The sequence below is a fragment of the Balaenoptera borealis genome, assembly GCF_965194805.1.
Source record: "Balaenoptera borealis genome assembly, chromosome: 3".
Classification (NCBI taxonomy): Eukaryota; Metazoa; Chordata; class Mammalia; order Artiodactyla; family Balaenopteridae; genus Balaenoptera; species Balaenoptera borealis.
The window spans coordinates 130,464,623-130,534,867 of NC_138866.1; positions in this window are offsets into that span (position 1 = coordinate 130,464,623).

The window sequence follows — 70,245 nt, forward strand, 5'->3', positions numbered from 1 at the left end:
AGACCAGGAAGTATGCCTGCTGGTGAGTCTCCCTTGATCAGTCCAGGGGTTCTTCAGGTGCCCTTTGTCACGGGTCCCTACGAGCCGCTTTTGATGGAGGTCGTCTTATTCAGCCAAGGGCCCTTCCCTTATGGAAGATCTCTCCCCTTGAGGGCGTGTCCACTGTGTTTAATCATAAGGGCCAAACGCGTGTTTGTTCCCATAGAGGGCACTTGCTCTTAGGCTGAGGGGGCACAGTTGTCCTGAGGGTGTCTCAGGGGATCAGGAAGACATGCTTTTGCTGTGATGGAGGGCAGATTGCTCAGGAGAGGAATTTCAGGGCCCGAGACCAGGGGGTTGTTGGTCGGTGGCACTCTTTGTCCTGATGGCCGCACGCTCTGAAGGCGCCAGTGCCACGATGCTTTCACGTTTGCCTGCGGACACACAGGCAAGATGGACAGTAAATGAAATGTTGCGGAGAGATAGAACACACAATGCTGGGTGGTATCGCCCTTTCCCTCGGTGCGCCTGTGCACCCTCCTCAAGCATGCGTGTGTTCTCTCACCCCGAGCCAGGTGGAATGCCAGGGAAGGAATGCCAGCAGCAGCCTGGGGCCATCCGTATAATCCCTGATACCCGTTGAAGTGAGGACGGTGTGGCAAGGCGAGGCCAGCCGAAGGAGTCTCAGAGGGGTGTTGGCGTGCATTCCATGAGGATCCTGCTTTAACCCTTGTTGCGGTAAGCGACACTTCTTTGCTAAACCTAAAGGTTTGGCGATGGGAACGTGTGCACCGGGGCTACACCCTCACCTTCTGGTCTTTTCTCGGGGAACACGAGCTTTGATGCCCTGAGAACTGGCTGCATTTCCTGACCCGTGGCTCGGCTCTGCTGGCCACTTCCGTACGCTGATATGATTCAGCTCGCTGGCCGTCCCATGGTGGAATCTGCAACTTTGCATGTCCACCGTTTGAGCATGTGCTTGGATCGATGATGACTCCCACAAATGCATCCCTTGGAAATCTGAACAAAATGAGTGAGAAATCCCTACCGTCTCCTCGTTGGAACTGAGGTCCAGCACGTGGCTCCCCAAAGGAAAGTAGGGAGAGGTTCACGTTGCATTTGCGGCCGTGGGTGTCTACAGCCACGTTGTTCAAGTTGAGGGTTGTGGTCATCTCCTGGGGAGAAGAGCCATTGGGAAAGGAGCCTGGGATGCCAATCCAGGTGGGAAGGCTTGGGACAGCGTGCCGTCTCTGGGTTCCTTGGTCTAGCCAGGACTGCTGTCCCCTGCCACGGTTCAGCATGCAGGTAGGAGAGGAAGCGTGAGCCATTGCTCGTCCTGCCACCTGCACTTGAGTTCTACAGGCTGCCCCCACCTGCTGGTCATTGCCTTGTGGCCTCAAAGAAACAGAAGTCTGTAGGCTCAGGGTCAGAACAGGATTCCAGGCCTAGGGCAGGCTTCTTTGTCATGTTCTGCTTGGGAGACCAGATGCAGTTTAGGTTTCTCCTGATGAGGGGAGAAATCAAATGGGCCACTGTTCCTGGGAGTTTGGCCAATCTGATGGCTCCTCCTCGGGTTGTGTCCTGCTTGTGTGTGCTGTGTGAAGGGGCTGGAAAATGCCTTAGTCAAACTTGGTCACGGCAAGCTTCTTTGGTGAGGGGTGGCTCTGGCATCTTGCCGTGACACGTTGGGATCCCGGTGGAGAGAGAGTAAGGCAAGGCGAGTGAATGAGCCACGTGAGATGGCTGGCTAAGCCCACAGGTTTACTGGTGGGTGGATAGATCGACGGTGGCCATGGGGTTCCCGGAACACATTTGGGATTCCCTCAGGAGCATCTGGAGGCACGTGTAGGGAGGGAATACGGGAGCACATTTGTGGACTGTCCCGCCTCTTTCCTCTCCTTGGTCGATTTGCTTCATGGCGGGTTCTTGTGCCAGCGAATGGTTGCCTTCATGGCACAGTATGGTGTCTCCTCATGGGGGCCGATTTGGAGGCCTTGGGGTGTTTTGTCCCTGTCTGACCACGTTCCCCCTGTGTTGAAGATGTGAAGGTGTTCCTGAGGACAGCCAGGCATCGTTTCTATACCCGGCCCACATAGCGTTCCCTGAGGATTGGAGCTCTACCCGGAGGTCATTGGGTGCAACCGTGCAGAAACAAGGGAGTTGGCTGCCAAGGAAAGGCTGCAGGTTTAAGGGCAGGAGAGGATGTGTGGTGTGGGTGTCATTTTTCCTGCCACCCGCTGGTGCGTCGAGACTGTGGTAACTGGCGAGCCTGGCCACAGGCTAGACAAGTCATACCGGTTCAAGCGTCTAGGCTGTTGTCTGGGTTCTGTCGTTGCATGGCTGTGGGTAACAAGTTGCTTGTAGAGGACCTGGGCCTCAGGGTTTCCCCAATGTCACGTCACTGATGGGCCCAGAGGGTGAAAGTACCAGACACCACTGCAAGTTACACAATTGCTGCAAGGGTTTGCCCCGCCACGTTGGGCGTCGGAATGGTTCCGATGCCATTAGCTTTGTGTGTGGGCCAAGGGTAGGTTGCCAGTCTTGGCAGCAGGCCAGGAAGTCTGGCTGCAGGTGAATCTCCATTGTTCAGTCCAGGAGTTCCTCTGGTGCGTTTTGTCACCGGTCCCTACAAGCTGCTTTTGTTGGAGGTCGTCCCATTTGGCCAAGGGCCGTTCCCTTGTGGAAGATCTCAGGGACCACATTTCCCCTTGAGGGTGAATCCATTGTGTGGAAGCGTATGCGCCAGGAGTGGTTTGGTTCCCCAGAGGGCAGTGGCTCTTACGCTGAGTAATCCCAGTTCCCCTGAGGGTGTCTCAGCAGTTCAGGATGACATCCTTATGCTGTGTCGGCGGGGAGGTGGCTCAGGCAGGAAAGTTCAAGGCCCATACCGGGGGGTTGATGGACGGCCGTGCTCTTTGTGCTGATGCCCGTGCGCTCTGAAGGCATCTGTGCCACGATGCATTCACGTTTGGCTGTGGACACACAGACATGATGGACTGCAAATGAAATGTTGAGGGGAGATATAGCGCACATCGGTGGGCGGTATCACCCTTTGCCTCTGTGCGCCCGTTCACTTTTCTCAAACATCCCTGTGTTCTGTCACCCTGAGGCATGTGGTGGAGTGCCAGGGAACAAACACCTGCAGCAGCATTGGGCCCTCTGTATAGTCCATGATACCTGGCGAAGTGAGGAGAGTGCGGCAAGGTGAGGCAAGTCAAGGCAAAAGAGTCTCAGCGTGGTTTTGGCGTGAAGTCCTTGAGGATCCTCGTAGGAACCTTGTGGTGGTGAGTGGAACTTCTTTGCAGAAACCTAGATGTTTGGCCACGGGGACTTGTGCACTGAGACTACACCCTCACCTTCTTGGCTCTTGCAGGGGAACCCCAGATCTGATGCCATGATCCTTAGCTCCATTTGCAGCCCCGTGGGTCGCCTCTGGCCACTCCTGACTGCTGACATGATTGAGATCGGTGGCTGCCCCGCGGTGGAGCCTGCGACTTTGAACGTGCAGCCTTTGAGCAGGTGGATTGATGATGACTCCCATAAATGCACTGCTTGGAACTCTGAACAAATGAATGGGTCTCAGGTTTCTCCGCGGTCATGTCACTGACGGGCCTGGGGGCGAAAATACAAGGCGCCAGGGCAAGTAACCCAGTTGCTGCAAGGGTTTGCCCTGCCAGTTTGGGCATTGGAATATCTCCAATGCCAATAGCTTTCTGTGTGATCCAAGGGCATCGCCTCTGGCTCGACAAGGTTCCTGGTAGAAACCTTGTGGGGGTAAACGGAACTTCTTTGAAGAAACCTAGAAGTTTGGCCACGGGGACTTGTGCCGCGAGACTACACCGTCACATTCTGGGCTCTTCCTGGGGCACCCGAGCTCCGATGCCCTGAGACGTGGGTACACTTCCTGCCCCGTGGCTCGAGTCTGGCCGCTCCCTACTGCTGAGAGGATTGAGCTTGCTGACAGTCCGCGACTTTGCACGTCCAGCCTTTGAGCAGGAGCGTGGATCAGTGAGGACTCCCATAAATGCATTCCTTGGAAATCTAAACAAAATGAATGAGCAATACCTACCGTCTTCTCATCCTAACTGAGGTCCAGCACGTGGCTCCCAAAGGAAAATTAGGGAGAGGTCCATGTTGCATTTGCTACTGTGGGCGTGCGCAGCAACATTGTTCAAGTGGAGGGTGGCGGGCTTCTCGTGCAGAAAGAGCCATGTGGAAAGGAGCCTGGGATGTCCATCTACGTGGGAAGGCTAAGGACAACCTGACGTCTCTGGGCACCTGAGTCTAGCCAGAACTGCTATCCCCTGCCGCGGTCAGCGTGCGGGTGCGAAAGGAAGCGTGAGCCACTGGTACTCCTCTGGCTTGCCATTGAGATCTACAGGCCACCCTCAAGCTCAGGTCGTTGCCTTGTTCCCGCAAGGAAACAGAAGTCTCTGCACTCAGGGTCAGAGAAGGAGTCCTGGCCAGGCCAGGCGTCTATGTCATGTTCAGCTTGGGAGGTGGGATATAGTTCAGGTTTGCCCTGATGGTCGGGGGAAATCAAATGGGCCACTGTCCCCGGGATTTGGGCGACGCTGATGGCGCCTCCTTGGGTTGTGTCCTGCTTGTGTGTTGTGTGTGGAGAGTTTGGAAAGTGCCTTAGGCAAATCCAGGGGATATCAAGCTACTTAGGTGAGGGGTGGATTCGTTTGGATCCTGGTGGAGAGAGCAAGGCAAGGCGAGTGGGAAATACACGGGAGAGTGTTGGCTAAGCCCACAGGCTTACTGTTGGGTGGATAGATCGGTACGGGTGGATATGTCAGTGGACATAGGGTTCCCGGAACTCTTTTGGGATATCTTCAGGAGCACTTGGAGCCCCGTGTAGGGAAGGAATACAGGTGCACATTCGTGGACCATCCCAACCGTTTCCTCTCCTTTCTCAATGTGCTTCACGGCGGGTCCTTGTTCCAGCGAATGGTGCCTTCATGGCACAATATGGTGTCTTCTCACTGGGACCGATTTGGAGCCGTTGGGATGTTTTGTCCCTGTGTGGCCTCATTGCCCCTATGTTGAGGATGTTAAGGTGTTCCTTAGGACAGCCCAGCGTCATTGCTATACCAGGTCGGCATAGCATTCCCTGAGGTTTGGAGCTCTTCCCGGAGGTCTTTGGGCCCAACCATGCAGAAAGAAGGGAGTCGGCCGCCAAGGCAACGCTACAGGTTTAAGGGCTGGAGTGAATGTGTGCTGCAGGGGTCATTTTGTCCTGCCACCTTCTGGTGCTGCGAGCCTGTGATCTCCAGCATGCATGGCTTCAAGCCAGAGAAGCCATGCCGGTTCAAGGGTCCGGGATGTTGGGTGCGTTCTCTCATTGCACGGCTGTGGGTGACACGTTGGTTCTGGAGGACCTGGGTCTCATGGTTTCTCCAAGGTCTTGTCCTTGAAGGGGAGAATGCGAATGTGCAAGGTGCTACGATAAGTTACCCAGTTGCTGCAAGTGTTTGGCCCGCCATTTTGGGCATTGGAATGGCTCCCTTGCCATTAGCTTTGGTTGCGGTCCTAGGGAAGTTCCTCTGGCTTGGCAGGAGACCAGGAAGTATGCCTGCTGGTGAGTCTCCCTTGATCAGTCCAGGGGTTCTTCAGGTGCCCTTTGTCACGGGTCCCTACGAGCCGCTTTTGATGGAGGTCGTCTTATTCAGCCAAGGGCCCTTCCCTTATGGAAGATCTCTCCCCTTGAGGGCGTGTCCACTGTGTTTAATCATAAGGGCCAAACGCGTGTTTGTTCCCATAGAGGGCACTTGCTCTTAGGCTGAGGGGGCACAGTTGTCCTGAGGGTGTCTCAGGGGATCAGGAAGACATGCTTTTGCTGTGATGGAGGGCAGATTGCTCAGGAGAGGAATTTCAGGGCCCGAGACCAGGGGGTTGTTGGTCGGTGGCACTCTTTGTCCTGATGGCCGCACGCTCTGAAGGCGCCAGTGCCACGATGCTTTCACGTTTGCCTGCGGACACACAGGCAAGATGGACAGTAAATGAAATGTTGCGGAGAGATAGAACACACAATGCTGGGTGGTATCGCCCTTTCCCTCGGTGCGCCTGTGCACCCTCCTCAAGCATGCGTGTGTTCTCTCACCCCGAGCCAGGTGGAATGCCAGGGAAGGAATGCCAGCAGCAGCCTGGGGCCATCCGTATAATCCCTGATACCCGTTGAAGTGAGGATGGTGTGGCAAGGCGAGGCCAGCCGAAGGAGTCTCAGAGGGGTGTTGGCGTGCATTCCATGAGGATCCTGCTTTAACCCTTGTTGCGGTAAGCGACACTTCTTTGCTAAACCTAAAGGTTTGGCGATGGGAACGTGTGCACCGGGGCTACACCCTCACCTTCTGGTCTTTTCTCGGGGAACACGAGCTTTGATGCCCTGAGAACTGGCTGCATTTCCTGACCCGTGGCTCGGCTCTGCTGGCCACTTCCGTACGCTGATATGATTCAGCTCGCTGGCCGTCCCATGGTGGAATCTGCAACTTTGCATGTCCACCGTTTGAGCATGTGCTTGGATCGATGATGACTCCCACAAATGCATCCCTTGGAAATCTGAACAAAATGAGTGAGAAATCCCTACCGTCTCCTCGTTGGAACTGAGGTCCAGCACGTGGCTCCCCAAAGGAAAGTAGGGAGAGGTTCACGTTGCATTTGCGGCCGTGGGTGTCTACAGCCACGTTGTTCAAGTTGAGGGTTGTGGTCATCTCCTGGGGAGAAGAGCCATTGGGAAAGGAGCCTGGGATGCCAATCCAGGTGGGAAGGCTTGGGACAGCGTGCCGTCTCTGGGTTCCTTGGTCTAGCCAGGACTGCTGTCCCCTGCCACGGTTCAGCATGCAGGTAGGAGAGGAAGCGTGAGCCATTGCTCGTCCTGCCACCTGCACTTGAGTTCTACAGGCTGCCCCCACCTGCTGGTCATTGCCTTGTGGCCTCAAAGAAACAGAAGTCTGTAGGCTCAGGGTCAGAACAGGATTCCAGGCCTAGGGCAGGCTTCTTTGTCATGTTCTGCTTGGGAGACCAGATGCAGTTTAGGTTTCTCCTGATGAGGGGAGAAATCAAATGGGCCACTGTTCCTGGGAGTTTGGCCAATCTGATGGCTCCTCCTCGGGTTGTGTCCTGCTTGTGTGTGCTGTGTGAAGGGGCTGGAAAATGCCTTAGTCAAACTTGGTCACGGCAAGCTTCTTTGGTGAGGGGTGGCTCTGGCATCTTGCCGTGACACGTTGGGATCCCGGTGGAGAGAGAGTAAGGCAAGGCGAGTGAATGAGCCACGTGAGATGGCTGGCTAAGCCCACAGGTTTACTGGTGGGTGGATAGATCGACGGTGGCCATGGGGTTCCCGGAACACATTTGGGATTCCCTCAGGAGCATCTGGAGGCACGTGTAGGGAGGGAATACGGGAGCACATTTGTGGACTGTCCCGCCTCTTTCCTCTCCTTGGTCGATTTGCTTCATGGCGGGTTCTTGTGCCAGCGAATGGTTGCCTTCATGGCACAGTATGGTGTCTCCTCATGGGGGCCGATTTGGAGGCCTTGGGGTGTTTTGTCCCTGTCTGACCACGTTCCCCCTGTGTTGAAGATGTGAAGGTGTTCCTGAGGACAGCCAGGCATCGTTTCTATACCCGGCCCACATAGCGTTCCCTGAGGATTGGAGCTCTACCCGGAGGTCATTGGGTGCAACCGTGCAGAAACAAGGGAGTTGGCTGCCAAGGAAAGGCTGCAGGTTTAAGGGCAGGAGAGGATGTGTGGTGTGGGTGTCATTTTTCCTGCCACCCGCTGGTGCGTCGAGACTGTGGTAACTGGCGAGCCTGGCCACAGGCTAGACAAGTCATACCGGTTCAAGCGTCTAGGCTGTTGTCTGGGTTCTGTCGTTGCATGGCTGTGGGTAACAAGTTGCTTGTAGAGGACCTGGGCCTCAGGGTTTCCCCAATGTCACGTCACTGATGGGCCCAGAGGGTGAAAGTACCAGACACCACTGCAAGTTACACAATTGCTGCAAGGGTTTGCCCCGCCACGTTGGGCGTCGGAATGGTTCCGATGCCATTAGCTTTGTGTGTGGGCCAAGGGTAGGTTGCCAGTCTTGGCAGCAGGCCAGGAAGTCTGGCTGCAGGTGAATCTCCATTGTTCAGTCCAGGAGTTCCTCTGGTGCGTTTTGTCACCGGTCCCTACAAGCTGCTTTTGTTGGAGGTCGTCCCATTTGGCCAAGGGCCGTTCCCTTGTGGAAGATCTCAGGGACCACATTTCCCCTTGAGGGTGAATCCATTGTGTGGAAGCGTATGCGCCAGGAGTGGTTTGGTTCCCCAGAGGGCAGTGGCTCTTACGCTGAGTAATCCCAGTTCCCCTGAGGGTGTCTCAGCAGTTCAGGATGACATCCTTATGCTGTGTCGGCGGGGAGGTGGCTCAGGCAGGAAAGTTCAAGGCCCATACCGGGGGGTTGATGGACGGCCGTGCTCTTTGTGCTGATGCCCGTGCGCTCTGAAGGCATCTGTGCCACGATGCATTCACGTTTGGCTGTGGACACACAGACATGATGGACTGCAAATGAAATGTTGAGGGGAGATATAGCGCACATCGGTGGGCGGTATCACCCTTTGCCTCTGTGCGCCCGTTCACTTTTCTCAAACATCCCTGTGTTCTGTCACCCTGAGGCATGTGGTGGAGTGCCAGGGAACAAACACCTGCAGCAGCATTGGGCCCTCTGTATAGTCCATGATACCTGGCGAAGTGAGGAGAGTGCGGCAAGGTGAGGCAAGTCAAGGCAAAAGAGTCTCAGCGTGGTTTTGGCGTGAAGTCCTTGAGGATCCTCGTAGGAACCTTGTGGTGGTGAGTGGAACTTCTTTGCAGAAACCTAGATGTTTGGCCACGGGGACTTGTGCACTGAGACTACACCCTCACCTTCTTGGCTCTTGCAGGGGAACCCCAGATCTGATGCCATGATCCTTAGCTCCATTTGCAGCCCCGTGGGTCGCCTCTGGCCACTCCTGACTGCTGACATGATTGAGATCGGTGGCTGCCCCGCGGTGGAGCCTGCGACTTTGAACGTGCAGCCTTTGAGCAGGTGGATTGATGATGACTCCCATAAATGCACTGCTTGGAACTCTGAACAAATGAATGGGTCTCAGGTTTCTCCGCGGTCATGTCACTGACGGGCCTGGGGGCGAAAATACAAGGCGCCAGGGCAAGTAACCCAGTTGCTGCAAGGGTTTGCCCTGCCAGTTTGGGCATCGGAATATCTCCAATGCCAATAGCTTTCTGTGTGATCCAAGGGCATCGCCTCTGGCTCGACAAGGTTCCTGGTAGAAACCTTGTGGGGGTAAACGGAACTTCTTTGAAGAAACCTAGAAGTTTGGCCACGGGGACTTGTGCCGCGAGACTACACCGTCACATTCTGGGCTCTTCCTGGGGCACCCGAGCTCCGATGCCCTGAGACGTGGGTACACTTCCTGCCCCGTGGCTCGAGTCTGGCCGCTCCCTACTGCTGAGAGGATTGAGCTTGCTGACAGTCCGCGACTTTGCACGTCCAGCCTTTGAGCAGGAGCGTGGATCAGTGAGGACTCCCATAAATGCATTCCTTGGAAATCTAAACAAAATGAATGAGCAATACCTACCGTCTTCTCATCCTAACTGAGGTCCAGCACGTGGCTCCCAAAGGAAAATTAGGGAGAGGTCCATGTTGCATTTGCTACTGTGGGCGTGCGCAGCAACATTGTTCAAGTGGAGGGTGGCGGGCTTCTCGTGCAGAAAGAGCCATGTGGAAAGGAGCCTGGGATGTCCATCTACGTGGGAAGGCTAAGGACAACTTGACGTCTCTGGGCACCTGAGTCTAGCCAGAACTGCTATCCCCTGCCGCGGTCAGCGTGCGGGTGCGAAAGGAAGCGTGAGCCACTGGTACTCCTCTGGCTTGCCATTGAGATCTACAGGCCACCCTCAAGCTCAGGTCGTTGCCTTGTTCCCGCAAGGAAACAGAAGTCTCTGCACTCAGGGTCAGAGAAGGAGTCCTGGCCAGGCCAGGCGTCTATGTCATGTTCAGCTTGGGAGGTGGGATATAGTTCAGGTTTGCCCTGATGGTCGGGGGAAATCAAATGGGCCACTGTCCCCGGGATTTGGGCGACGCTGATGGCGCCTCCTTGGGTTGTGTCCTGCTTGTGTGTTGTGTGTGGAGAGTTTGCAAAGTGCCTTAGGCAAATCCAGGGGATATCAAGCTACTTAGGTGAGGGGTGGATTCGTTTGGATCCTGGTGGAGAGAGCAAGGCAAGGCGAGTGGGAAATACACGGGAGAGTGTTGGCTAAGCCCACAGGCTTACTGTTGGGTGGATAGATCGGTACGGGTGGATATGTCAGTGGACATAGGGTTCCCGGAACTCTTTTGGGATATCTTCAGGAGCACTTGGAGCCCCGTGTAGGGAAGGAATACAGGTGCACATTCGTGGACCATCCCAACCTTTTCCTCTCCTTTCTCAATGTGCTTCACGGCGGGTCCTTGTTCCAGCGAATGGTGCCTTCACGGCACAGTATGGTGTCTTCTCACTGGGACCGATTTGGAGCCGTTGGGATGTTTTGTCCCTGTGTGGCCTCATTGCCCCTATGTTGAGGATGTTAAGGTGTTCCTTAGGACAGCCCAGCGTCATTGCTATACCAGGTCGGCATAGCATTCCCTGAGGTTTGGAGCTCTTCCCGGAGGTCTTTGGGCCCAACCATGCAGAAAGAAGGGAGTCGGCCGCCAAGGCAACGCTACAGGTTTAAGGGCTGGAGTGAATGTGTGCTGCAGGGGTCATTTTGTCCTGCCACCTTCTGGTGCTGCGAGCCTGTGATCTCCAGCATGCATGGCTTCAAGCCAGAGAAGCCATGCCGGTTCAAGGGTCCGGGATGTTGGGTGCGTTCTCTCATTGCACGGCTGTGGGTGACACGTTGGTTCTGGAGGACCTGGGTCTCATGGTTTCTCCAAGGTCTTGTCCTTGAAGGGGAGAATGCGAATGTGCAAGGTGCTACGATAAGTTACCCAGTTGCTGCAAGTGTTTGGCCCGCCATTTTGGGCATTGGAATGGCTCCCTTGCCATTAGCTTTGGTTGCGGTCCTAGGGAAGTTCCTCTGGCTTGGCAGGAGACCAGGAAGTATGCCTGCTGGTGAGTCTCCCTTGATCAGTCCAGGGGTTCTTCAGGTGCCCTTTGTCACGGGTCCCTACGAGCCGCTTTTGATGGAGGTCGTCTTATTCAGCCAAGGGCCCTTCCCTTATGGAAGATCTCTCCCCTTGAGGGCGTGTCCACTGTGTTTAATCATAAGGGCCAAACGCGTGTTTGTTCCCATAGAGGGCACTTGCTCTTAGGCTGAGGGGGCACAGTTGTCCTGAGGGTGTCTCAGGGGATCAGGAAGACATGCTTTTGCTGTGATGGAGGGCAGATTGCTCAGGAGAGGAATTTCAGGGCCCGAGACCAGGGGGTTGTTGGTCGGTGGCACTCTTTGTCCTGATGGCCGCACGCTCTGAAGGCGCCAGTGCCACGATGCTTTCACGTTTGCCTGCGGACACACAGGCAAGATGGACAGTAAATGAAATGTTGCGGAGAGATAGAACACACAATGCTGGGTGGTATCGCCCTTTCCCTCGGTGCGCCTGTGCACCCTCCTCAAGCATGCGTGTGTTCTCTCACCCCGAGCCAGGTGGAATGCCAGGGAAGGAATGCCAGCAGCAGCCTGGGGCCATCCGTATAATCCCTGATACCCGTTGAAGTGAGGACGGTGTGGCAAGGCGAGGCCAGCCGAAGGAGTCTCAGAGGGGTGTTGGCGTGCATTCCATGAGGATCCTGCTTTAACCCTTGTTGCGGTAAGCGACACTTCTTTGCTAAACCTAAAGGTTTGGCGATGGGAACGTGTGCACCGGGGCTACACCCTCACCTTCTGGTCTTTTCTCGGGGAACACGAGCTTTGATGCCCTGAGAACTGGCTGCATTTCCTGACCCGTGGCTCGGCTCTGCTGGCCACTTCCGTACGCTGATATGATTCAGCTCGCTGGCCGTCCCATGGTGGAATCTGCAACTTTGCATGTCCACCGTTTGAGCATGTGCTTGGATCGATGATGACTCCCACAAATGCATCCCTTGGAAATCTGAACAAAATGAGTGAGAAATCCCTACCGTCTCCTCGTTGGAACTGAGGTCCAGCACGTGGCTCCCCAAAGGAAAGTAGGGAGAGGTTCACGTTGCATTTGCGGCCGTGGGTGTCTACAGCCACGTTGTTCAAGTTGAGGGTTGTGGTCATCTCCTGGGGAGAAGAGCCATTGGGAAAGGAGCCTGGGATGCCAATCCAGGTGGGAAGGCTTGGGACAGCGTGCCGTCTCTGGGTTCCTTGGTCTAGCCAGGACTGCTGTCCCCTGCCACGGTTCAGCATGCAGGTAGGAGAGGAAGCGTGAGCCATTGCTCGTCCTGCCACCTGCACTTGAGTTCTACAGGCTGCCCCCACCTGCTGGTCATTGCCTTGTGGCCTCAAAGAAACAGAAGTCTGTAGGCTCAGGGTCAGAACAGGATTCCAGGCCTAGGGCAGGCTTCTTTGTCATGTTCTGCTTGGGAGACCAGATGCAGTTTAGGTTTCTCCTGATGAGGGGAGAAATCAAATGGGCCACTGTTCCTGGGAGTTTGGCCAATCTGATGGCTCCTCCTCGGGTTGTGTCCTGCTTGTGTGTGCTGTGTGAAGGGGCTGGAAAATGCCTTAGTCAAACTTGGTCACGGCAAGCTTCTTTGGTGAGGGGTGGCTCTGGCATCTTGCCGTGACACGTTGGGATCCCGGTGGAGAGAGAGTAAGGCAAGGCGAGTGAATGAGCCACGTGAGATGGCTGGCTAAGCCCACAGGTTTACTGGTGGGTGGATAGATCGACGGTGGCCATGGGGTTCCCGGAACACATTTGGGATTCCCTCAGGAGCATCTGGAGGCACGTGTAGGGAGGGAATACGGGAGCACATTTGTGGACTGTCCCGCCTCTTTCCTCTCCTTGGTCGATTTGCTTCATGGCGGGTTCTTGTGCCAGCGAATGGTTGCCTTCATGGCACAGTATGGTGTCTCCTCATGGGGGCCGATTTGGAGGCCTTGGGGTGTTTTGTCCCTGTCTGACCACGTTCCCCCTGTGTTGAAGATGTGAAGGTGTTCCTGAGGACAGCCAGGCATCGTTTCTATACCCGGCCCACATAGCGTTCCCTGAGGATTGGAGCTCTACCCGGAGGTCATTGGGTGCAACCGTGCAGAAACAAGGGAGTTGGCTGCCAAGGAAAGGCTGCAGGTTTAAGGGCAGGAGAGGATGTGTGGTGTGGGTGTCATTTTTCCTGCCACCCGCTGGTGCGTCGAGACTGTGGTAACTGGCGAGCCTGGCCACAGGCTAGACAAGTCATACCGGTTCAAGCGTCTAGGCTGTTGTCTGGGTTCTGTCGTTGCATGGCTGTGGGTAACAAGTTGCTTGTAGAGGACCTGGGCCTCAGGGTTTCCCCAATGTCACGTCACTGATGGGCCCAGAGGGTGAAAGTACCAGACACCACTGCAAGTTACACAATTGCTGCAAGGGTTTGCCCCGCCACGTTGGGCGTCGGAATGGTTCCGATGCCATTAGCTTTGTGTGTGGGCCAAGGGTAGGTTGCCAGTCTTGGCAGCAGGCCAGGAAGTCTGGCTGCAGGTGAATCTCCATTGTTCAGTCCAGGAGTTCCTCTGGTGCGTTTTGTCACCGGTCCCTACAAGCTGCTTTTGTTGGAGGTCGTCCCATTTGGCCAAGGGCCGTTCCCTTGTGGAAGATCTCAGGGACCACATTTCCCCTTGAGGGTGAATCCATTGTGTGGAAGCGTATGCGCCAGGAGTGGTTTGGTTCCCCAGAGGGCAGTGGCTCTTACGCTGAGTAATCCCAGTTCCCCTGAGGGTGTCTCAGCAGTTCAGGATGACATCCTTATGCTGTGTCGGCGGGGAGGTGGCTCAGGCAGGAAAGTTCAAGGCCCATACCGGGGGGTTGATGGACGGCCGTGCTCTTTGTGCTGATGCCCGTGCGCTCTGAAGGCATCTGTGCCACGATGCATTCACGTTTGGCTGTGGACACACAGACATGATGGACTGCAAATGAAATGTTGAGGGGAGATATAGCGCACATCGGTGGGCGGTATCACCCTTTGCCTCTGTGCGCCCGTTCACTTTTCTCAAACATCCCTGTGTTCTGTCACCCTGAGGCATGTGGTGGAGTGCCAGGGAACAAACACCTGCAGCAGCATTGGGCCCTCTGTATAGTCCATGATACCTGGCGAAGTGAGGAGAGTGCGGCAAGGTGAGGCAAGTCAAGGCAAAAGAGTCTCAGCGTGGTTTTGGCGTGAAGTCCTTGAGGATCCTCGTAGGAACCTTGTGGTGGTGAGTGGAACTTCTTTGCAGAAACCTAGATGTTTGGCCACGGGGACTTGTGCACTGAGACTACACCCTCACCTTCTTGGCTCTTGCAGGGGAACCCCAGATCTGATGCCATGATCCTTAGCTCCATTTGCAGCCCCGTGGGTCGCCTCTGGCCACTCCTGACTGCTGACATGATTGAGATCGGTGGCTGCCCCGCGGTGGAGCCTGCGACTTTGAACGTGCAGCCTTTGAGCAGGTGGATTGATGATGACTCCCATAAATGCACTGCTTGGAACTCTGAACAAATGAATGGGTCTCAGGTTTCTCCGCGGTCATGTCACTGACGGGCCTGGGGGCGAAAATACAAGGCGCCAGGGCAAGTAACCCAGTTGCTGCAAGGGTTTGCCCTGCCAGTTTGGGCATTGGAATATCTCCAATGCCAATAGCTTTCTGTGTGATCCAAGGGCATCGCCTCTGGCTCGACAAGGTTCCTGGTAGAAACCTTGTGGGGGTAAACGGAACTTCTTTGAAGAAACCTAGAAGTTTGGCCACGGGGACTTGTGCCGCGAGACTACACCGTCACATTCTGGGCTCTTCCTGGGGCACCCGAGCTCCGATGCCCTGAGACGTGGGTACACTTCCTGCCCCGTGGCTCGAGTCTGGCCGCTCCCTACTGCTGAGAGGATTGAGCTTGCTGACAGTCCGCGACTTTGCACGTCCAGCCTTTGAGCAGGAGCGTGGATCAGTGAGGACTCCCATAAATGCATTCCTTGGAAATCTAAACAAAATGAATGAGCAATACCTACCGTCTTCTCATCCTAACTGAGGTCCAGCACGTGGCTCCCAAAGGAAAATTAGGGAGAGGTCCATGTTGCATTTGCTACTGTGGGCGTGCGCAGCAACATTGTTCAAGTGGAGGGTGGCGGGCTTCTCGTGCAGAAAGAGCCATGTGGAAAGGAGCCTGGGATGTCCATCTACGTGGGAAGGCTAAGGACAACCTGACGTCTCTGGGCACCTGAGTCTAGCCAGAACTGCTATCCCCTGCCGCGGTCAGCGTGCGGGTGCGAAAGGAAGCGTGAGCCACTGGTACTCCTCTGGCTTGCCATTGAGATCTACAGGCCACCCTCAAGCTCAGGTCGTTGCCTTGTTCCCGCAAGGAAACAGAAGTCTCTGCACTCAGGGTCAGAGAAGGAGTCCTGGCCAGGCCAGGCGTCTATGTCATGTTCAGCTTGGGAGGTGGGATATAGTTCAGGTTTGCCCTGATGGTCGGGGGAAATCAAATGGGCCACTGTCCCCGGGATTTGGGCGACGCTGATGGCGCCTCCTTGGGTTGTGTCCTGCTTGTGTGTTGTGTGTGGAGAGTTTGGAAAGTGCCTTAGGCAAATCCAGGGGATATCAAGCTACTTAGGTGAGGGGTGGATTCGTTTGGATCCTGGTGGAGAGAGCAAGGCAAGGCGAGTGGGAAATACACGGGAGAGTGTTGGCTAAGCCCACAGGCTTACTGTTGGGTGGATAGATCGGTACGGGTGGATATGTCAGTGGACATAGGGTTCCCGGAACTCTTTTGGGATATCTTCAGGAGCACTTGGAGCCCCGTGTAGGGAAGGAATACAGGTGCACATTCGTGGACCATCCCAACCGTTTCCTCTCCTTTCTCAATGTGCTTCACGGCGGGTCCTTGTTCCAGCGAATGGTGCCTTCATGGCACAATATGGTGTCTTCTCACTGGGACCGATTTGGAGCCGTTGGGATGTTTTGTCCCTGTGTGGCCTCATTGCCCCTATGTTGAGGATGTTAAGGTGTTCCTTAGGACAGCCCAGCGTCATTGCTATACCAGGTCGGCATAGCATTCCCTGAGGTTTGGAGCTCTTCCCGGAGGTCTTTGGGCCCAACCATGCAGAAAGAAGGGAGTCGGCCGCCAAGGCAACGCTACAGGTTTAAGGGCTGGAGTGAATGTGTGCTGCAGGGGTCATTTTGTCCTGCCACCTTCTGGTGCTGCGAGCCTGTGATCTCCAGCATGCATGGCTTCAAGCCAGAGAAGCCATGCCGGTTCAAGGGTCCGGGATGTTGGGTGCGTTCTCTCATTGCACGGCTGTGGGTGACACGTTGGTTCTGGAGGACCTGGGTCTCATGGTTTCTCCAAGGTCTTGTCCTTGAAGGGGAGAATGCGAATGTGCAAGGTGCTACGATAAGTTACCCAGTTGCTGCAAGTGTTTGGCCCGCCATTTTGGGCATTGGAATGGCTCCCTTGCCATTAGCTTTGGTTGCGGTCCTAGGGAAGTTCCTCTGGCTTGGCAGGAGACCAGGAAGTATGCCTGCTGGTGAGTCTCCCTTGATCAGTCCAGGGGTTCTTCAGGTGCCCTTTGTCACGGGTCCCTACGAGCCGCTTTTGATGGAGGTCGTCTTATTCAGCCAAGGGCCCTTCCCTTATGGAAGATCTCTCCCCTTGAGGGCGTGTCCACTGTGTTTAATCATAAGGGCCAAACGCGTGTTTGTTCCCATAGAGGGCACTTGCTCTTAGGCTGAGGGGGCACAGTTGTCCTGAGGGTGTCTCAGGGGATCAGGAAGACATGCTTTTGCTGTGATGGAGGGCAGATTGCTCAGGAGAGGAATTTCAGGGCCCGAGACCAGGGGGTTGTTGGTCGGTGGCACTCTTTGTCCTGATGGCCGCACGCTCTGAAGGCGCCAGTGCCACGATGCTTTCACGTTTGCCTGCGGACACACAGGCAAGATGGACAGTAAATGAAATGTTGCGGAGAGATAGAACACACAATGCTGGGTGGTATCGCCCTTTCCCTCGGTGCGCCTGTGCACCCTCCTCAAGCATGCGTGTGTTCTCTCACCCCGAGCCAGGTGGAATGCCAGGGAAGGAATGCCAGCAGCAGCCTGGGGCCATCCGTATAATCCCTGATACCCGTTGAAGTGAGGATGGTGTGGCAAGGCGAGGCCAGCCGAAGGAGTCTCAGAGGGGTGTTGGCGTGCATTCCATGAGGATCCTGCTTTAACCCTTGTTGCGGTAAGCGACACTTCTTTGCTAAACCTAAAGGTTTGGCGATGGGAACGTGTGCACCGGGGCTACACCCTCACCTTCTGGTCTTTTCTCGGGGAACACGAGCTTTGATGCCCTGAGAACTGGCTGCATTTCCTGACCCGTGGCTCGGCTCTGCTGGCCACTTCCGTACGCTGATATGATTCAGCTCGCTGGCCGTCCCATGGTGGAATCTGCAACTTTGCATGTCCACCGTTTGAGCATGTGCTTGGATCGATGATGACTCCCACAAATGCATCCCTTGGAAATCTGAACAAAATGAGTGAGAAATCCCTACCGTCTCCTCGTTGGAACTGAGGTCCAGCACGTGGCTCCCAAAAGGAAAGTAGGGAGAGGTTCACGTTGCATTTGCGGCCGTGGGTGTCTACAGCCACGTTGTTCAAGTTGAGGGTTGTGGTCATCTCCTGGGGAGAAGAGCCATTGGGAAAGGAGCCTGGGATGCCAATCCAGGTGGGAAGGCTTGGGACAGCGTGCCGTCTCTGGGTTCCTTGGTCTAGCCAGGACTGCTGTCCCCTGCCACGGTTCAGCATGCAGGTAGGAGAGGAAGCGTGAGCCATTGCTCGTCCTGCCACCTGCACTTGAGTTCTACAGGCTGCCCCCACCTGCTGGTCATTGCCTTGTGGCCTCAAAGAAACAGAAGTCTGTAGGCTCAGGGTCAGAACAGGATTCCAGGCCTAGGGCAGGCTTCTTTGTCATGTTCTGCTTGGGAGACCAGATGCAGTTTAGGTTTCTCCTGATGAGGGGAGAAATCAAATGGGCCACTGTTCCTGGGAGTTTGGCCAATCTGATGGCTCCTCCTCGGGTTGTGTCCTGCTTGTGTGTGCTGTGTGAAGGGGCTGGAAAATGCCTTAGTCAAACTTGGTCACGGCAAGCTTCTTTGGTGAGGGGTGGCTCTGGCATCTTGCCGTGACACGTTGGGATCCCGGTGGAGAGAGAGTAAGGCAAGGCGAGTGAATGAGCCACGTGAGATGGCTGGCTAAGCCCACAGGTTTACTGGTGGGTGGATAGATCGACGGTGGCCATGGGGTTCCCGGAACACATTTGGGATTCCCTCAGGAGCATCTGGAGGCACGTGTAGGGAGGGAATACGGGAGCACATTTGTGGACTGTCCCGCCTCTTTCCTCTCCTTGGTCGATTTGCTTCATGGCGGGTTCTTGTGCCAGCGAATGGTTGCCTTCATGGCACAGTATGGTGTCTCCTCATGGGGGCCGATTTGGAGGCCTTGGGGTGTTTTGTCCCTGTCTGACCACGTTCCCCCTGTGTTGAAGATGTGAAGGTGTTCCTGAGGACAGCCAGGCATCGTTTCTATACCCGGCCCACATAGCGTTCCCTGAGGATTGGAGCTCTACCCGGAGGTCATTGGGTGCAACCGTGCAGAAACAAGGGAGTTGGCTGCCAAGGAAAGGCTGCAGGTTTAAGGGCAGGAGAGGATGTGTGGTGTGGGTGTCATTTTTCCTGCCACCCGCTGGTGCGTCGAGACTGTGGTAACTGGCGAGCCTGGCCACAGGCTAGACAAGTCATACCGGTTCAAGCGTCTAGGCTGTTGTCTGGGTTCTGTCGTTGCATGGCTGTGGGTAACAAGTTGCTTGTAGAGGACCTGGGCCTCAGGGTTTCCCCAATGTCACGTCACTGATGGGCCCAGAGGGTGAAAGTACCAGACACCACTGCAAGTTACACAATTGCTGCAAGGGTTTGCCCCGCCACGTTGGGCGTCGGAATGGTTCCGATGCCATTAGCTTTGTGTGTGGGCCAAGGGTAGGTTGCCAGTCTTGGCAGCAGGCCAGGAAGTCTGGCTGCAGGTGAATCTCCATTGTTCAGTCCAGGAGTTCCTCTGGTGCGTTTTGTCACCGGTCCCTACAAGCTGCTTTTGTTGGAGGTCGTCCCATTTGGCCAAGGGCCGTTCCCTTGTGGAAGATCTCAGGGACCACATTTCCCCTTGAGGGTGAATCCATTGTGTGGAAGCGTATGCGCCAGGAGTGGTTTGGTTCCCCAGAGGGCAGTGGCTCTTACGCTGAGTAATCCCAGTTCCCCTGAGGGTGTCTCAGCAGTTCAGGATGACATCCTTATGCTGTGTCGGCGGGGAGGTGGCTCAGGCAGGAAAGTTCAAGGCCCATACCGGGGGGTTGATGGACGGCCGTGCTCTTTGTGCTGATGCCCGTGCGCTCTGAAGGCATCTGTGCCACGATGCATTCACGTTTGGCTGTGGACACACAGACATGATGGACTGCAAATGAAATGTTGAGGGGAGATATAGCGCACATCGGTGGGCGGTATCACCCTTTGCCTCTGTGCGCCCGTTCACTTTTCTCAAACATCCCTGTGTTCTGTCACCCTGAGGCATGTGGTGGAGTGCCAGGGAACAAACACCTGCAGCAGCATTGGGCCCTCTGTATAGTCCATGATACCTGGCGAAGTGAGGAGAGTGCGGCAAGGTGAGGCAAGTCAAGGCAAAAGAGTCTCAGCGTGGTTTTGGCGTGAAGTCCTTGAGGATCCTCGTAGGAACCTTGTGGTGGTGAGTGGAACTTCTTTGCAGAAACCTAGATGTTTGGCCACGGGGACTTGTGCACTGAGACTACACCCTCACCTTCTTGGCTCTTGCAGGGGAACCCCAGATCTGATGCCATGATCCTTAGCTCCATTTGCAGCCCCGTGGGTCGCCTCTGGCCACTCCTGACTGCTGACATGATTGAGATCGGTGGCTGCCCCGCGGTGGAGCCTGCGACTTTGAACGTGCAGCCTTTGAGCAGGTGGATTGATGATGACTCCCATAAATGCACTGCTTGGAACTCTGAACAAATGAATGGGTCTCAGGTTTCTCCGCGGTCATGTCACTGACGGGCCTGGGGGCGAAAATACAAGGCGCCAGGGCAAGTAACCCAGTTGCTGCAAGGGTTTGCCCTGCCAGTTTGGGCATTGGAATATCTCCAATGCCAATAGCTTTCTGTGTGATCCAAGGGCATCGCCTCTGGCTCGACAAGGTTCCTGGTAGAAACCTTGTGGGGGTAAACGGAACTTCTTTGAAGAAACCTAGAAGTTTGGCCACGGGGACTTGTGCCGCGAGACTACACCGTCACATTCTGGGCTCTTCCTGGGGCACCCGAGCTCCGATGCCCTGAGACGTGGGTACACTTCCTGCCCCGTGGCTCGAGTCTGGCCGCTCCCTACTGCTGAGAGGATTGAGCTTGCTGACAGTCCGCGACTTTGCACGTCCAGCCTTTGAGCAGGAGCGTGGATCAGTGAGGACTCCCATAAATGCATTCCTTGGAAATCTAAACAAAATGAATGAGCAATACCTACCGTCTTCTCATCCTAACTGAGGTCCAGCACGTGGCTCCCAAAGGAAAATTAGGGAGAGGTCCATGTTGCATTTGCTACTGTGGGCGTGCGCAGCAACATTGTTCAAGTGGAGGGTGGCGGGCTTCTCGTGCAGAAAGAGCCATGTGGAAAGGAGCCTGGGATGTCCATCTACGTGGGAAGGCTAAGGACAACCTGACGTCTCTGGGCACCTGAGTCTAGCCAGAACTGCTATCCCCTGCCGCGGTCAGCGTGCGGGTGCGAAAGGAAGCGTGAGCCACTGGTACTCCTCTGGCTTGCCATTGAGATCTACAGGCCACCCTCAAGCTCAGGTCGTTGCCTTGTTCCCGCAAGGAAACAGAAGTCTCTGCACTCAGGGTCAGAGAAGGAGTCCTGGCCAGGCCAGGCGTCTATGTCATGTTCAGCTTGGGAGGTGGGATATAGTTCAGGTTTGCCCTGATGGTCGGGGGAAATCAAATGGGCCACTGTCCCCGGGATTTGGGCGACGCTGATGGCGCCTCCTTGGGTTGTGTCCTGCTTGTGTGTTGTGTGTGGAGAGTTTGGAAAGTGCCTTAGGCAAATCCAGGGGATATCAAGCTACTTAGGTGAGGGGTGGATTCGTTTGGATCCTGGTGGAGAGAGCAAGGCAAGGCGAGTGGGAAATACACGGGAGAGTGTTGGCTAAGCCCACAGGCTTACTGTTGGGTGGATAGATCGGTACGGGTGGATATGTCAGTGGACATAGGGTTCCCGGAACTCTTTTGGGATATCTTCAGGAGCACTTGGAGCCCCGTGTAGGGAAGGAATACAGGTGCACATTCGTGGACCATCCCAACCTTTTCCTCTCCTTTCTCAATGTGCTTCACGGCGGGTCCTTGTTCCAGCGAATGGTGCCTTCACGGCACAGTATGGTGTCTTCTCACTGGGACCGATTTGGAGCCGTTGGGATGTTTTGTCCCTGTGTGGCCTCATTGCCCCTATGTTGAGGATGTTAAGGTGTTCCTTAGGACAGCCCAGCGTCATTGCTATACCAGGTCGGCATAGCATTCCCTGAGGTTTGGAGCTCTTCCCGGAGGTCTTTGGGCCCAACCATGCAGAAAGAAGGGAGTCGGCCGCCAAGGAAACGCTACAGGTTTAAGGGCTGGAGTGAATGTGTGCTGCAGGGGTCATTTTATCCTGCCACCTTCTGGTGCTGCGAGCCTGTGATCTCCAGCATGCATGGCTTCAAGCCAGAGAAGCCATGCCGGTTCAAGGGTCCGGGATGTTGGGTGCGTTCTCTCATTGCACGGCTGTGGGTGACACGTTGGTTCTGGAGGACCTGGGTCTCATGGTTTCTCCAAGGTCTTGTCCTTGAAGGGGAGAATGCGAATGTGCAAGGTGCTACGATAAGTTACCCAGTTGCTGCAAGTGTTTGGCCCGCCATTTTGGGCATTGGAATGGCTCCCTTGCCATTAGCTTTGGTTGCGGTCCTAGGGAAGTTCCTCTGGCTTGGCAGGAGACCAGGAAGTATGCCTGCTGGTGAGTCTCCCTTGATCAGTCCAGGGGTTCTTCAGGTGCCCTTTGTCACGGGTCCCTACGAGCCGCTTTTGATGGAGGTCGTCTTATTCAGCCAAGGGCCCTTCCCTTATGGAAGATCTCTCCCCTTGAGGGCGTGTCCACTGTGTTTAATCATAAGGGCCAAACGCGTGTTTGTTCCCATAGAGGGCACTTGCTCTTAGGCTGAGGGGGCACAGTTGTCCTGAGGGTGTCTCAGGGGATCAGGAAGACATGCTTTTGCTGTGATGGAGGGCAGATTGCTCAGGAGAGGAATTTCAGGGCCCGAGACCAGGGGGTTGTTGGTCGGTGGCACTCTTTGTCCTGATGGCCGCACGCTCTGAAGGCGCCAGTGCCACGATGCTTTCACGTTTGCCTGCGGACACACAGGCAAGATGGACAGTAAATGAAATGTTGAGGAGAGATAGAACACACAATGCTGGGTGGTATCGCCCTTTCCCTCGGTGCGCCTGTGCACCCTCCTCAAGCATGCGTGTGTTCTCTCACCCCGAGCCAGGTGGAATGCCAGGGAAGGAATGCCAGCAGCAGCCTGGGGCCATCCGTATAATCCCTGATACCCGTTGAAGTGAGGATGGTGTGGCAAGGCGAGGCCAGCCGAAGGAGTCTCAGAGGGGTGTTGGCGTGCATTCCATGAGGATCCTGCTTTAACCCTTGTTGCGGTAAGCGACACTTCTTTGCTAAACCTAAAGGTTTGGCGATGGGAACGTGTGCACCGGGGCTACACCCTCACCTTCTGGTCTTTTCTCGGGGAACACGAGCTTTGATGCCCTGAGAACTGGCTGCATTTCCTGACCCGTGGCTCGGCTCTGCTGGCCACTTCCGTACGCTGATATGATTCAGCTCGCTGGCCGTCCCATGGTGGAATCTGCAACTTTGCATGTCCACCGTTTGAGCATGTGCTTGGATCGATGATGACTCCCACAAATGCATCCCTTGGAAATCTGAACAAAATGAGTGAGAAATCCCTACCGTCTCCTCGTTGGAACTGAGGTCCAGCACGTGGCTCCCCAAAGGAAAGTAGGGAGAGGTTCACGTTGCATTTGCGGCCGTGGGTGTCTACAGCCACGTTGTTCAAGTTGAGGGTTGTGGTCATCTCCTGGGGAGAAGAGCCATTGGGAAAGGAGCCTGGGATGCCAATCCAGGTGGGAAGGCTTGGGACAGCGTGCCGTCTCTGGGTTCCTTGGTCTAGCCAGGACTGCTGTCCCCTGCCACGGTTCAGCATGCAGGTAGGAGAGGAAGCGTGAGCCATTGCTCGTCCTGCCACCTGCACTTGAGTTCTACAGGCTGCCCCCACCTGCTGGTCATTGCCTTGTGGCCTCAAAGAAACAGAAGTCTGTAGGCTCAGGGTCAGAACAGGATTCCAGGCCTAGGGCAGGCTTCTTTGTCATGTTCTGCTTGGGAGACCAGATGCAGTTTAGGTTTCTCCTGATGAGGGGAGAAATCAAATGGGCCACTGTTCCTGGGAGTTTGGCCAATCTGATGGCTCCTCCTCGGGTTGTGTCCTGCTTGTGTGTGCTGTGTGAAGGGGCTGGAAAATGCCTTAGTCAAACTTGGTCACGGCAAGCTTCTTTGGTGAGGGGTGGCTCTGGCATCTTGCCGTGACACGTTGGGATCCCGGTGGAGAGAGAGTAAGGCAAGGCGAGTGAAAGAGCCACGTGAGATGGCTGGCTAAGCCCACAGGTTTACTGGTGGGTGGATAGATCGACGGTGGCCATGGGGTTCCCGGAACACATTTGGGATTCCCTCAGGAGCATCTGGAGGCACGTGTAGGGAGGGAATACGGGAGCACATTTGTGGACTGTCCCGCCTCTTTCCTCTCCCTGGTCGATTTGCTTCATGGCGGGTTCTTGTGCCAGCGAATGGTTGCCTTCATGGCACAGTATGGTGTCTCCTCATGGGGGCCGATTTGGAGGCCTTGGGGTGTTTTGTCCCTGTCTGACCACGTTCCCCCTGTGTTGAAGATGTGAAGGTGTTCCTGAGGACAGCCAGGCATCGTTTCTATACCCGGCCCACATAGCGTTCCCTGAGGATTGGAGCTCTACCCGGAGGTCATTGGGTGCAACCGTGCAGAAACAAGGGAGTTGGCTGCCAAGGAAAGGCTGCAGGTTTAAGGGCAGGAGAGGATGTGTGGTGTGGGTGTCATTTTTCCTGCCACCTGCTGGTGCGTCGAGACTGTGGTAACTGGCGAGCCTGGCCACAGGCTAGACAAGTCATACCGGTTCAAGCGTCTAGGCTGTTGTCTGGGTTCTGTCGTTGCATGGCTGTGGGTAACAAGTTGCTTGTAGAGGACCTGGGCCTCAGGGTTTCCCCAATGTCACGTCACTGATGGGCCCAGAGGGTGAAAGTACCAGACACCACTGCAAGTTACACAATTGCTGCAAGGGTTTGCCCCGCCACGTTGGGCGTCGGAATGGTTCCGATGCCATTAGCTTTGTGTGTGGGCCAAGGGTAGGTTGCCAGTCTTGGCAGCAGGCCAGGAAGTCTGGCTGCAGGTGAATCTCCATTGTTCAGTCCAGGAGTTCCTCTGGTGCGTTTTGTCACCGGTCCCTACAAGCTGCTTTTGTTGGAGGTCGTCCCATTTGGCCAAGGGCCGTTCCCTTGTGGAAGATCTCAGGGACCACATTTCCCCTTGAGGGTGAATCCATTGTGTGGAAGCGTATGCGCCAGGAGTGGTTTGGTTCCCCAGAGGGCAGTGGCTCTTACGCTGAGTAATCCCAGTTCCCCTGAGGGTGTCTCAGCAGTTCAGGATGACATCCTTATGCTGTGTCGGCGGGGAGGTGGCTCAGGCAGGAAAGTTCAAGGCCCATACCGGGGGGTTGATGGACGGCCGTGCTCTTTGTGCTGATGCCCGTGCGCTCTGAAGGCATCTGTGCCATGATGCATTCACGTTTGGCTGTGGACACACAGACATGATGGACTGCAAATGAAATGTTGAGGGGAGATATAGCGCACATCGGTGGGCGGTATCACCCTTTGCCTCTGTGCGCCCGTTCACTTTTCTCAAACATCCCTGTGTTCTGTCACCCTGAGGCATGTGGTGGAGTGCCAGGGAACAAACACCTGCAGCAGCATTGGGCCCTCTGTATAGTCCATGATACCTGGCGAAGTGAGGAGAGTGCGGCAAGGTGAGGCAAGTCAAGGCAAAAGAGTCTCAGCGTGGTTTTGGCGTGAAGTCCTTGAGGATCCTCGTAGGAACCTTGTGGTGGTGAGTGGAACTTCTTTGCAGAAACCTAGATGTTTGGCCACGGGGACTTGTGCACTGAGACTACACCCTCACCTTCTTGGCTCTTGCAGGGGAACCCCAGATCTGATGCCATGATCCTTAGCTCCATTTGCAGCCCCGTGGGTCGCCTCTGGCCACTCCTGACTGCTGACATGATTGAGATCGGTGGCTGCCCCGCGGTGGAGCCTGCGACTTTGAACGTGCAGCCTTTGAGCAGGTGGATTGATGATGACTCCCATAAATGCACTGCTTGGAACTCTGAACAAATGAATGGGTCTCAGGTTTCTCCGCGGTCATGTCACTGACGGGCCTGGGGGCGAAAATACAAGGCGCCAGGGCAAGTAACCCAGTTGCTGCAAGGGTTTGCCCTGCCAGTTTGGGCATTGGAATATCTCCAATGCCAATAGCTTTCTGTGTGATCCAAGGGCATCGCCTCTGGCTCGACAAGGTTCCTGGTAGAAACCTTGTGGGGGTAAACGGAACTTCTTTGAAGAAACCTAGAAGTTTGGCCACGGGGACTTGTGCCGCGAGACTACACCGTCACATTCTGGGCTCTTCCTGGGGCACCCGAGCTCCGATGCCCTGAGACGTGGGTACACTTCCTGCCCCGTGGCTCGAGTCTGGCCGCTCCCTACTGCTGAGAGGATTGAGCTTGCTGACAGTCCGCGACTTTGCACGTCCAGCCTTTGAGCAGGAGCGTGGATCAGTGAGGACTCCCATAAATGCATTCCTTGGAAATCTAAACAAAATGAATGAGCAATACCTACCGTCTTCTCATCCTAACTGAGGTCCAGCACGTGGCTCCCAAAGGAAAATTAGGGAGAGGTCCATGTTGCATTTGCTACTGTGGGCGTGTGCAGCAACATTGTTCAAGTGGAGGGTGGCGGGCTTCTCGTGCAGAAAGAGCCATGTGGAAAGGAGCCTGGGATGTCCATCTACGTGGGAAGGCTAAGGACAACTTGACGTCTCTGGGCACCTGAGTCTAGCCAGAACTGCTATCCCCTGCCGCGGTCAGCGTGCGGGTGCGAAAGGAAGCGTGAGCCACTGGTACTCCTCTGGCTTGCCATTGAGATCTACAGGCCACCCTCAAGCTCAGGTCGTTGCCTTGTTCCCGCAAGGAAACAGAAGTCTCTGCACTCAGGGTCAGAGAAGGAGTCCTGGCCAGGCCAGGCGTCTATGTCATGTTCAGCTTGGGAGGTGGGATATAGTTCAGGTTTGCCCTGATGGTCGGGGGAAATCAAATGGGCCACTGTCCCCGGGATTTGGGCGACGCTGATGGCGCCTCCTTGGGTTGTGTCCTGCTTGTGTGTTGTGTGTGGAGAGTTTGCAAAGTGCCTTAGGCAAATCCAGGGGATATCAAGCTACTTAGGTGAGGGGTGGATTCGTTTGGATCCTGGTGGAGAGAGCAAGGCAAGGCGAGTGGGAAATACACGGGAGAGTGTTGGCTAAGCCCACAGGCTTACTGTTGGGTGGATAGATCGGTACGGGTGGATATGTCAGTGGACATAGGGTTCCCGGAACTCTTTTGGGATATCTTCAGGAGCACTTGGAGCCCCGTGTAGGGAAGGAATACAGGTGCACATTCGTGGACCTTCCCAACCTTTTCCTCTCCTTTCTCAATGTGCTTCACGGCGGGTCCTTGTTCCAGCGAATGGTGCCTTCACGGCACAGTATGGTGTCTTCTCACTGGGACCGATTTGGAGCCGTTGGGATGTTTTGTCCCTGTGTGGCCTCATTGCCCCTATGTTGAGGATGTTAAGGTGTTCCTTAGGACAGCCCAGCGTCATTGCTATACCAGGTCGGCATAGCATTCCCTGAGGTTTGGAGCTCTTCCCGGAGGTCTTTGGGCCCAACCATGCAGAAAGAAGGGAGTCGGCCGCCAAGGCAACGCTACAGGTTTAAGGGCTGGAGTGAATGTGTGCTGCAGGGGTCATTTTGTCCTGCCACCTTCTGGTGCTGCGAGCCTGTGATCTCCAGCATGCATGGCTTCAAGCCAGAGAAGCCATGCCGGTTCAAGGGTCCAGGATGTTGGGTGCGTTCTCTCATTGCACGGCTGTGGGTGACACGTTGGTTCTGGAGGACCTGGGTCTCATGGTTTCTCCAAGGTCTTGTCCTTGAAGGGGAGAATGCGAATGTGCAAGGTGCTACGATAAGTTACCCAGTTGCTGCAAGTGTTTGGCCCGCCATTTTGGGCATTGGAATGGCTCCCTTGCCATTAGCTTTGGTTGCGGTCCTAGGGAAGTTCCTCTGGCTTGGCAGGAGACCAGGAAGTATGCCTGCTGGTGAGTCTCCCTTGATCAGTCCAGGGGTTCTTCAGGTGCCCTTTGTCACGGGTCCCTACGAGCCGCTTTTGATGGAGGTCGTCTTATTCAGCCAAGGGCCCTTCCCTTATGGAAGATCTCTCCCCTTGAGGGCGTGTCCACTGTGTTTAATCATAAGGGCCAAACGCGTGTTTGTTCCCATAGAGGGCACTTGCTCTTAGGCTGAGGGGGCACAGTTGTCCTGAGGGTGTCTCAGGGGATCAGGAAGACATGCTTTTGCTGTGATGGAGGGCAGATTGCTCAGGAGAGGAATTTCAGGGCCCGAGACCAGGGGGTTGTTGGTCGGTGGCACTCTTTGTCCTGATGGCCGCACGCTCTGAAGGCGCCAGTGCCACGATGCTTTCACGTTTGCCTGCGGACACACAGGCAAGATGGACAGTAAATGAAATGTTGAGGAGAGATAGAACACACAATGCTGGGTGGTATCGCCCTTTCCCTCGGTGCGCCTGTGCACCCTCCTCAAGCATGCGTGTGTTCTCTCACCCCGAGCCAGGTGGAATGCCAGGGAAGGAATGCCAGCAGCAGCCTGGGGCCATCCGTATAATCCCTGATACCCGTTGAAGTGAGGATGGTGTGGCAAGGCGAGGCCAGCCGAAGGAGTCTCAGAGGGGTGTTGGCGTGCATTCCATGAGGATCCTGCTTTAACCCTTGTTGCGGTAAGCGACACTTCTTTGCTAAACCTAAAGGTTTGGCGATGGGAACGTGTGCACCGGGGCTACACCCTCACCTTCTGGTCTTTTCTCGGGGAACACGAGCTTTGATGCCCTGAGAACTGGCTGCATTTCCTGACCCGTGGCTCGGCTCTGCTGGCCACTTCCGTACGCTGATATGATTCAGCTCGCTGGCCGTCCCATGGTGGAATCTGCAACTTTGCATGTCCACCGTTTGAGCATGTGCTTGGATCGATGATGACTCCCACAAATGCATCCCTTGGAAATCTGAACAAAATGAGTGAGAAATCCCTACCGTCTCCTCGTTGGAACTGAGGTCCAGCACGTGGCTCCCAAAAGGAAAGTAGGGAGAGGTTCACGTTGCATTTGCGGCCGTGGGTGTCTACAGCCACGTTGTTCAAGTTGAGGGTTGTGGTCATCTCCTGGGGAGAAGAGCCATTGGGAAAGGAGCCTGGGATGCCAATCCAGGTGGGAAGGCTTGGGACAGCGTGCCGTCTCTGGGTTCCTTGGTCTAGCCAGGACTGCTGTCCCCTGCCACGGTTCAGCATGCAGGTAGGAGAGGAAGCGTGAGCCATTGCTCGTCCTGCCACCTGCACTTGAGTTCTACAGGCTGCCCCCACCTGCTGGTCATTGCCTTGTGGCCTCAAAGAAACAGAAGTCTGTAGGCTCAGGGTCAGAACAGGATTCCAGGCCTAGGGCAGGCTTCTTTGTCATGTTCTGCTTGGGAGACCAGATGCAGTTTAGGTTTCTCCTGATGAGGGGAGAAATCAAATGGGCCACTGTTCCTGGGAGTTTGGCCAATCTGATGGCTCCTCCTCGGGTTGTGTCCTGCTTGTGTGTGCTGTGTGAAGGGGCTGGAAAATGCCTTAGTCAAACTTGGTCACGGCAAGCTTCTTTGGTGAGGGGTGGCTCTGGCATCTTGCCGTGACACGTTGGGATCCCGGTGGAGAGAGAGTAAGGCAAGGCGAGTGAAAGAGCCACGTGAGATGGCTGGCTAAGCCCACAGGTTTACTGGTGGGTGGATAGATCGACGGTGGCCATGGGGTTCCCGGAACACATTTGGGATTCCCTCAGGAGCATCTGGAGGCACGTGTAGGGAGGGAATACGGGAGCACATTTGTGGACTGTCCCGCCTCTTTCCTCTCCCTGGTCGATTTGCTTCATGGCGGGTTCTTGTGCCAGCGAATGGTTGCCTTCATGGCACAGTATGGTGTCTCCTCATGGGGGCCGATTTGGAGGCCTTGGGGTGTTTTGTCCCTGTCTGACCACGTTCCCCCTGTGTTGAAGATGTGAAGGTGTTCCTGAGGACAGCCAGGCATCGTTTCTATACCCGGCCCACATAGCGTTCCCTGAGGATTGGAGCTCTACCCGGAGGTCATTGGGTGCAACCGTGCAGAAACAAGGGAGTTGGCTGCCAAGGAAAGGCTGCAGGTTTAAGGGCAGGAGAGGATGTGTGGTGTGGGTGTCATTTTTCCTGCCACCCGCTGGTGCGTCGAGACTGTGGTAACTGGCGAGCCTGGCCACAGGCTAGACAAGTCATACCGGTTCAAGCGTCTAGGCTGTTGTCTGGGTTCTGTCGTTGCATGGCTGTGGGTAACAAGTTGCTTGTAGAGGACCTGGGCCTCAGGGTTTCCCCAATGTCACGTCACTGATGGGCCCAGAGGGTGAAAGTACCAGACACCACTGCAAGTTACACAATTGCTGCAAGGGTTTGCCCCGCCACGTTGGGCGTCGGAATGGTTCCGATGCCATTAGCTTTGTGTGTGGGCCAAGGGTAGGTTGCCAGTCTTGGCAGCAGGCCAGGAAGTCTGGCTGCAGGTGAATCTCCATTGTTCAGTCCAGGAGTTCCTCTGGTGCGTTTTGTCACCGGTCCCTACAAGCTGCTTTTGTTGGAGGTCGTCCCATTTGGCCAAGGGCCGTTCCCTTGTGGAAGATCTCAGGGACCACATTTCCCCTTGAGGGTGAATCCATTGTGTGGAAGCGTATGCGCCAGGAGTGGTTTGGTTCCCCAGAGGGCAGTGGCTCTTACGCTGAGTAATCCCAGTTCCCCTGAGGGTGTCTCAGCAGTTCAGGATGACATCCTTATGCTGTGTCGGCGGGGAGGTGGCTCAGGCAGGAAAGTTCAAGGCCCATACCGGGGGGTTGATGGACGGCCGTGCTCTTTGTGCTGATGCCCGTGCGCTCTGAAGGCATCTGTGCCACGATGCATTCACGTTTGGCTGTGGACACACAGACATGATGGACTGCAAATGAAATGTTGAGGGGAGATATAGCGCACATCGGTGGGCGGTATCACCCTTTGCCTCTGTGCGCCCGTTCACTTTTCTCAAACATCCCTGTGTTCTGTCACCCTGAGGCATGTGGTGGAGTGCCAGGGAACAAACACCTGCAGCAGCATTGGGCCCTCTGTATAGTCCATGATACCTGGCGAAGTGAGGAGAGTGCGGCAAGGTGAGGCAAGTCAAGGCAAAAGAGTCTCAGCGTGGTTTTGGCGTGAAGTCCTTGAGGATCCTCGTAGGAACCTTGTGGTGGTGAGTGGAACTTCTTTGCAGAAACCTAGATGTTTGGCCACGGGGACTTGTGCACTGAGACTACACCCTCACCTTCTTGGCTCTTGCAGGGGAACCCCAGATCTGATGCCATGATCCTTAGCTCCATTTGCAGCCCCGTGGGTCGCCTCTGGCCACTCCTGACTGCTGACATGATTGAGATCGGTGGCTGCCCCGCGGTGGAGCCTGCGACTTTGAACGTGCAGCCTTTGAGCAGGTGGATTGATGATGACTCCCATAAATGCACTGCTTGGAACTCTGAACAAATGAATGGGTCTCAGGTTTCTCCGCGGTCATGTCACTGACGGGCCTGGGGGCGAAAATACAAGGCGCCAGGGCAAGTAACCCAGTTGCTGCAAGGGTTTGCCCTGCCAGTTTGGGCATTGGAATATCTCCAATGCCAATAGCTTTCTGTGTGATCCAAGGGCATCGCCTCTGGCTCGACAAGGTTCCTGGTAGAAACCTTGTGGGGGTAAACGGAACTTCTTTGAAGAAACCTAGAAGTTTGGCCACGGGGACTTGTGCCGCGAGACTACACCGTCACATTCTGGGCTCTTCCTGGGGCACCCGAGCTCCGATGCCCTGAGACGTGGGTACACTTCCTGCCCCGTGGCTCGAGTCTGGCCGCTCCCTACTGCTGAGAGGATTGAGCTTGCTGACAGTCCGCGACTTTGCACGTCCAGCCTTTGAGCAGGAGCGTGGATCAGTGAGGACTCCCATAAATGCATTCCTTGGAAATCTAAACAAAATGAATGAGCAATACCTACCGTCTTCTCATCCTAACTGAGGTCCAGCACGTGGCTCCCAAAGGAAAATTAGGGAGAGGTCCATGTTGCATTTGCTACTGTGGGCGTGCGCAGCAACATTGTTCAAGTGGAGGGTGGCGGGCTTCTCGTGCAGAAAGAGCCATGTGGAAAGGAGCCTGGGATGTCCATCTACGTGGGAAGGCTAAGGACAACTTGACGTCTCTGGGCACCTGAGTCTAGCCAGAACTGCTATCCCCTGCCGCGGTCAGCGTGCGGGTGCGAAAGGAAGCGTGAGCCACTGGTACTCCTCTGGCTTGCCATTGAGATCTACAGGCCACCCTCAAGCTCAGGTCGTTGCCTTGTTCCCGCAAGGAAACAGAAGTCTCTGCACTCAGGGTCAGAGAAGGAGTCCTGGCCAGGCCAGGCGTCTATGTCATGTTCAGCTTGGGAGGTGGGATATAGTTCAGGTTTGCCCTGATGGTCGGGGGAAATCAAATGGGCCACTGTCCCCGGGATTTGGGCGACGCTGATGGCGCCTCCTTGGGTTGTGTCCTGCTTGTGTGTTGTGTGTGGAGAGTTTGCAAAGTGCCTTAGGCAAATCCAGGGGATATCAAGCTACTTAGGTGAGGGGTGGATTCGTTTGGATCCTGGTGGAGAGAGCAAGGCAAGGCGAGTGGGAAATACACGGGAGAGTGTTGGCTAAGCCCACAGGCTTACTGTTGGGTGGATAGATCGGTACGGGTGGATATGTCAGTGGACATAGGGTTCCCGGAACTCTTTTGGGATATCTTCAGGAGCACTTGGAGCCCCGTGTAGGGAAGGAATACAGGTGCACATTCGTGGACCTTCCCAACCTTTTCCTCTCCTTTCTCAATGTGCTTCACGGCGGGTCCTTGTTCCAGCGAATGGTGCCTTCACGGCACAGTATGGTGTCTTCTCACTGGGACCGATTTGGAGCCGTTGGGATGTTTTGTCCCTGTGTGGCCTCATTGCCCCTATGTTGAGGATGTTAAGGTGTTCCTTAGGACAGCCCAGCGTCATTGCTATACCAGGTCGGCATAGCATTCCCTGAGGTTTGGAGCTCTTCCCGGAGGTCTTTGGGCCCAACCATGCAGAAAGAAGGGAGTCGGCCGCCAAGGCAACGCTACAGGTTTAAGGGCTGGAGTGAATGTGTGCTGCAGGGGTCATTTTGTCCTGCCACCTTCTGGTGCTGCGAGCCTGTGATCTCCAGCATGCATGGCTTCAAGCCAGAGAAGCCATGCCGGTTCAAGGGTCCAGGATGTTGGGTGCGTTCTCTCATTGCACGGCTGTGGGTGACACGTTGGTTCTGGAGGACCTGGGTCTCATGGTTTCTCCAAGGTCTTGTCCTTGAAGGGGAGAATGCGAATGTGCAAGGTGCTACGATAAGTTACCCAGTTGCTGCAAGTGTTTGGCCCGCCATTTTGGGCATTGGAATGGCTCCCTTGCCATTAGCTTTGGTTGCGGTCCTAGGGAAGTTCCTCTGGCTTGGCAGGAGACCAGGAAGTATGCCTGCTGGTGAGTCTCCCTTGATCAGTCCAGGGGTTCTTCAGGTGCCCTTTGTCACGGGTCCCTACGAGCCGCTTTTGATGGAGGTCGTCTTATTCAGCCAAGGGCCCTTCCCTTATGGAAGATCTCTCCCCTTGAGGGCGTGTCCACTGTGTTTAATCATAAGGGCCAAACGCGTGTTTGTTCCCATAGAGGGCACTTGCTCTTAGGCTGAGGGGGCACAGTTGTCCTGAGGGTGTCTCAGGGGATCAGGAAGACATGCTTTTGCTGTGATGGAGGGCAGATTGCTCAGGAGAGGAATTTCAGGGCCCGAGACCAGGGGGTTGTTGGTCGGTGGCACTCTTTGTCCTGATGGCCGCACGCTCTGAAGGCGCCAGTGCCACGATGCTTTCACGTTTGCCTGCGGACACACAGGCAAGATGGACAGTAAATGAAATGTTGCGGAGAGATAGAACACACAATGCTGGGTGGTATCGCCCTTTCCCTCGGTGCGCCTGTGCACCCTCCTCAAGCATGCGTGTGTTCTCTCACCCCGAGCCAGGTGGAATGCCAGGGAAGGAATGCCAGCAGCAGCCTGGGGCCATCCGTATAATCCCTGATACCCGTTGAAGTGAGGATGGTGTGGCAAGGCAAGGCCAGCCGAAGGAGTCTCAGAGGGGTGTTGGCGTGCATTCCATGAGGATCCTGCTTTAACCCTTGTTGCGGTAAGCGACACTTCTTTGCTAAACCTAAAGGTTTGGCGATGGGAACGTGTGCACCGGGGCTACACCCTCACCTTCTGGTCTTTTCTCGGGGAACACGAGCTTTGATGCCCTGAGAACTGGCTGCATTTCCTGACCCGTGGCTCGGCTCTGCTGGCCACTTCCGTACGCTGATATGATTCAGCTCGCTGGCCGTCCCATGGTGGAATCTGCAACTTTGCATGTCCACCGTTTGAGCATGTGCTTGGATCGATGATGACTCCCACAAATGCATCCCTTGGAAATCTGAACAAAATGAGTGAGAAATCCCTACCGTCTCCTCGTTGGAACTGAGGTCCAGCACGTGGCTCCCCAAAGGAAAGTAGGGAGAGGTTCACGTTGCATTTGCGGCCGTGGGTGTCTACAGCCACGTTGTTCAAGTTGAGGGTTGTGGTCATCTCCTGGGGAGAAGAGCCATTGGGAAAGGAGCCTGGGATGCCAATCCAGGTGGGAAGGCTTGGGACAGCGTGCCGTCTCTGGGTTCCTTGGTCTAGCCAGGACTGCTGTCCCCTGCCACGGTTCAGCATGCAGGTAGGAGAGGAAGCGTGAGCCATTGCTCGTCCTGCCACCTGCACTTGAGTTCTACAGGCTGCCCCCACCTGCTGGTCATTGCCTTGTGGCCTCAAAGAAACAGAAGTCTGTAGGCTCAGGGTCAGAACAGGATTCCAGGCCTAGGGCAGGCTTCTTTGTCATGTTCTGCTTGGGAGACCAGATGCAGTTTAGGTTTCTCCTGATGAGGGGAGAAATCAAATGGGCCACTGTTCCTGGGAGTTTGGCCAATCTGATGGCTCCTCCTCGGGTTGTGTCCTGCTTGTGTGTGCTGTGTGAAGGGGCTGGAAAATGCCTTAGTCAAACTTGGTCACGGCAAGCTTCTTTGGTGAGGGGTGGCTCTGGCATCTTGCCGTGACACGTTGGGATCCCGGTGGAGAGAGAGTAAGGCAAGGCGAGTGAATGAGCCACGTGAGATGGCTGGCTAAGCCCACAGGTTTACTGGTGGGTGGATAGATCGACGGTGGCCATGGGGTTCCCGGAAGACATTTGGGATTCCCTCAGGAGCATCTGGAGGCACGTGTAGGGAGGGAATACGGGAGCACATTTGTGGACTGTCCCGCCTCTTTCCTCTCCTTGGTCGATTTGCTTCATGGCGGGTTCTTGTGCCAGCGAATGGTTGCCTTCATGGCACAGTATGGTGTCTCCTCATGGGGGCCGATTTGGAGGCCTTGGGGTGTTTTGTCCCTGTCTGACCACGTTCCCCCTGTGTTGAAGATGTGAAGGTGTTCCTGAGGACAGCCAGGCATCGTTTCTATACCCGGCCCACATAGCGTTCCCTGAGGATTGGAGCTCTACCCGGAGGTCATTGGGTGCAACCGTGCAGAAACAAGGGAGTTGGCTGCCAAGGAAAGGCTGCAGGTTTAAGGGCAGGAGAGGATGTGTGGTGTGGGTGTCATTTTTCCTGCCACCCGCTGGTGCGTCGAGACTGTGGTAACTGGCGAGCCTGGCCACAGGCTAGACAAGTCATACCGGTTCAAGCGTCTAGGCTGTTGTCTGGGTTCTGTCGTTGCATGGCTGTGGGTAACAAGTTGCTTGTAGAGGACCTGGGCCTCAGGGTTTCCCCAATGTCACGTCACTGATGGGCCCAGAGGGTGAAAGTACCAGACACCACTGCAAGTTACACAATTGCTGCAAGGGTTTGCCCCGCCACGTTGGGCGTCGGAATGGTTCCGATGCCATTAGCTTTGTGTGTGGGCCAAGGGTAGGTTGCCAGTCTTGGCAGCAGGCCAGGAAGTCTGGCTGCAGGTGAATCTCCATTGTTCAGTCCAGGAGTTCCTCTGGTGCGTTTTGTCACCGGTCCCTACAAGCTGCTTTTGTTGGAGGTCGTCCCATTTGGCCAAGGGCCGTTCCCTTGTGGAAGATCTCAGGGACCACATTTCCCCTTGAGGGTGAATCCATTGTGTGGAAGCGTATGCGCCAGGAGTGGTTTGGTTCCCCAGAGGGCAGTGGCTCTTACGCTGAGTAATCCCAGTTCCCCTGAGGGTGTCTCAGCAGTTCAGGATGACATCCTTATGCTGTGTCGGCGGGGAGGTGGCTCAGGCAGGAAAGTTCAAGGCCCATACCGGGGGGTTGATGGACGGCCGTGCTCTTTGTGCTGATGCCCGTGCGCTCTGAAGGCATCTGTGCCACGATGCATTCACGTTTGGCTGTGGACACACAGACATGATGGACTGCAAATGAAATGTTGAGGGGAGATATAGCGCACATCGGTGGGCGGTATCACCCTTTGCCTCTGTGCGCCCGTTCACTTTTCTCAAACATCCCTGTGTTCTGTCACCCTGAGGCATGTGGTGGAGTGCCAGGGAACAAACACCTGCAGCAGCATTGGGCCCTCTGTATAGTCCATGATACCTGGCGAAGTGAGGAGAGTGCGGCAAGGTGAGGCAAGTCAAGGCAAAAGAGTCTCAGCGTGGTTTTGGCGTGAAGTCCTTGAGGATCCTCGTAGGAACCTTGTGGTGGTGAGTGGAACTTCTTTGCAGAAACCTAGATGTTTGGCCACGGGGACTTGTGCACTGAGACTACACCCTCACCTTCTTGGCTCTTGCAGGGGAACCCCAGATCTGATGCCATGATCCTTAGCTCCATTTGCAGCCCCGTGGGTCGCCTCTGGCCACTCCTGACTGCTGACATGATTGAGATCGGTGGCTGCCCCGCGGTGGAGCCTGCGACTTTGAACGTGCAGCCTTTGAGCAGGTGGATTGATGATGACTCCCATAAATGCACTGCTTGGAACTCTGAACAAATGAATGGGTCTCAGGTTTCTCCGCGGTCATGTCACTGACGGGCCTGGGGGCGAAAATACAAGGCGCCAGGGCAAGTAACCCAGTTGCTGCAAGGGTTTGCCCTGCCAGTTTGGGCATTGGAATATCTCCAATGCCAATAGCTTTCTGTGTGATCCAAGGGCATCGCCTCTGGCTCGACAAGGTTCCTGGTAGAAACCTTGTGGGGGTAAACGGAACTTCTTTGAAGAAACCTAGAAGTTTGGCCACGGGGACTTGTGCCGCGAGACTACACCGTCACATTCTGGGCTCTTCCTGGGGCACCCGAGCTCCGATGCCCTGAGACGTGGGTACACTTCCTGCCCCGTGGCTCGAGTCTGGCCGCTCCCTACTGCTGAGAGGATTGAGCTTGCTGACAGTCCGCGACTTTGCACGTCCAGCCTTTGAGCAGGAGCGTGGATCAGTGAGGACTCCCATAAATGCATTCCTTGGAAATCTAAACAAAATGAATGAGCAATACCTACCGTCTTCTCATCCTAACTGAGGTCCAGCACGTGGCTCCCAAAGGAAAATTAGGGAGAGGTCCATGTTGCATTTGCTACTGTGGGCGTGCGCAGCAACATTGTTCAAGTGGAGGGTGGCGGGCTTCTCGTGCAGAAAGAGCCATGTGGAAAGGAGCCTGGGATGTCCATCTACGTGGGAAGGCTAAGGACAACTTGACGTCTCTGGGCACCTGAGTCTAGCCAGAACTGCTATCCCCTGCCGCGGTCAGCGTGCGGGTGCGAAAGGAAGCGTGAGCCACTGGTACTCCTCTGGCTTGCCATTGAGATCTACAGGCCACCCTCAAGCTCAGGTCGTTGCCTTGTTCCCGCAAGGAAACAGAAGTCTCTGCACTCAGGGTCAGAGAAGGAGTCCTGGCCAGGCCAGGCGTCTATGTCATGTTCAGCTTGGGAGGTGGGATATAGTTCAGGTTTGCCCTGATGGTCGGGGGAAATCAAATGGGCCACTGTCCCCGGGATTTGGGCGACGCTGATGGCGCCTCCTTGGGTTGTGTCCTGCTTGTGTGTTGTGTGTGGAGAGTTTGCAAAGTGCCTTAGGCAAATCCAGGGGATATCAAGCTACTTAGGTGAGGGGTGGATTCGTTTGGATCCTGGTGGAGAGAGCAAGGCAAGGCGAGTGGGAAATACACGGGAGAGTGTTGGCTAAGCCCACAGGCTTACTGTTGGGTGGATAGATCGGTACGGGTGGATATGTCAGTGGACATAGGGTTCCCGGAACTCTTTTGGGATATCTTCAGGAGCACTTGGAGCCCCGTGTAGGGAAGGAATACAGGTGCACATTCGTGGACCTTCCCAACCTTTTCCTCTCCTTTCTCAATGTGCTTCACGGCGGGTCCTTGTTCCAGCGAATGGTGCCTTCACGGCACAGTATGGTGTCTTCTCACTGGGACCGATTTGGAGCCGTTGGGATGTTTTGTCCCTGTGTGGCCTCATTGCCCCTATGTTGAGGATGTTAAGGTGTTCCTTAGGACAGCCCAGCGTCATTGCTATACCAGGTCGGCATAGCATTCCCTGAGGTTTGGAGCTCTTCCCGGAGGTCTTTGGGCCCAACCATGCAGAAAGAAGGGAGTCGGCCGCCAAGGCAACGCTACAGGTTTAAGGGCTGGAGTGAATGTGTGCTGCAGGGGTCATTTTGTCCTGCCACCTTCTGGTGCTGCGAGCCTGTGATCTCCAGCATGCATGGCTTCAAGCCAGAGAAGCCATGCCGGTTCAAGGGTCCAGGATGTTGGGTGCGTTCTCTCATTGCACGGCTGTGGGTGACACGTTGGTTCTGGAGGACCTGGGTCTCATGGTTTCTCCAAGGTCTTGTCCTTGAAGGGGAGAATGCGAATGTGCAAGGTGCTACGATAAGTTACCCAGTTGCTGCAAGTGTTTGGCCCGCCATTTTGGGCATTGGAATGGCTCCCTTGCCATTAGCTTTGGTTGCGGTCCTAGGGAAGTTCCTCTGGCTTGGCAGGAGACCAGGAAGTATGCCTGCTGGTGAGTCTCCCTTGATCAGTCCAGGGGTTCTTCAGGTGCCCTTTGTCACGGGTCCCTACGAGCCGCTTTTGATGGAGGTCGTCTTATTCAGCCAAGGGCCCTTCCCTTATGGAAGATCTCTCCCCTTGAGGGCGTGTCCACTGTGTTTAATCATAAGGGCCAAACGCGTGTTTGTTCCCATAGAGGGCACTTGCTCTTAGGCTGAGGGGGCACAGTTGTCCTGAGGGTGTCTCAGGGGATCAGGAAGACATGCTTTTGCTGTGATGGAGGGCAGATTGCTCAGGAGAGGAATTTCAGGGCCCGAGACCAGGGGGTTGTTGGTCGGTGGCACTCTTTGTCCTGATGGCCGCACGCTCTGAAGGCGCCAGTGCCACGATGCTTTCACGTTTGCCTGCGGACACACAGGCAAGATGGACAGTAAATGAAATGTTGCGGAGAGATAGAACACACAATGCTGGGTGGTATCGCCCTTTCCCTCGGTGCGCCTGTGCACCCTCCTCAAGCATGCGTGTGTTCTCTCACCCCGAGCCAGGTGGAATGCCAGGGAAGGAATGCCAGCAGCAGCCTGGGGCCATCCGTATAATCCCTGATACCCGTTGAAGTGAGGATGGTGTGGCAAGGCAAGGCCAGCCGAAGGAGTCTCAGAGGGGTGTTGGCGTGCATTCCATGAGGATCCTGCTTTAACCCTTGTTGCGGTAAGCGACACTTCTTTGCTAAACCTAAAGGTTTGGCGATGGGAACGTGTGCACCGGGGCTACACCCTCACCTTCTGGTCTTTTCTCGGGGAACACGAGCTTTGATGCCCTGAGAACTGGCTGCATTTCCTGACCCGTGGCTCGGCTCTGCTGGCCACTTCCGTACGCTGATATGATTCAGCTCGCTGGCCGTCCCATGGTGGAATCTGCAACTTTGCATGTCCACCGTTTGAGCATGTGCTTGGATCGATGATGACTCCCACAAATGCATCCCTTGGAAATCTGAACAAAATGAGTGAGAAATCCCTACCGTCTCCTCGTTGGAACTGAGGTCCAGCACGTGGCTCCCCAAAGGAAAGTAGGGAGAGGTTCACGTTGCATTTGCGGCCGTGGGTGTCTACAGCCACGTTGTTCAAGTTGAGGGTTGTGGTCATCTCCTGGGGAGAAGAGCCATTGGGAAAGGAGCCTGGGATGCCAATCCAGGTGGGAAGGCTTGGGACAGCGTGCCGTCTCTGGGTTCCTTGGTCTAGCCAGGACTGCTGTCCCCTGCCACGGTTCAGCATGCAGGTAGGAGAGGAAGCGTGAGCCATTGCTCGTCCTGCCACCTGCACTTGAGTTCTACAGGCTGCCCCCACCTGCTGGTCATTGCCTTGTGGCCTCAAAGAAACAGAAGTCTGTAGGCTCAGGGTCAGAACAGGATTCCAGGCCTAGGGCAGGCTTCTTTGTCATGTTCTGCTTGGGAGACCAGATGCAGTTTAGGTTTCTCCTGATGAGGGGAGAAATCAAATGGGCCACTGTTCCTGGGAGTTTGGCCAATCTGATGGCTCCTCCTCGGGTTGTGTCCTGCTTGTGTGTGCTGTGTGAAGGGGCTGGAAAATGCCTTAGTCAAACTTGGTCACGGCAAGCTTCTTTGGTGAGGGGTGGCTCTGGCATCTTGCCGTGACACGTTGGGATCCCGGTGGAGAGAGAGTAAGGCAAGGCGAGTGAATGAGCCACGTGAGATGGCTGGCTAAGCCCACAGGTTTACTGGTGGGTGGATAGATCGACGGTGGCCATGGGGTTCCCGGAAGACATTTGGGATTCCCTCAGGAGCATCTGGAGGCACGTGTAGGGAGGGAATACGGGAGCACATTTGTGGACTGTCCCGCCTCTTTCCTCTCCTTGGTCGATTTGCTTCATGGCGGGTTCTTGTGCCAGCGAATGGTTGCCTTCATGGCACAGTATGGTGTCTCCTCATGGGGGCCGATTTGGAGGCCTTGGGGTGTTTTGTCCCTGTCTGACCACGTTCCCCCTGTGTTGAAGATGTGAAGGTGTTCCTGAGGACAGCCAGGCATCGTTTCTATACCCGGCCCACATAGCGTTCCCTGAGGATTGGAGCTCTACCCGGAGGTCATTGGGTGCAACCGTGCAGAAACAAGGGAGTTGGCTGCCAAGGAAAGGCTGCAGGTTTAAGGGCAGGAGAGGATGTGTGGTGTGGGTGTCATTTTTCCTGCCACCCGCTGGTGCGTCGAGACTGTGGTAACTGGCGAGCCTGGCCACAGGCTAGACAAGTCATACCGGTTCAAGCGTCTAGGCTGTTGTCTGGGTTCTGTCGTTGCATGGCTGTGGGTAACAAGTTGCTTGTAGAGGACCTGGGCCTCAGGGTTTCCCCAATGTCACGTCACTGATGGGCCCAGAGGGTGAAAGTACCAGACACCACTGCAAGTTACACAATTGCTGCAAGGGTTTGCCCCGCCACGTTGGGCGTCGGAATGGTTCCGATGCCATTAGCTTTGTGTGTGGGCCAAGGGTAGGTTGCCAGTCTTGGCAGCAGGCCAGGAAGTCTGGCTGCAGGTGAATCTCCATTGTTCAGTCCAGGAGTTCCTCTGGTGCGTTTTGTCACCGGTCCCTACAAGCTGCTTTTGTTGGAGGTCGTCCCATTTGGCCAAGGGCCGTTCCCTTGTGGAAGATCTCAGGGACCACATTTCCCCTTGAGGGTGAATCCATTGTGTGGAAGCGTATGCGCCAGGAGTGGTTTGGTTCCCCAGAGGGCAGTGGCTCTTACGCTGAGTAATCCCAGTTCCCCTGAGGGTGTCTCAGCAGTTCAGGATGACATCCTTATGCTGTGTCGGCGGGGAGGTGGCTCAGGCAGGAAAGTTCAAGGCCCATACCGGGGGGTTGATGGACGGCCGTGCTCTTTGTGCTGATGCCCGTGCGCTCTGAAGGCATCTGTGCCACGATGCATTCACGTTTGGCTGTGGACACACAGACATGATGGACTGCAAATGAAATGTTGAGGGGAGATATAGCGCACATCGGTGGGCGGTATCACCCTTTGCCTCTGTGCGCCCGTTCACTTTTCTCAAACATCCCTGTGTTCTGTCACCCTGAGGCATGTGGTGGAGTGCCAGGGAACAAACACCTGCAGCAGCATTGGGCCCTCTGTATAGTCCATGATACCTGGCGAAGTGAGGAGAGTGCGGCAAGGTGAGGCAAGTCAAGGCAAAAGAGTCTCAGCGTGGTTTTGGCGTGAAGTCCTTGAGGATCCTCGTAGGAACCTTGTGGTGGTGAGTGGAACTTCTTTGCAGAAACCTAGATGTTTGGCCACGGGGACTTGTGCACTGAGACTACACCCTCACCTTCTTGGCTCTTGCAGGGGAACCCCAGATCTGATGCCATGATCCTTAGCTCCATTTGCAGCCCCGTGGGTCGCCTCTGGCCACTCCTGACTGCTGACATGATTGAGATCGGTGGCTGCCCCGCGGTGGAGCCTGCGACTTTGAACGTGCAGCCTTTGAGCAGGTGGATTGATGATGACTCCCATAAATGCACTGCTTGGAACTCTGAACAAATGAATGGGTCTCAGGTTTCTCCGCGGTCATGTCACTGACGGGCCTGGGGGCGAAAATACAAGGCGCCAGGGCAAGTAACCCAGTTGCTGCAAGGGTTTGCCCTGCCAGTTTGGGCATTGGAATATCTCCAATGCCAATAGCTTTCTGTGTGATCCAAGGGCATCGCCTCTGGCTCGACAAGGTTCCTGGTAGAAACCTTGTGGGGGTAAACGGAACTTCTTTGAAGAAACCTAGAAGTTTGGCCACGGGGACTTGTGCCGCGAGACTACACCGTCACATTCTGGGCTCTTCCTGGGGCACCCGAGCTCCGATGCCCTGAGACGTGGGTACACTTCCTGCCCCGTGGCTCGAGTCTGGCCGCTCCCTACTGCTGAGAGGATTGAGCTTGCTGACAGTCCGCGACTTTGCACGTCCAGCCTTTGAGCAGGAGCGTGGATCAGTGAGGACTCCCATAAATGCATTCCTTGGAAATCTAAACAAAATGAATGAGCAATACCTACCGTCTTCTCATCCTAACTGAGGTCCAGCACGTGGCTCCCAAAGGAAAATTAGGGAGAGGTCCATGTTGCATTTGCTACTGTGGGCGTGCGCAGCAACATTGTTCAAGTGGAGGGTGGCGGGCTTCTCGTGCAGAAAGAGCCATGTGGAAAGGAGCCTGGGATGTCCATCTACGTGGGAAGGCTAAGGACAACTTGACGTCTCTGGGCACCTGAGTCTAGCCAGAACTGCTATCCCCTGCCGCGGTCAGCGTGCGGGTGCGAAAGGAAGCGTGAGCCACTGGTACTCCTCTGGCTTGCCATTGAGATCTACAGGCCACCCTCAAGCTCAGGTCGTTGCCTTGTTCCCGCAAGGAAACAGAAGTCTCTGCACTCAGGGTCAGAGAAGGAGTCCTGGCCAGGCCAGGCGTCTATGTCATGTTCAGCTTGGGAGGTGGGATATAGTTCAGGTTTGCCCTGATGGTCGGGGGAAATCAAATGGGCCACTGTCCCCGGGATTTGGGCGACGCTGATGGCGCCTCCTTGGGTTGTGTCCTGCTTGTGTGTTGTGTGTGGAGAGTTTGCAAAGTGCCTTAGGCAAATCCAGGGGATATCAAGCTACTTAGGTGAGGGGTGGATTCGTTTGGATCCTGGTGGAGAGAGCAAGGCAAGGCGAGTGGGAAATACACGGGAGAGTGTTGGCTAAGCCCACAGGCTTACTGTTGGGTGGATAGATCGGTACGGGTGGATATGTCAGTGGACATAGGGTTCCCGGAACTCTTTTGGGATATCTTCAGGAGCACTTGGAGCCCCGTGTAGGGAAGGAATACAGGTGCACATTCGTGGACCTTCCCAACCTTTTCCTCTCCTTTCTCAATGTGCTTCACGGCGGGTCCTTGTTCCAGCGAATGGTGCCTTCACGGCACAGTATGGTGTCTTCTCACTGGGACCGATTTGGAGCCGTTGGGATGTTTTGTCCCTGTGTGGCCTCATTGCCCCTATGTTGAGGATGTTAAGGTGTTCCTTAGGACAGCCCAGCGTCATTGCTATACCAGGTCGGCATAGCATTCCCTGAGGTTTGGAGCTCTTCCCGGAGGTCTTTGGGCCCAACCATGCAGAAAGAAGGGAGTCGGCCGCCAAGGCAACGCTACAGGTTTAAGGGCTGGAGTGAATGTGTGCTGCAGGGGTCATTTTGTCCTGCCACCTTCTGGTGCTGCGAGCCTGTGATCTCCAGCATGCATGGCTTCAAGCCAGAGAAGCCATGCCGGTTCAAGGGTCCAGGATGTTGGGTGCGTTCTCTCATTGCACGGCTGTGGGTGACACGTTGGTTCTGGAGGACCTGGGTCTCATGGTTTCTCCAAGGTCTTGTCCTTGAAGGGGAGAATGCGAATGTGCAAGGTGCTACGATAAGTTACCCAGTTGCTGCAAGTGTTTGGCCCGCCATTTTGGGCATTGGAATGGCTCCCTTGCCATTAGCTTTGGTTGCGGTCCTAGGGAAGTTCCTCTGGCTTGGCAGGAGACCAGGAAGTATGCCTGCTGGTGAGTCTCCCTTGATCAGTCCAGGGGTTCTTCAGGTGCCCTTTGTCACGGGTCCCTACGAGCCGCTTTTGATGGAGGTCGTCTTATTCAGCCAAGGGCCCTTCCCTTATGGAAGATCTCTCCCCTTGAGGGCGTGTCCACTGTGTTTAATCATAAGGGCCAAACGCGTGTTTGTTCCCATAGAGGGCACTTGCTCTTAGGCTGAGGGGGCACAGTTGTCCTGAGGGTGTCTCAGGGGATCAGGAAGACATGCTTTTGCTGTGATGGAGGGCAGATTGCTCAGGAGAGGAATTTCAGGGCCCGAGACCAGGGGGTTGTTGGTCGGTGGCACTCTTTGTCCTGATGGCCGCACGCTCTGAAGGCGCCAGTGCCACGATGCTTTCACGTTTGCCTGCGGACACACAGGCAAGATGGACAGTAAATGAAATGTTGAGGAGAGATAGAACACACAATGCTGGGTGGTATCGCCCTTTCCCTCGGTGCGCCTGTGCACCCTCCTCAAGCATGCGTGTGTTCTCTCACCCCGAGCCAGGTGGAATGCCAGGGAAGGAATGCCAGCAGCAGCCTGGGGCCATCCGTATAATCCCTGATACCCGTTGAAGTGAGGACGGTGTGGCAAGGCGAGGCCAGCCGAAGGAGTCTCAGAGGGGTGTTGGCGTGCATTCCATGAGGATCCTGCTTTAACCCTTGTTGCGGTAAGCGACACTTCTTTGCTAAACCTAAAGGTTTGGCGATGGGAACGTGTGCACCGGGGCTACACCCTCACCTTCTGGTCTTTTCTCGGGGAACACGAGCTTTGATGCCCTGAGAACTGGCTGCATTTCCTGACCCGTGGCTCGGCTCTGCTGGCCACTTCCGTACGCTGATATGATTCAGCTCGCTGGCCGTCCCATGGTGGAATCTGCAACTTTGCATGTCCACCGTTTGAGCATGTGCTTGGATCGATGATGACTCCCACAAATGCATCCCTTGGAAATCTGAACAAAATGAGTGAGAAATCCCTACCGTCTCCTCGTTGGAACTGAGGTCCAGCACGTGGCTCCCCAAAGGAAAGTAGGGAGAGGTTCACGTTGCATTTGCGGCCGTGGGTGTCTACAGCCACGTTGTTCAAGTTGAGGGTTGTGGTCATCTCCTGGGGAGAAGAGCCATTGGGAAAGGAGCCTGGGATGCCAATCCAGGTGGGAAGGCTTGGGACAGCGTGCCGTCTCTGGGTTCCTTGGTCTAGCCAGGACTGCTGTCCCCTGCCACGGTTCAGCATGCAGGTAGGAGAGGAAGCGTGAGCCATTGCTCGTCCTGCCACCTGCACTTGAGTTCTACAGGCTGCCCCCACCTGCTGGTCATTGCCTTGTGGCCTCAAAGAAACAGAAGTCTGTAGGCTCAGGGTCAGAACAGGATTCCAGGCCTAGGGCAGGCTTCTTTGTCATGTTCTGCTTGGGAGACCAGATGCAGTTTAGGTTTCTCCTGATGAGGGGAGAAATCAAATGGGCCACTGTTCCTGGGAGTTTGGCCAATCTGATGGCTCCTCCTCGGGTTGTGTCCTGCTTGTGTGTGCTGTGTGAAGGGGCTGGAAAATGCCTTAGTCAAACTTGGTCACGGCAAGCTTCTTTGGTGAGGGGTGGCTCTGGCATCTTGCCGTGACACGTTGGGATCCCGGTGGAGAGAGAGTAAGGCAAGGCGAGTGAATGAGCCACGTGAGATGGCTGGCTAAGCCCACAGGTTTACTGGTGGGTGGATAGATCGACGGTGGCCATGGGGTTCCCGGAACACATTTGGGATTCCCTCAGGAGCATCTGGAGGCACGTGTAGGGAGGGAATACGGGAGCACATTTGTGGACTGTCCCGCCTCTTTCCTCTCCTTGGTCGATTTGCTTCATGGCGGGTTCTTGTGCCAGCGAATGGTTGCCTTCATGGCACAGTATGGTGTCTCCTCATGGGGGCCGATTTGGAGGCCTTGGGGTGTTTTGTCCCTGTCTGACCACGTTCCCCCTGTGTTGAAGATGTGAAGGTGTTCCTGAGGACAGCCAGGCATCGTTTCTATACCCGGCCCACATAGCGTTCCCTGAGGATTGGAGCTCTACCCGGAGGTCATTGGGTGCAACCGTGCAGAAACAAGGGAGTTGGCTGCCAAGGAAAGGCTGCAGGTTTAAGGGCAGGAGAGGATGTGTGGTGTGGGTGTCATTTTTCCTGCCACCCGCTGGTGCGTCGAGACTGTGGTAACTGGCGAGCCTGGCCACAGGCTAGACAAGTCATACCGGTTCAAGCGTCTAGGCTGTTGTCTGGGTTCTGTCGTTGCATGGCTGTGGGTAACAAGTTGCTTGTAGAGGACCTGGGCCTCAGGGTTTCCCCAATGTCACGTCACTGATGGGCCCAGAGGGTGAAAGTACCAGACACCACTGCAAGTTACACAATTGCTGCAAGGGTTTGCCCCGCCACGTTGGGCGTCGGAATGGTTCCGATGCCATTAGCTTTGTGTGTGGGCCAAGGGTAGGTTGCCAGTCTTGGCAGCAGGCCAGGAAGTCTGGCTGCAGGTGAATCTCCATTGTTCAGTCCAGGAGTTCCTCTGGTGCGTTTTGTCACCGGTCCCTACAAGCTGCTTTTGTTGGAGGTCGTCCCATTTGGCCAAGGGCCGTTCCCTTGTGGAAGATCTCAGGGACCACATTTCCCCTTGAGGGTGAATCCATTGTGTGGAAGCGTATGCGCCAGGAGTGGTTTGGTTCCCCAGAGGGCAGTGGCTCTTACGCTGAGTAATCCCAGTTCCCCTGAGGGTGTCTCAGCAGTTCAGGATGACATCCTTATGCTGTGTCGGCGGGGAGGTGGCTCAGGCAGGAAAGTTCAAGGCCCATACCGGGGGGTTGATGGACGGCCGTGCTCTTTGTGCTGATGCCCGTGCGCTCTGAAGGCATCTGTGCCACGATGCATTCACGTTTGGCTGTGGACACACAGACATGATGGACTGCAAATGAAATGTTGAGGGGAGATATAGCGCACATCGGTGGGCGGTATCACCCTTTGCCTCTGTGCGCCCGTTCACTTTTCTCAAACATCCCTGTGTTCTGTCACCCTGAGGCATGTGGTGGAGTGCCAGGGAACAAACACCTGCAGCAGCATTGGGCCCTCTGTATAGTCCATGATACCTGGCGAAGTGAGGAGAGTGCGGCAAGGTGAGGCAAGTCAAGGCAAAAGAGTCTCAGCGTGGTTTTGGCGTGAAGTCCTTGAGGATCCTCGTAGGAACCTTGTGGTGGTGAGTGGAACTTCTTTGCAGAAACCTAGATGTTTGGCCACGGGGACTTGTGCACTGAGACTACACCCTCACCTTCTTGGCTCTTGCAGGGGAACCCCAGATCTGATGCCATGATCCTTAGCTCCATTTGCAGCCCCGTGGGTCGCCTCTGGCCACTCCTGACTGCTGACATGATTGAGATCGGTGGCTGCCCCGCGGTGGAGCCTGTGACTTTGAACGTGCAGCCTTTGAGCAGGTGGATTGATGATGACTCCCATAAATGCACTGCTTGGAACTCTGAACAAATGAATGGGTCTCAGGTTTCTCCGCGGTCATGTCACTGACGGGCCTGGGGGCGAAAATACAAGGCGCCAGGGCAAGTAACCCAGTTGCTGCAAGGGTTTGCCCTGCCAGTTTGGGCATTGGAATATCTCCAATGCCAATAGCTTTCTGTGTGATCCAAGGGCATCGCCTCTGGCTCGACAAGGTTCCTGGTAGAAACCTTGTGGGGGTAAACGGAACTTCTTTGAAGAAACCTAGAAGTTTGGCCACGGGGACTTGTGCCGTGAGACTACACCGTCACATTCTGGGCTCTTCCTGGGGCACCCGAGCTCCGATGCCCTGAGACGTGGGTACACTTCCTGCCCCGTGGCTCGAGTCTGGCCGCTCCCTACTGCTGAGAGGATTGAGCTTGCTGACAGTCCGCGACTTTGCACGTCCAGCCTTTGAGCAGGAGCGTGGATCAGTGAGGACTCCCATAAATGCATTCCTTGGAAATCTAAACAAAATGAATGAGCAATACCTACCGTCTTCTCATCCTAACTGAGGTCCAGCACGTGGCTCCCAAAGGAAAATTAGGGAGAGGTCCATGTTGCATTTGCTACTGTGGGCGTGCGCAGCAACATTGTTCAAGTGGAGGGTGGCGGGCTTCTCGTGCAGAAAGAGCCATGTGTAAAGGAGCCTGGGATGTCCATCTACGTGGGAAGGCTAAGGACAACTTGACGTCTCTGGGCACCTGAGTCTAGCCAGAACTGCTATCCCCTGCCGCGGTCAGCGTGCGGGTGCGAAAGGAAGCGTGAGCCACTGGTACTCCTCTGGCTTGCCATTGAGATCTACAGGCCACCCTCAAGCTCAGGTCGTTGCCTTGTTCCCGCAAGGAAACAGAAGTCTCTGCACTCAGGGTCAGAGAAGGAGTCCTGGCCAGGCCAGGCGTCTATGTCATGTTCAGCTTGGGAGGTGGGATATAGTTCAGGTTTGCCCTGATGGTCGGGGGAAATCAAATGGGCCACTGTCCCCGGGATTTGGGCGACGCTGATGGCGCCTCCTTGGGTTGTGTCCTGCTTGTGTGTTGTGTGTGGAGAGTTTGGAAAGTGCCTTAGGCAAATCCAGGGGATATCAAGCTACTTAGGTGAGGGGTGGATTCGTTTGGATCCTGGTGGAGAGAGCAAGGCAAGGCGAGTGGGAAATACACGGGAGAGTGTTGGCTAAGCCCACAGGCTTACTGTTGGGTGGATAGATCGGTACGGGTGGATATGTCAGTGGACATAGGGTTCCCGGAACTCTTTTGGGATATCTTCAGGAGCACTTGGAGCCCCGTGTAGGGAAGGAATACAGGTGCACATTCGTGGACCATCCCAACCTTTTCCTCTCCTTTCTCAATGTGCTTCACGGCGGGTCCTTGTTCCAGCGAATGGTGCCTTCACGGCACAGTATGGTGTCTTCTCACTGGGACCGATTTGGAGCCGTTGGGATGTTTTGTCCCTGTGTGGCCTCATTGCCCCTATGTTGAGGATGTTAAGGTGTTCCTTAGGACAGCCCAGCGTCATTGCTATACCAGGTCGGCATAGCATTCCCTGAGGTTTGGAGCTCTTCCCGGAGGTCTTTGGGCCCAACCATGCAGAAAGAAGGGAGTCGGCCGCCAAGGCAACGCTACAGGTTTAAGGGCTGGAGTGAATGTGTGCTGCAGGGGTCATTTTGTCCTGCCACCTTCTGGTGCTGCGAGCCTGTGATCTCCAGCATGCATGGCTTCAAGCCAGAGAAGCCATGCCGGTTCAAGGGTCCAGGATGTTGGGTGCGTTCTCTCATTGCACGGCTGTGGGTGACACGTTGGTTCTGGAGGACCTGGGTCTCATGGTTTCTCCAAGGTCTTGTCCTTGAAGGGGAGAATGCGAATGTGCAAGGTGCTACGATAAGTTACCCAGTTGCTGCAAGTGTTTGGCCCGCCATTTTGGGCATTGGAATGGCTCCCTTGCCATTAGCTTTGGTTGCGGTCCTAGGGAAGTTCCTCTGGCTTGGCAGGAGACCAGGAAGTATGCCTGCTGGTGAGTCTCCCTTGATCAGTCCAGGGGTTCTTCAGGTGCCCTTTGTCACGGGTCCCTACGAGCCGCTTTTGATGGAGGTCGTCTTATTCAGCCAAGGGCCCTTCCCTTATGGAAGATCTCTCCCCTTGAGGGCGTGTCCACTGTGTTTAATCATAAGGGCCAAACGCGTGTTTGTTCCCATAGAGGGCACTTGCTCTTAGGCTGAGGGGGCACAGTTGTCCTGAGGGTGTCTCAGGGGATCAGGAAGACATGCTTTTGCTGTGATGGAGGGCAGATTGCTCAGGAGAGGAATTTCAGGGCCCGAGACCAGGGGGTTGTTGGTCGGTGGCACTCTTTGTCCTGATGGCCGCACGCTCTGAAGGCGCCAGTGCCACGATGCTTTCACGTTTGCCTGCGGACACACAGGCAAGATGGACAGTAAATGAAATGTTGCGGAGAGATAGAACACACAATGCTGGGTGGTATCGCCCTTTCCCTCGGTGCGCCTGTGCACCCTCCTCAAGCATGCGTGTGTTCTCTCACCCCGAGCCAGGTGGAATGCCAGGGAAGGAATGCCAGCAGCAGCCTGGGGCCATCCGTATAATCCCTGATACCCGTTGAAGTGAGGACGGTGTGGCAAGGCGAGGCCAGCCGAAGGAGTCTCAGAGGGGTGTTGGCGTGCATTCCATGAGGATCCTGCTTTAACCCTTGTTGCGGTAAGCGACACTTCTTTGCTAAACCTAAAGGTTTGGCGATGGGAACGTGTGCACCGGGGCTACACCCTCACCTTCTGGTCTTTTCTCGGGGAACACGAGCTTTGATGCCCTGAGAACTGGCTGCATTTCCTGACCCGTGGCTCGGCTCTGCTGGCCACTTCCGTACGCTGATATGATTCAGCTCGCTGGCCGTCCCATGGTGGAATCTGCAACTTTGCATGTCCACCGTTTGAGCATGTGCTTGGATCGATGATGACTCCCACAAATGCATCCCTTGGAAATCTGAACAAAATGAGTGAGAAATCCCTACCGTCTCCTCGTTGGAACTGAGGTCCAGCACGTGGCTCCCCAAAGGAAAGTAGGGAGAGGTTCACGTTGCATTTGCGGCCGTGGGTGTCTACAGCCACGTTGTTCAAGTTGAGGGTTGTGGTCATCTCCTGGGGAGAAGAGCCATTGGGAAAGGAGCCTGGGATGCCAATCCAGGTGGGAAGGCTTGGGACAGCGTGCCGTCTCTGGGTTCCTTGGTCTAGCCAGGACTGCTGTCCCCTGCCACGGTTCAGCATGCAGGTAGGAGAGGAAGCGTGAGCCATTGCTCGTCCTGCCACCTGCACTTGAGTTCTACAGGCTGCCCCCACCTGCTGGTCATTGCCTTGTGGCCTCAAAGAAACAGAAGTCTGTAGGCTCAGGGTCAGAACAGGATTCCAGGCCTAGGGCAGGCTTCTTTGTCATGTTCTGCTTGGGAGACCAGATGCAGTTTAGGTTTCTCCTGATGAGGGGAGAAATCAAATGGGCCACTGTTCCTGGGAGTTTGGCCAATCTGATGGCTCCTCCTCGGGTTGTGTCCTGCTTGTGTGTGCTGTGTGAAGGGGCTGGAAAATGCCTTAGTCAAACTTGGTCACGGCAAGCTTCTTTGGTGAGGGGTGGCTCTGGCATCTTGCCGTGACACGTTGGGATCCCGGTGGAGAGAGAGTAAGGCAAGGCGAGTGAAAGAGCCACGTGAGATGGCTGGCTAAGCCCACAGGTTTACTGGTGGGTGGATAGATCGACGGTGGCCATGGGGTTCCCGGAACACATTTGGGATTCCCTCAGGAGCATCTGGAGGCACGTGTAGGGAGGGAATACGGGAGCACATTTGTGGACTGTCCCGCCTCTTTCCTCTCCCTGGTCGATTTGCTTCATGGCGGGTTCTTGTGCCAGCGAATGGTTGCCTTCATGGCACAGTATGGTGTCTCCTCATGGGGGCCGATTTGGAGGCCTTGGGGTGTTTTGTCCCTGTCTGACCACGTTCCCCCTGTGTTGAAGATGTGAAGGTGTTCCTGAGGACAGCCAGGCATCGTTTCTATACCCGGCCCACATAGCGTTCCCTGAGGATTGGAGCTCTACCCGGAGGTCATTGGGTGCAACCGTGCAGAAACAAGGGAGTTGGCTGCCAAGGAAAGGCTGCAGGTTTAAGGGCAGGAGAGGATGTGTGGTGTGGGTGTCATTTTTCCTGCCACCCGCTGGTGCGTCGAGACTGTGGTAACCGGCGAGCCTGGCCACAGGCTAGACAAGTCATACCGGTTCAAGCGTCTAGGCTGTTGTCTGGGTTCTGTCGTTGCATGGCTGTGGGTAACAAGTTGCTTGTAGAGGACCTGGGCCTCAGGGTTTCCCCAATGTCACGTCACTGATGGGCCCAGAGGGTGAAAGTACCAGACACCACTGCAAGTTACACAATTGCTGCAAGGGTTTGCCCCGCCACGTTGGGCGTCGGAATGGTTCCGATGCCATTAGCTTTGTGTGTGGGCCAAGGGTAGGTTGCCAGTCTTGGCAGCAGGCCAGGAAGTCTGGCTGCAGGTGAATCTCCATTGTTCAGTCCAGGAGTTCCTCTGGTGCGTTTTGTCACCGGTCCCTACAAGCTGCTTTTGTTGGAGGTCGTCCCATTTGGCCAAGGGCCGTTCCCTTGTGGAAGATCTCAGGGACCACATTTCCCCTTGAGGGTGAATCCATTGTGTGGAAGCGTATGCGCCAGGAGTGGTTTGGTTCCCCAGAGGGCAGTGGCTCTTACGCTGAGTAATCCCAGTTCCCCTGAGGGTGTCTCAGCAGTTCAGGATGACATCCTTATGCTGTGTCGGCGGGGAGGTGGCTCAGGCAGGAAAGTTCAAGGCCCATACCGGGGGGTTGATGGACGGCCGTGCTCTTTGTGCTGATGCCCGTGCGCTCTGAAGGCATCTGTGCCACGATGCATTCACGTTTGGCTGTGGACACACAGACATGATGGACTGCAAATGAAATGTTGAGGGGAGATATAGCGCACATCGGTGGGCGGTATCACCCTTTGCCTCTGTGCGCCCGTTCACTTTTCTCAAACATCCCTGTGTTCTGTCACCCTGAGGCATGTGGTGGAGTGCCAGGGAACAAACACCTGCAGCAGCATTGGGCCCTCTGTATAGTCCATGATACCTGGCGAAGTGAGGAGAGTGCGGCAAGGTGAGGCAAGTCAAGGCAAAAGAGTCTCAGCGTGGTTTTGGCGTGAAGTCCTTGAGGATCCTCGTAGGAACCTTGTGGTGGTGAGTGGAACTTCTTTGCAGAAACCTAGATGTTTGGCCACGGGGACTTGTGCACTGAGACTACACCCTCACCTTCTTGGCTCTTGCAGGGGAACCCCAGATCTGATGCCATGATCCTTAGCTCCATTTGCAGCCCCGTGGGTCGCCTCTGGCCACTCCTGACTGCTGACATGATTGAGATCGGTGGCTGCCCCGCGGTGGAGCCTGCGACTTTGAACGTGCAGCCTTTGAGCAGGTGGATTGATGATGACTCCCATAAATGCACTGCTTGGAACTCTGAACAAATGAATGGGTCTCAGGTTTCTCCGCGGTCATGTCACTGACGGGCCTGGGGGCGAAAATACAAGGCGCCAGGGCAAGTAACCCAGTTGCTGCAAGGGTTTGCCCTGCCAGTTTGGGCATTGGAATATCTCCAATGCCAATAGCTTTCTGTGTGATCCAAGGGCATCGCCTCTGGCTCGACAAGGTTCCTGGTAGAAACCTTGTGGGGGTAAACGGAACTTCTTTGAAGAAACCTAGAAGTTTGGCCACGGGGACTTGTGCCGCGAGACTACACCGTCACATTCTGGGCTCTTCCTGGGGCACCCGAGCTCCGATGCCCTGAGACGTGGGTACACTTCCTGCCCCGTGGCTCGAGTCTGGCCGCTCCCTACTGCTGAGAGGATTGAGCTTGCTGACAGTCCGCGACTTTGCACGTCCAGCCTTTGAGCAGGAGCGTGGATCAGTGAGGACTCCCATAAATGCATTCCTTGGAAATCTAAACAAAATGAATGAGCAATACCTACCGTCTTCTCATCCTAACTGAGGTCCAGCACGTGGCTCCCAAAGGAAAATTAGGGAGAGGTCCATGTTGCATTTGCTACTGTGGGCGTGCGCAGCAACATTGTTCAAGTGGAGGGTGGCGGGCTTCTCGTGCAGAAAGAGCCATGTGGAAAGGAGCCTGGGATGTCCATCTACGTGGGAAGGCTAAGGACAACTTGACGTCTCTGGGCACCTGAGTCTAGCCAGAACTGCTATCCCCTGCCGCGGTCAGCGTGCGGGTGCGAAAGGAAGCGTGAGCCACTGGTACTCCTCTGGCTTGCCATTGAGATCTACAGGCCACCCTCAAGCTCAGGTCGTTGCCTTGTTCCCGCAAGGAAACAGAAGTCTCTGCACTCAGGGTCAGAGAAGGAGTCCTGGCCAGGCCAGGCGTCTATGTCATGTTCAGCTTGGGAGGTGGGATATAGTTCAGGTTTGCCCTGATGGTCGGGGGAAATCAAATGGGCCACTGTCCCCGGGATTTGGGCGACGCTGATGGCGCCTCCTTGGGTTGTGTCCTGCTTGTGTGTTGTGTGTGGAGAGTTTGCAAAGTGCCTTAGGCAAATCCAGGGGATATCAAGCTACTTAGGTGAGGGGTGGATTCGTTTGGATCCTGGTGGAGAGAGCAAGGCAAGGCGAGTGGGAAATACACGGGAGAGTGTTGGCTAAGCCCACAGGCTTACTGTTGGGTGGATAGATCGGTACGGGTGGATATGTCAGTGGACATAGGGTTCCCGGAACTCTTTTGGGATATCTTCAGGAGCACTTGGAGCCCCGTGTAGGGAAGGAATACAGGTGCACATTCGTGGACCATCCCAACCGTTTCCTCTCCTTTCTCAATGTGCTTCACGGCGGGTCCTTGTTCCAGCGAATGGTGCCTTCATGGCACAATATGGTGTCTTCTCACTGGGACCGATTTGGAGCCGTTGGGATGTTTTGTCCCTGTGTGGCCTCATTGCCCCTATGTTGAGGATGTTAAGGTGTTCCTTAGGACAGCCCAGCGTCATTGCTATACCAGGTCGGCATAGCATTCCCTGAGGTTTGGAGCTCTTCCCGGAGGTCTTTGGGCCCAACCATGCAGAAAGAAGGGAGTCGGCCGCCAAGGCAACGCTACAGGTTTAAGGGCTGGAGTGAATGTGTGCTGCAGGGGTCATTTTGTCCTGCCACCTTCTGGTGCTGCGAGCCTGTGATCTCCAGCATGCATGGCTTCAAGCCAGAGAAGCCATGCCGGTTCAAGGGTCCGGGATGTTGGGTGCGTTCTCTCATTGCACGGCTGTGGGTGACACGTTGGTTCTGGAGGACCTGGGTCTCATGGTTTCTCCAAGGTCTTGTCCTTGAAGGGGAGAATGCGAATGTGCAAGGTGCTACGATAAGTTACCCAGTTGCTGCAAGTGTTTGGCCCGCCATTTTGGGCATTGGAATGGCTCCCTTGCCATTAGCTTTGGTTGCGGTCCTAGGGAAGTTCCTCTGGCTTGGCAGGAGACCAGGAAGTATGCCTGCTGGTGAGTCTCCCTTGATCAGTCCAGGGGTTCTTCAGGTGCCCTTTGTCACGGGTCCCTACGAGCCGCTTTTGATGGAGGTCGTCTTATTCAGCCAAGGGCCCTTCCCTTATGGAAGATCTCTCCCCTTGAGGGCGTGTCCACTGTGTTTAATCATAAGGGCCAAACGCGTGTTTGTTCCCATAGAGGGCACTTGCTCTTAGGCTGAGGGGGCACAGTTGTCCTGAGGGTGTCTCAGGGGATCAGGAAGACATGCTTTTGCTGTGATGGAGGGCAGATTGCTCAGGAGAGGAATTTCAGGGCCCGAGACCAGGGGGTTGTTGGTCGGTGGCACTCTTTGTCCTGATGGCCGCACGCTCTGAAGGCGCCAGTGCCACGATGCTTTCACGTTTGCCTGCGGACACACAGGCAAGATGGACAGTAAATGAAATGTTGAGGAGAGATAGAACACACAATGCTGGGTGGTATCGCCCTTTCCCTCGGTGCGCCTGTGCACCCTCCTCAAGCATGCGTGTGTTCTCTCACCCCGAGCCAGGTGGAATGCCAGGGAAGGAATGCCAGCAGCAGCCTGGGGCCATCCGTATAATCCCTGATACCCGTTGAAGTGAGGACGGTGTGGCAAGGCGAGGCCAGCCGAAGGAGTCTCAGAGGGGTGTTGGCGTGCATTCCATGAGGATCCTGCTTTAACCCTTGTTGCGGTAAGCGACACTTCTTTGCTAAACCTAAAGGTTTGGCGATGGGAACGTGTGCACCGGGGCTACACCCTCACCTTCTGGTCTTTTCTCGGGGAACACGAGCTTTGATGCCCTGAGAACTGGCTGCATTTCCTGACCCGTGGCTCGGCTCTGCTGGCCACTTCCGTACGCTGATATGATTCAGCTCGCTGGCCGTCCCATGGTGGAATCTGCAACTTTGCATGTCCACCGTTTGAGCATGTGCTTGGATCGATGATGACTCCCACAAATGCATCCCTTGGAAATCTGAACAAAATGAGTGAGAAATCCCTACCGTCTCCTCGTTGGAACTGAGGTCCAGCACGTGGCTCCCCAAAGGAAAGTAGGGAGAGGTTCACGTTGCATTTGCGGCCGTGGGTGTCTACAGCCACGTTGTTCAAGTTGAGGGTTGTGGTCATCTCCTGGGGAGAAGAGCCATTGGGAAAGGAGCCTGGGATGCCAATCCAGGTGGGAAGGCTTGGGACAGCGTGCCGTCTCTGGGTTCCTTGGTCTAGCCAGGACTGCTGTCCCCTGCCACGGTTCAGCATGCAGGTAGGAGAGGAAGCGTGAGCCATTGCTCGTCCTGCCACCTGCACTTGAGTTCTACAGGCTGCCCCCACCTGCTGGTCATTGCCTTGTGGCCTCAAAGAAACAGAAGTCTGTAGGCTCAGGGTCAGAACAGGATTCCAGGCCTAGGGCAGGCTTCTTTGTCATGTTCTGCTTGGGAGACCAGATGCAGTTTAGGTTTCTCCTGATGAGGGGAGAAATCAAATGGGCCACTGTTCCTGGGAGTTTGGCCAATCTGATGGCTCCTCCTCGGGTTGTGTCCTGCTTGTGTGTGCTGTGTGAAGGGGCTGGAAAATGCCTTAGTCAAACTTGGTCACGGCAAGCTTCTTTGGTGAGGGGTGGCTCTGGCATCTTGCCGTGACACGTTGGGATCCCGGTGGAGAGAGAGTAAGGCAAGGCGAGTGAATGAGCCACGTGAGATGGCTGGCTAAGCCCACAGGTTTACTGGTGGGTGGATAGATCGACGGTGGCCATGGGGTTCCCGGAAGACATTTGGGATTCCCTCAGGAGCATCTGGAGGCACGTGTAGGGAGGGAATACGGGAGCACATTTGTGGACTGTCCCGCCTCTTTCCTCTCCTTGGTCGATTTGCTTCATGGCGGGTTCTTGTGCCAGCGAATGGTTGCCTTCATGGCACAGTATGGTGTCTCCTCATGGGGGCCGATTTGGAGGCCTTGGGGTGTTTTGTCCCTGTCTGACCACGTTCCCCCTGTGTTGAAGATGTGAAGGTGTTCCTGAGGACAGCCAGGCATCGTTTCTATACCCGGCCCACATAGCGTTCCCTGAGGATTGGAGCTCTACCCGGAGGTCATTGGGTGCAACCGTGCAGAAACAAGGGAGTTGGCTGCCAAGGAAAGGCTGCAGGTTTAAGGGCAGGAGAGGATGTGTGGTGTGGGTGTCATTTTTCCTGCCACCCGCTGGTGCGTCGAGACTGTGGTAACTGGCGAGCCTGGCCACAGGCTAGACAAGTCATACCGGTTCAAGCGTCTAGGCTGTTGTCTGGGTTCTGTCGTTGCATGGCTGTGGGTAACAAGTTGCTTGTAGAGGACCTGGGCCTCAGGGTTTCCCCAATGTCACGTCACTGATGGGCCCAGAGGGTGAAAGTACCAGACACCACTGCAAGTTACACAATTGCTGCAAGGGTTTGCCCCGCCACGTTGGGCGTCGGAATGGTTCCGATGCCATTAGCTTTGTGTGTGGGCCAAGGGTAGGTTGCCAGTCTTGGCAGCAGGCCAGGAAGTCTGGCTGCAGGTGAATCTCCATTGTTCAGTCCAGGAGTTCCTCTGGTGCGTTTTGTCACCGGTCCCTACAAGCTGCTTTTGTTGGAGGTCGTCCCATTTGGCCAAGGGCCGTTCCCTTGTGGAAGATCTCAGGGACCACATTTCCCCTTGAGGGTGAATCCATTGTGTGGAAGCGTATGCGCCAGGAGTGGTTTGGTTCCCCAGAGGGCAGTGGCTCTTACGCTGAGTAATCCCAGTTCCCCTGAGGGTGTCTCAGCAGTTCAGGATGACATCCTTATGCTGTGTCGGCGGGGAGGTGGCTCAGGCAGGAAAGTTCAAGGCCCATACCGGGGGGTTGATGGACGGCCGTGCTCTTTGTGCTGATGCCCGTGCGCTCTGAAGGCATCTGTGCCACGATGCATTCACGTTTGGCTGTGGACACACAGACATGATGGACTGCAAATGAAATGTTGAGGGGAGATATAGCGCACATCGGTGGGCGGTATCACCCTTTGCCTCTGTGCGCCCGTTCACTTTTCTCAAACATCCCTGTGTTCTGTCACCCTGAGGCATGTGGTGGAGTGCCAGGGAACAAACACCTGCAGCAGCATTGGGCCCTCTGTATAGTCCATGATACCTGGCGAAGTGAGGAGAGTGCGGCAAGGTGAGGCAAGTCAAGGCAAAAGAGTCTCAGCGTGGTTTTGGCGTGAAGTCCTTGAGGATCCTCGTAGGAACCTTGTGGTGGTGAGTGGAACTTCTTTGCAGAAACCTAGATGTTTGGCCACGGGGACTTGTGCACTGAGACTACACCCTCACCTTCTTGGCTCTTGCAGGGGAACCCCAGATCTGATGCCATGATCCTTAGCTCCATTTGCAGCCCCGTGGGTCGCCTCTGGCCACTCCTGACTGCTGACATGATTGAGATCGGTGGCTGCCCCGCGGTGGAGCCTGCGACTTTGAACGTGCAGCCTTTGAGCAGGTGGATTGATGATGACTCCCATAAATGCACTGCTTGGAACTCTGAACAAATGAATGGGTCTCAGGTTTCTCCGCGGTCATGTCACTGACGGGCCTGGGGGCGAAAATACAAGGCGCCAGGGCAAGTAACCCAGTTGCTGCAAGGGTTTGCCCTGCCAGTTTGGGCATCGGAATATCTCCAATGCCAATAGCTTTCTGTGTGATCCAAGGGCATCGCCTCTGGCTCGACAAGGTTCCTGGTAGAAACCTTGTGGGGGTAAACGGAACTTCTTTGAAGAAACCTAGAAGTTTGGCCACGGGGACTTGTGCCGCGAGACTACACCGTCACATTCTGGGCTCTTCCTGGGGCACCCGAGCTCCGATGCCCTGAGACGTGGGTACACTTCCTGCCCCGTGGCTCGAGTCTGGCCGCTCCCTACTGCTGAGAGGATTGAGCTTGCTGACAGTCCGCGACTTTGCACGTCCAGCCTTTGAGCAGGAGCGTGGATCAGTGAGGACTCCCATAAATGCATTCCTTGGAAATCTAAACAAAATGAATGAGCAATACCTACCGTCTTCTCATCCTAACTGAGGTCCAGCACGTGGCTCCCAAAGGAAAATTAGGGAGAGGTCCATGTTGCATTTGCTACTGTGGGCGTGCGCAGCAACATTGTTCAAGTGGAGGGTGGCGGGCTTCTCGTGCAGAAAGAGCCATGTGGAAAGGAGCCTGGGATGTCCATCTACGTGGGAAGGCTAAGGACAACCTGACGTCTCTGGGCACCTGAGTCTAGCCAGAACTGCTATCCCCTGCCGCGGTCAGCGTGCGGGTGCGAAAGGAAGCGTGAGCCACTGGTACTCCTCTGGCTTGCCATTGAGATCTACAGGCCACCCTCAAGCTCAGGTCGTTGCCTTGTTCCCGCAAGGAAACAGAAGTCTCTGCACTCAGGGTCAGAGAAGGAGTCCTGGCCAGGCCAGGCGTCTATGTCATGTTCAGCTTGGGAGGTGGGATATAGTTCAGGTTTGCCCTGATGGTCGGGGGAAATCAAATGGGCCACTGTCCCCGGGATTTGGGCGACGCTGATGGCGCCTCCTTGGGTTGTGTCCTGCTTGTGTGTTGTGTGTGGAGAGTTTGGAAAGTGCCTTAGGCAAATCCAGGGGATATCAAGCTACTTAGGTGAGGGGTGGATTCGTTTGGATCCTGGTGGAGAGAGCAAGGCAAGGCGAGTGGGAAATACACGGGAGAGTGTTGGCTAAGCCCACAGGCTTACTGTTGGGTGGATAGATCGGTACGGGTGGATATGTCAGTGGACATAGGGTTCCCGGAACTCTTTTGGGATATCTTCAGGAGCACTTGGAGCCCCGTGTAGGGAAGGAATACAGGTGCACATTCGTGGACCATCCCAACCTTTTCCTCTCCTTTCTCAATGTGCTTCACGGCGGGTCCTTGTTCCAGCGAATGGTGCCTTCACGGCACAGTATGGTGTCTTCTCACTGGGACCGATTTGGAGCCGTTGGGATGTTTTGTCCCTGTGTGGCCTCATTGCCCCTATGTTGAGGATGTTAAGGTGTTCCTTAGGACAGCCCAGCGTCATTGCTATACCAGGTCGGCATAGCATTCCCTGAGGTTTGGAGCTCTTCCCGGAGGTCTTTGGGCCCAACCATGCAGAAAGAAGGGAGTCGGCCGCCAAGGAAACGCTACAGGTTTAAGGGCTGGAGTGAATGTGTGCTGCAGGGGTCATTTTATCCTGCCACCTTCTGGTGCTGCGAGCCTGTGATCTCCAGCATGCATGGCTTCAAGCCAGAGAAGCCATGCCGGTTCAAGGGTCCGGGATGTTGGGTGCGTTCTCTCATTGCACGGCTGTGGGTGACACGTTGGTTCTGGAGGACCTGGGTCTCATGGTTTCTCCAAGGTCTTGTCCTTGAAGGGGAGAATGCGAATGTGCAAGGTGCTACGATAAGTTACCCAGTTGCTGCAAGTGTTTGGCCCGCCATTTTGGGCATTGGAATGGCTCCCTTGCCATTAGCTTTGGTTGCGGTCCTAGGGAAGTTCCTCTGGCTTGGCAGGAGACCAGGAAGTATGCCTGCTGGTGAGTCTCCCTTGATCAGTCCAGGGGTTCTTCAGGTGCCCTTTGTCACGGGTCCCTACGAGCCGCTTTTGATGGAGGTCGTCTTATTCAGCCAAGGGCCCTTCCCTTATGGAAGATCTCTCCCCTTGAGGGCGTGTCCACTGTGTTTAATCATAAGGGCCAAACGCGTGTTTGTTCCCATAGAGGGCACTTGCTCTTAGGCTGAGGGGGCACAGTTGTCCTGAGGGTGTCTCAGGGGATCAGGAAGACATGCTTTTGCTGTGATGGAGGGCAGATTGCTCAGGAGAGGAATTTCAGGGCCCGAGACCAGGGGGTTGTTGGTCGGTGGCACTCTTTGTCCTGATGGCCGCACGCTCTGAAGGCGCCAGTGCCACGATGCTTTCACGTTTGCCTGCGGACACACAGGCAAGATGGACAGTAAATGAAATGTTGCGGAGAGATAGAACACACAATGCTGGGTGGTATCGCCCTTTCCCTCGGTGCGCCTGTGCACCCTCCTCAAGCATGCGTGTGTTCTCTCACCCCGAGCCAGGTGGAATGCCAGGGAAGGAATGCCAGCAGCAGCCTGGGGCCATCCATATAATCCCTGATACCCGTTGAAGTGAGGATGGTGTGGCAAGGCGAGGCCAGCCGAAGGAGTCTCAGAGGGGTGTTGGCGTGCATTCCATGAGGATCCTGCTTTAACCCTTGTTGCGGTAAGCGACACTTCTTTGCTAAACCTAAAGGTTTGGCGATGGGAACGTGTGCACCGGGGCTACACCCTCACCTTCTGGTCTTTTCTCGGGGAACACGAGCTTTGATGCCCTGAGAACTGGCTGCATTTCCTGACCCGTGGCTCGGCTCTGCTGGCCACTTCCGTACGCTGATATGATTCAGCTCGCTGGCCGTCCCATGGTGGAATCTGCAACTTTGCATGTCCACCGTTTGAGCATGTGCTTGGATCGATGATGACTCCCACAAATGCATCCCTTGGAAATCTGAACAAAATGAGTGAGAAATCCCTACCGTCTCCTCGTTGGAACTGAGGTCCAGCACGTGGCTCCCCAAAGGAAAGTAGGGAGAGGTTCACGTTGCATTTGCGGCCGTGGGTGTCTACAGCCACGTTGTTCAAGTTGAGGGTTGTGGTCATCTCCTGGGGAGAAGAGCCATTGGGAAAGGAGCCTGGGATGCCAATCCAGGTGGGAAGGCTTGGGACAGCGTGCCGTCTCTGGGTTCCTTGGTCTAGCCAGGACTGCTGTCCCCTGCCACGGTTCAGCATGCAGGTAGGAGAGGAAGCGTGAGCCATTGCTCGTCCTGCCACCTGCACTTGAGTTCTACAGGCTGCCCCCACCTGCTGGTCATTGCCTTGTGGCCTCAAAGAAACAGAAGTCTGTAGGCTCAGGGTCAGAACAGGATTCCAGGCCTAGGGCAGGCTTCTTTGTCATGTTCTGCTTGGGAGACCAGATGCAGTTTAGGTTTCTCCTGATGAGGGGAGAAATCAAATGGGCCACTGTTCCTGGGAGTTTGGCCAATCTGATGGCTCCTCCTCGGGTTGTGTCCTGCTTGTGTGTGCTGTGTGAAGGGGCTGGAAAATGCCTTAGTCAAACTTGGTCACGGCAAGCTTCTTTGGTGAGGGGTGGCTCTGGCATCTTGCCGTGACACGTTGGGATCCCGGTGGAGAGAGAGTAAGGCAAGGCGAGTGAATGAGCCACGTGAGATGGCTGGCTAAGCCCACAGGTTTACTGGTGGGTGGATAGATCGACGGTGGCCATGGGGTTCCCGGAACACATTTGGGATTCCCTCAGGAGCATCTGGAGGCACGTGTAGGGAGGGAATACGGGAGCACATTTGTGGACTGTCCCGCCTCTTTCCTCTCCTTGGTCAATTTGCTTCATGGCGGGTTCTTGTGCCAGCGAATGGTTGCCTTCATGGCACAGTATGGTGTCTCCTCATGGGGGCCGATTTGGAGGCCTTGGGGTGTTTTGTCCCTGTCTGACCACGTTCCCCCTGTGTTGAAGATGTGAAGGTGTTCCTGAGGACAGCCAGGCATCGTTTCTATACCCGGCCCACATAGCGTTCCCTGAGGATTGGAGCTCTACCCGGAGGTCATTGGGTGCAACCGTGCAGAAACAAGGGAGTTGGCTGCCAAGGAAAGGCTGCAGGTTTAAGGGCAGGAGAGGATGTGTGGTGTGGGTGTCATTTTTCCTGCCACCCGCTGGTGCGTCGAGACTGTGGTAACTGGCGAGCCTGGCCACAGGCTAGACAAGTCATACCGGTTCAAGCGTCTAGGCTGTTGTCTGGGTTCTGTCGTTGCATGGCTGTGGGTAACAAGTTGCTTGTAGAGGACCTGGGCCTCAGGGTTTCCCCAATGTCACGTCACTGATGGGCCCAGAGGGTGAAAGTACCAGACACCACTGCAAGTTACACAATTGCTGCAAGGGTTTGCCCCGCCACGTTGGGCGTCGGAATGGTTCCGATGCCATTAGCTTTGTGTGTGGGCCAAGGGTAGGTTGCCAGTCTTGGCAGCAGGCCAGGAAGTCTGGCTGCAGGTGAATCTCCATTGTTCAGTCCAGGAGTTCCTCTGGTGCGTTTTGTCACCGGTCCCTACAAGCTGCTTTTGTTGGAGGTCGTCCCATTTGGCCAAGGGCCGTTCCCTTGTGGAAGATCTCAGGGACCACATTTCCCCTTGAGGGTGAATCCATTGTGTGGAAGCGTATGCGCCAGGAGTGGTTTGGTTCCCCAGAGGGCAGTGGCTCTTACGCTGAGTAATCCCAGTTCCCCTGAGGGTGTCTCAGCAGTTCAGGATGACATCCTTATGCTGTGTCGGCGGGGAGGTGGCTCAGGCAGGAAAGTTCAAGGCCCATACCGGGGGGTTGATGGACGGCCGTGCTCTTTGTGCTGATGCCCGTGCGCTCTGAAGGCATCTGTGCCACGATGCATTCACGTTTGGCTGTGGACACACAGACATGATGGACTGCAAATGAAATGTTGAGGGGAGATATAGCGCACATCGGTGGGCGGTATCACCCTTTGCCTCTGTGCGCCCGTTCACTTTTCTCAAACATCCCTGTGTTCTGTCACCCTGAGGCATGTGGTGGAGTGCCAGGGAACAAACACCTGCAGCAGCATTGGGCCCTCTGTATAGTCCATGATACCTGGCGAAGTGAGGAGAGTGCGGCAAGGTGAGGCAAGTCAAGGCAAAAGAGTCTCAGCGTGGTTTTGGCGTGAAGTCCTTGAGGATCCTCGTAGGAACCTTGTGGTGGTGAGTGGAACTTCTTTGCAGAAACCTAGATGTTTGGCCACGGGGACTTGTGCACTGAGACTACACCCTCACCTTCTTGGCTCTTGCAGGGGAACCCCAGATCTGATGCCATGATCCTTAGCTCCATTTGCAGCCCCGTGGGTCGCCTCTGGCCACTCCTGACTGCTGACATGATTGAGATCGGTGGCTGCCCCGCGGTGGAGCCTGTGACTTTGAACGTGCAGCCTTTGAGCAGGTGGATTGATGATGACTCCCATAAATGCACTGCTTGGAACTCTGAACAAATGAATGGGTCTCAGGTTTCTCCGCGGTCATGTCACTGACGGGCCTGGGGGCGAAAATACAAGGCGCCAGGGCAAGTAACCCAGTTGCTGCAAGGGTTTGCCCTGCCAGTTTGGGCATCGGAATATCTCCAATGCCAATAGCTTTCTGTGTGATCCAAGGGCATCGCCTCTGGCTCGACAAGGTTCCTGGTAGAAACCTTGTGGGGGTAAACGGAACTTCTTTGAAGAAACCTAGAAGTTTGGCCACGGGGACTTGTGCTGCGAGACTACACCGTCACATTCTGGGCTCTTCCTGGGGCACCCGAGCTCCGATGCCCTGAGACGTGGGTACACTTCCTGCCCCGTGGCTCGAGTCTGGCCGCTCCCTACTGCTGAGAGGATTGAGCTTGCTGACAGTCCGCGACTTTGCACGTCCAGCCTTTGAGCAGGAGCGTGGATCAGTGAGGACTCCCATAAATGCATTCCTTGGAAATCTAAACAAAATGAATGAGCAATACCTACCGTCTTCTCATCCTAACTGAGGTCCAGCACGTGGCTCCCAAAGGAAAATTAGGGAGAGGTCCATGTTGCATTTGCTACTGTGGGTGTGCGCAGCAACATTGTTCAAGTGGAGGGTGGCGGGCTTCTCGTGCAGAAAGAGCCATGTGGAAAGGAGCCTGGGATGTCCATCTACGTGGGAAGGCTAAGGACAACCTGATGTCTCTGGGCACCTGAGTCTAGCCAGAACTGCTATCCCCTGCCGCGGTCAGCGTGCGGGTGCGAAAGGAAGCGTGAGCCACTGGTACTCCTCTGGATTGCCATTGAGATCTACAGGCCACCCTCAAGCTCAGGTCGTTGCCTTGTTCCCGCAAGGAAACAGAAGTCTCTGCACTCAGGGTCAGAGAAGGAGTCCTGGCCAGGCCAGGCGTCTATGTCATGTTCAGCTTGGGAGGTGGGATATAGTTCAGGTTTGCCCTGATGGTCGGGGGAAATCAAATGGGCCACTGTCCCCGGGATTTGGGCGACGCTGATGGTGCCTCCTTGGGTTGTGTCCTGCTTGTGTGTTGTGTGTGGAGAGTTTGGAAAGTGCCTTAGGCAAATCCAGGGGATATCAAGCTACTTAGGTGAGGGGTGGATTCGTTTGGATCCTGGTGGAGAGAGCAAGGCAAGGCGAGTGGGAAATACACGGGAGAGTGTTGGCTAAGCCCACAGGCTTACTGTTGGGTGGATAGATCGGTACGGGTGGATATGTCAGTGGACATAGGGTTCCCGGAACTCTTTTGGGATATCTTCAGGAGCACTTGGAGCCCCGTGTAGGGAAGGAATACAGGTGCACATTCGTGGACCATCCCAACCTTTTCCTCTCCTTTCTCAATGTGCTTCACGGCGGGTCCTTGTTCCAGCGAATGGTGCCTTCACGGCACAGTATGGTGTCTTCTCACTGGGACCGATTTGGAGCCGTTGGGATGTTTTGTCCCTGTGTGGCCTCATTGCCCCTATGTTGAGGATGTTAAGGTGTTCCTTAGGACAGCCCAGCGTCATTGCTATACCAGGTCGGCATAGCATTCCCTGAGGTTTGGAGCTCTTCCCGGAGGTCTTTGGGCCCAACCATGCAGAAAGAAGGGAGTCGGCCGCCAAGGAAACGCTACAGGTTTAAGGGCTGGAGTGAATGTGTGCTGCAGGGGTCATTTTGTCCTGCCACCTTCTGGTGCTGCGAGACTGTGATCTCCAGCATGCATGGCTTCAAGCCAGAGAAGCCATGCCGGTTCAAGGGTCCAGGATGTTGGGTGCGTTCTCTCATTGCACGGCTGTGGGTGACACGTTGGTTCTGGAGGACCTGGGTCTCATGGTTTCTCCAAGGTCTTGTCCTTGAAGGGGAGAATGCGAATGTGCAAGGTGCTACGATAAGTTACCCAGTTGCTGCAAGTGTTTGGCCCGCCATTTTGGGCATTGGAATGGCTCCCTTGCCATTAGCTTTGGTTGCGGTCCTAGGGAAGTTCCTCTGGCTTGGCAGGAGACCAGGAAGTATGCCTGCTGGTGAGTCTCCCTTGATCAGTCCAGGGGTTCTTCAGGTGCCCTTTGTCACGGGTCCCTACGAGCCGCTTTTGATGGAGGTCGTCTTATTCAGCCAAGGGCCCTTCCCTTATGGAAGATCTCTCCCCTTGAGGGCGTGTCCACTGTGTTTAATCATAAGGGCCAAACGCGTGTTTGTTCCCATAGAGGGCACTTGCTCTTAGGCTGAGGGGGCACAGTTGTCCTGAGGGTGTCTCAGGGGATCAGGAAGACATGCTTTTGCTGTGATGGAGGGCAGATTGCTCAGGAGAGGAATTTCAGGGCCCGAGACCAGGGGGTTGTTGGTCGGTGGCACTCTTTGTCCTGATGGCCGCACGCTCTGAAGGCGCCAGTGCCACGATGCTTTCACGTTTGCCTGCGGACACACAGGCAAGATGGACAGTAAATGAAATGTTGCGGAGAGATAGAACACACAATGCTGGGTGGTATCGCCCTTTCCCTCGGTGCGCCTGTGCACCCTCCTCAAGCATGCGTGTGTTCTCTCACCCCGAGCCAGGTGGAATGCCAGGGAAGGAATGCCAGCAGCAGCCTGGGGCCATCCGTATAATCCCTGATACCCGTTGAAGTGAGGATGGTGTGGCAAGGCGAGGCCAGCCGAAGGAGTCTCAGAGGGGTGTTGGCGTGCATTCCATGAGGATCCTGCTTTAACCCTTGTTGCGGTAAGCGACACTTCTTTGCTAAACCTAAAGGTTTGGCGATGGGAACGTGTGCACCGGGGCTACACCCTCACCTTCTGGTCTTTTCTCGGGGAACACGAGCTTTGATGCCCTGAGAACTGGCTGCATTTCCTGACCCGTGGCTCGGCTCTGCTGGCCACTTCCGTATGCTGATATGATTCAGCTCGCTGGCCGTCCCATGGTGGAATCTGCAACTTTGCATGTCCACCGTTTGAGCATGTGCTTGGATCGATGATGACTCCCACAAATGCATCCCTTGGAAATCTGAACAAAATGAGTGAGAAATCCCTACCGTCTCCTCGTTGGAACTGAGGTCCAGCACGTGGCTCCCCAAAGGAAAGTAGGGAGAGGTTCACGTTGCATTTGCGGCCGTGGGTGTCTACAGCCACGTTGTTCAAGTTGAGGGTTGTGGTCATCTCCTGGGGAGAAGAGCCATTGGGAAAGGAGCCTGGGATGCCAATCCAGGTGGGAAGGCTTGGGACAGCGTGCCGTCTCTGGGTTCCTTGGTCTAGCCAGGACTGCTGTCCCCTGCCACGGTTCAGCATGCAGGTAGGAGAGGAAGCGTGAGCCATTGCTCGTCCTGCCACCTGCACTTGAGTTCTACAGGCTGCCCCCACCTGCTGGTCATTGCCTTGTGGCCTCAAAGAAACAGAAGTCTGTAGGCTCAGGGTCAGAACAGGATTCCAGGCCTAGGGCAGGCTTCTTTGTCATGTTCTGCTTGGGAGACCAGATGCAGTTTAGGTTTCTCCTGATGAGGGGAGAAATCAAATGGGCCACTGTTCCTGGGAGTTTGGCCAATCTGATGGCTCCTCCTCGGGTTGTGTCCTGCTTGTGTGTGCTGTGTGAAGGGGCTGGAAAATGCCTTAGTCAAACTTGGTCACGGCAAGCTTCTTTGGTGAGGGGTGGCTCTGGCATCTTGCCGTGACACGTTGGGATCCCGGTGGAGAGAGAGTAAGGCAAGGCGAGTGAATGAGCCACGTGAGATGGCTGGCTAAGCCCACAGGTTTACTGGTGGGTGGATAGATCGACGGTGGCCATGGGGTTCCCGGAACACATTTGGGATTCCCTCAGGAGCATCTGGAGGCACGTGTAGGGAGGGAATACGGGAGCACATTTGTGGACTGTCCCGCCTCTTTCCTCTCCTTGGTCGATTTGCTTCATGGCGGGTTCTTGTGCCAGCGAATGGTTGCCTTCATGGCACAGTATGGTGTCTCCTCATGGGGGCCGATTTGGAGGCCTTGGGGTGTTTTGTCCCTGTCTGACCACGTTCCCCCTGTGTTGAAGATGTGAAGGTGTTCCTGAGGACAGCCAGGCATCGTTTCTATACCCGGCCCACATAGCGTTCCCTGAGGATTGGAGCTCTACCCGGAGGTCATTGGGTGCAACCGTGCAGAAACAAGGGAGTTGGGTGCCAAGGAAAGGCTGCAGGTTTAAGGGCAGGAGAGGATGTGTGGTGTGGGTGTCATTTTTCCTGCCACCCGCTGGTGCGTCGAGACTGTGGTAACTGGCGAGCCTGGCCACAGGCTAGACAAGTCATACCGGTTCAAGCGTCTAGGCTGTTGTCTGGGTTCTGTCGTTGCATGGCTGTGGGTAACAAGTTGCTTGTAGAGGACCTGGGCCTCAGGGTTTCCCCAATGTCACGTCACTGATGGGCCCAGAGGGTGAAAGTACCAGACACCACTGCAAGTTACACAATTGCTGCAAGGGTTTGCCCCGCCACGTTGGGCGTCGGAATGGTTCCGATGCCATTAGCTTTGTGTGTGGGCCAAGGGTAGGTTGCCAGTCTTGGCAGCAGGCCAGGAAGTCTGGCTGCAGGTGAATCTCCATTGTTCAGTCCAGGAGTTCCTCTGGTGCGTTTTGTCACCGGTCCCTACAAGCTGCTTTTGTTGGAGGTCGTCCCATTTGGCCAAGGGCCGTTCCCTTGTGGAAGATCTCAGGGACCACATTTCCCCTTGAGGGTGAATCCATTGTGTGGAAGCGTATGCGCCAGGAGTGGTTTGGTTCCCCAGAGGGCAGTGGCTCTTACGCTGAGTAATCCCAGTTCCCCTGAGGGTGTCTCAGCAGTTCAGGATGACATCCTTATGCTGTGTCGGCGGGGAGGTGGCTCAGGCAGGAAAGTTCAAGGCCCATACCGGGGGGTTGATGGACGGCCGTGCTCTTTGTGCTGATGCCCGTGCGCTCTGAAGGCATCTGTGCCACGATGCATTCACGTTTGGCTGTGGACACACAGACATGATGGACTGCAAATGAAATGTTGAGGGGAGATATAGCGCACATCGGTGGGCGGTATCACCCTTTGCCTCTGTGCGCCCGTTCACTTTTCTCAAACATCCCTGTGTTCTGTCACCCTGAGGCATGTGGTGGAGTGCCAGGGAACAAACACCTGCAGCAGCATTGGGCCCTCTGTATAGTCCATGATACCTGGCGAAGTGAGGAGAGTGCGGCAAGGTGAGGCAAGTCAAGGCAAAAGAGTCTCAGCGTGGTTTTGGCGTGAAGTCCTTGAGGATCCTCGTAGGAACCTTGTGGTGGTGAGTGGAACTTCTTTGCAGAAACCTAGATGTTTGGCCACGGGGACTTGTGCACTGAGACTACACCCTCACCTTCTTGGCTCTTGCAGGGGAACCCCAGATCTGATGCCATGATCCTTAGCTCCATTTGCAGCCCCGTGGGTCGCCTCTGGCCACTCCTGACTGCTGACATGATTGAGATCGGTGGCTGCCCCGCGGTGGAGCCTGTGACTTTGAACGTGCAGCCTTTGAGCAGGTGGATTGATGATGACTCCCATAAATGCACTGCTTGGAACTCTGAACAAATGAATGGGTCTCAGGTTTCTCCGCGGTCATGTCACTGACGGGCCTGGGGGCGAAAATACAAGGCGCCAGGGCAAGTAACCCAGTTGCTGCAAGGGTTTGCCCTGCCAGTTTGGGCATTGGAATATCTCCAATGCCAATAGCTTTCTGTGTGATCCAAGGGCATCGCCTCTGGCTCGACAAGGTTCCTGGTAGAAACCTTGTGGGG